This window comes from Photinus pyralis, unplaced genomic scaffold (genome assembly GCF_008802855.1).
Source record: "Photinus pyralis isolate 1611_PpyrPB1 unplaced genomic scaffold, Ppyr1.3 Ppyr1.4_LG1, whole genome shotgun sequence".
Taxonomy (NCBI): domain Eukaryota; kingdom Metazoa; phylum Arthropoda; class Insecta; order Coleoptera; family Lampyridae; genus Photinus; species Photinus pyralis.
Genome location: NW_022170249.1, coordinates 1,494,987 through 1,567,075, shown reverse-complemented (window position 1 = coordinate 1,567,075; position 72,089 = coordinate 1,494,987). Strand labels below are relative to the sequence as shown.

Sequence of the window (72,089 nt, the reverse complement as noted above, 5' to 3'; positions counted from 1 at the left end):
GTTATGCACGTAAAATAACTCACTAGCAAGATAAAGTACAGGAACATTCTTTTATTAATTATTCTGACAAAATCAACACAAAAATCTAATTTAAATTCACATTGATATTGAAATTAGAGGAAATCGTTTTCTTCTTCGATGTTGCGTTGGAATCATGAAGTATGTTGGAAGAATTAATAAAAGAATGTTCCTGTACTTTATCTTGCTAGTGAGTTATTTTACGTCCATAACCATAGCAACGAATTATTGCTTTTGTATTCCATGCACTCTAGCTTTTCGCGGAACACGCAGTTTTTAAGATTTCCACGTTTTAAACCAGCTTGAGGAGGTGTTGGATAAAGTTTTGTATGGTGCACGTGTGTTAATTACAAATAAGTCACTTGAGAAAATATCCCCACTCGGCCTGACGGCCTCGTGGGCTTACTTTTTTCTCGCGTGACTTATTTGTAATATAACACACTTATACCATAAATAACTATTATTTTTGTCGTAGATAAATACATTTCGTGTTTATTCGAAGCCTTTATTCCACCCAGATAGTCTTCATGTCAGATTTTTCTGTTCCTGCCTAAGATTTATTTCAGTATGTTAAACAAAGGTCGTGTAATAAATTCTTTGAAATTTTTGAAAGTTCATCGATGCCATCGAGTCCCCCAAATTGAAAATACACACCTAAAATTTCTTTATTCGCATTTTATCGGATAAAATTGGTAATGAATATGGCGAGTTATTGAGATATAAAAATTTACTCATCGGTTTAAATTCCATAAAATATAATCGCATATAACCTCGGAGGGGCAAAGTAGTTATCAACTAAGACGCTAAAGAGTTACGGAGGCTGTCCCTTAGGAGAGTCGATCCTCGAAATTAAATCTCCTTCATGACCCGGCGACCTATTTCACAGCAAAATGACCGCTTTTTATCAGTAGATGTGAAAGTAAGCCAAGGGCGTCGGCAATTTAACCCAAGGTTTACAAAACTTGTGCGATGCAACGTAAAACGTGTATGGAAGTTGGACATGAACTTCAACCCTAAAAGAAATCAAACGTAACCCCTCATTTTTGATGATATAAAATGTACCTACCTCTTATATAAGAGGGCTAATCGTAGATGGTATCGATAGAAATTGCAGTACAACAAATTACAGCCGAAACCTGAAGGTACACTCTAAATAAAAGAGATGCACATGGCGGTACTTACGATAAATAAGGAAGAACGCAAATGTATATCCTCACTAGGAGCATAGATGAATCCCACCCAAACCAATTACTTCGGAAACTCTCAAATTATGAATCCAATCGCCAGAGATCAATATATTCGGAAGATGGCAATTAAAATTCCATGCGTTCTACCTCACATTTTCAGCTGTTTTTGTAATCGACGTGTATTTCAATACGAAAGGAAAAGAAAGATGAAAAACACTGACCAATCAAGGCAAGAAAAATGTGGCGTCATCTGCGCCAAAAAATTGCGTTGTTAAATTCCAACAATAGGGTGGAGCCATGTATTAAATCGCTACAAATGTTGTCTTTCGACAAATAATAAACCGTGAACAATAATAATGCTTTGTAATGTAGAAAATCGTTACAATTTTAAATTTCTTCAAAATGAAAGTCATACAAAACTTGAGTAGGCGAACAAATCAGCATGAAACTATGACGTACGTTTCAAGTCGCTCCGATTGTAAGGGGTGCTACGTTAAGTTGGCACCCCCTTTAGAAATGTTAAAATACTCCGAAAGGAAAGGCGCACCAAACCTGAGTATTGGCGCACAAATCAGCACAACACGATCACATGTGGATACGAGAATGATGGGGTTCCAGCATTAAGTTGGACCCTCAATGGAAAATTGTGATTATTGTGGAAAATGACCATACATCCCTCAACTCCAGCTACGTTTTGCTGACACCAGTAATTCCGAATAAATGTCGACGTATTAAAAGTTTGTCTTTAGCGCACGTTCATACGCAGCAGTAAATATGTGTATTTCCTCTTGCTCAAATACTCAAAACCTTTACGTTTGCCGCGTAACCATTAATATTGCAAATTTTCTGTTAACCTTGTTTAACGTAAATAGAGGTATTGTTCATGAAGTAGATATTTGTCGTGTAAATTTGAAAATCAGTGAATTACTTTGGAACTCAACGTCGTCAGTCGTGGTCGTGCTAATTCAAAATTAGATTATTATCTCCCCTAGAGCGACTCTTTGACATAATTCGTAACAGCAAATTATGAAAAAAGTTTTTCTGTCAGCGCCAAATTGTATATTTCTCAACTTATTCAGGTGGTTTAAAGGAAAATGTAAAATCTTTCGAAAATATAAGCGGACAGTGCTGTTTTCAATTAGGTGCACAATCCAAAATTGCATAGGTCGATTAGTTTAGTTTGGCAACAATTTAAATTAATCTTTTTGGCATAGGTTCAAAAGATTACAATTAATTTAGTCCTTGAACGCGACTGAATTTGCGCGCACGGGATATCGCAGTTTTTGTTTGCATACATAATTTCGCTTGAACAATTTAATCACACTGAGCAACCAGTTGACGAGACGTCTTCTTGGTTTAAGTTAGAACGGATTGTAATTAATCTGTTTCCGACACTTCCCTTAGTGTCGACCGCGAGCTTTGCGTAATACTCGCGTAAGAGAATACCGCATAAAAATTCCCGATACAAATTTTATTCAGGACCACTTACATGACGTCTTCCTGCTTCAAAATGTAATGCTGTATGCCATATACTGCTAAAACATATTTTGAACCACCCTACTCCTCTTTTTAATTTTTAAGCACGCCCAAAATTGCGCTAATTTGTTATCGTGGTCAACTTTAATAATAAACGAGTCGGATTCGTTCCCTTGCCCCCATCAAATGCGTATAAAGGCCGTCCATCAAAACCCACGGCCGATTAATATTTCCAATTCAGGACTTCTCACGAAACCCACCAAATATCATCTTGAGTAATGCTGACTGGGCTGTTTTGGTCACGTAAAACCCATTAAGATAGGGTTACCGTTCGTCAGACTGTCGTCGGGAACTTTCCCAATCCGTTAACGCTGCTGGTGCAGCACAGGATAAACACCAAGAATGTACAATCCATTTGACAATCGCCTAGACGTCTTCCGCTAGCAAAACGAGAAGAAGCGGAAAAGATTGTAAGAGACACGGAATTTGAAGGTGTTATCGAGTCATCAAATAGTCCCTGGGCTTCGGCCGTGATATTGGTTAAAAAGAAGGATAGATCAACACGATTCTGAGTGGATAATCGTCGCCTCAGTGACCTGACTACAAAAGATAGCTATCCACTTCCATGTAATTGACGACACGCTTGACACGCCATTCGGCTCCAAGTTTTTCTCGGCCTTGTTTTTAAAAATCGCTTATTGGCAAGTGGCATTTGCAATCGGATCGGGATGATGGCATTTTACAGGGATACCGTTTGGATTGTGTAACGCACCTGCGATGTTTAAACTTCTCATGGAAAATGTGCTAAAAGGATTATTGTGGAAGACTTGTTAATTCTACCTGGGCAACATCATTGTAGTGGTAAAGACTTTCGAAGACTACATGAAGAATCTGGGAGAGGTATTACAAAGACTTCAGTCGGTCGATCTTTTCCCGAAAAAGTACCATATCTTCCAGAGGTTCAATATTTAGGACATGTTGTGTCCGACCGTGGTGTTGCTGTTGATCTTGAGAAGGCCAGAGAGAGAATGGCCAATTCCAATTGATAAATCTCAGGTAAGAAGTTTTCTTTGCCAACGGTTTGGGTTTTGCCACAATTGCTGTGACTCGTCTTACTGAAGATACAATGATTTTGATTGGACAGAAGAATGCTCTGCTGCTTTTCAGGAGTTGAGCTGTTCAAAAAGTTGTATGGTAATCACAAAAGGGCTCGTTCTGATGTGATCACCGAGAAGAACCAATATCTGTTTGTGATATTGACAGAATACTCTCTAACCCATTGTGAAGTCAGCGACCTTCGAATGTCCCGAGCAATAGCTTTGGTATTTAAAAAGAAATTCGGCCGAGTAGAAGAACTAGAGAAAAACAACCCATGTGTGGGAAAAGCATTAGAGCTGCATGATAACGGACGTGTGGTTTATTACCGTGTGACGAAAGTTGACAAACCGGAATATCGGGTGATATGGACGTGAAAAGATGCAATACCTAAGTTAGGCTGTGGATATGACGGTCTCGATTGACGGAAAGTTTGTAATATGCTGGAGATAATATTACGCAAGACCACTGTGGAAGTCCTGGTATGGAACTATACTCCAAAGTGTTCGATTTATCCAAGATCAATGGACTGTTTCTTCCTCAAGAATGGACGTTGTGGTAAGCTGCAACGTGTCGTTTCTTTCATGATCCTCGGCCCGATATGTTGGAGTTTCAGGACGAAACAGGAGAGGGCAATGTAACGATCAAGTGAGTTAACAGTGTGGACAAGCGGTGACAGGAGGATTTTTAATCTGTTCGTTTTTTGATAGTCTTGTTTTATAACGATTCGAGTGTTTGCAAAACCGTGACACTATATCACAATCTTAACGATGTAACGATTTATTTTCTCCATTACAGAGCATAATTATTGTTTCCGGTTTAGTACTTGTTGAAAGATCTCTGTAACTTTTGTAACGATTAACGATAATTGGATACACTTATTTTGGAATTTGACAACGCAATTTTTCGGCGTAATTGTGACGGCGCATTTTCTTACGTTGATTGGTAGGTGTCAGCTTTTATATTTCCTTCCTTCATAAGCCTTATCGCAATACAGGTCGCTTAATCAAACAGCTCAAGGCGTAAGGTAGAACGCATGGAATTTTAATTGCCATCTTCCGTATATACTGATCTCTGGCGATTGGATTCATAATTTGGAGATTCCGGGATTTATCTATACTCCTAGAGTGAGGATGGATATACATTTGCGTTCTTCCTTTCCTATTGTAAGTACCGCCATTTGCATTTCGGGTATTTAGAGTGTATCTTCTTTAGATCAGCTGTAATTTGTTGTGTTGCAAATTCCTTCGACTCTTCTATAAGAGGTATGTAAATTTTATGTTATTAAAGAAGATGGGTTGCTTTTGTTTTCTTTTAGGGTTCAAATTTTAGTTCCAGTTTATCTTCAATTTCAAGCTCCTGATACGTCTTACGATTCTATTCGACGTACAAGTTTTGTAACCCTGGATTAAGCGTCTGTGGGTGCCGGCGACCCCGTTGACATATCTTTCCACCTGCTGATAACAAGCGGTGATTTTACTGTGAAATGGGTCACCGGGTCATGAAGGAGTTGTAATATCAAATGAGCGATCGTCATAAGATACCACTTCAGTAACTCTTTAGCGTCTCAGTTGATAACAATTTTGGCTCTTTAAGTAATTTGACCGAGTTTGAAATGCGAATTGTTGGAGACCACCATATCCTTATGAAGGGGTTGACCAATTAAGTACGGTTCCTGGTATAGAAGCAGATTACGAGTAGAGCGACGCCCTTCAGGCATTATAAAGCAATTAATTATTTATACCGAGCCCTGCGGCTTGGGAGGGTTTCTTTTGATTGATTTAAGGTTTTGGATGCGAGACTAAGCTCACTTCTTGGCGTCAACGTCTAACTTGAATTAAGGTAAGAGCCTTATATGTTTTACTTATACTTTACTCTATACGTGCGAATTTACCCGGAATATCAATTTAATTGTGGAAAGTTTTATGATTCAGTAATCAGTTGCGAATCGATCATTCTGGATTGGGGGGTTTGGTTCATTTTGGAATTCCAATTGCACATTTAACATATTCACGGTTTTGAGTGGTGTAATTAATAATTTTGAATGTTTGGGGAATATTTTTTATTCGTGTGTATTGTGGAGACAATTTTACTTTGGGTTGATTTTTGAAAATAAACAAGTATTTCTTTTGGTACCTAAATTGGTTCGCGCTGTTATTACTACCCTCGCAATTTTATATGGTGAGAGTTAAGACAGAAATTGAGTGACACTCAACCCCAATGTTAAGTGCAACGATCAAGTTAAGAAGATCATAGGCCCAGGACGAACTACCCCTGCGACAGATCTCAAGCTTGTATTTTATTGTCTAACCCTGAGCGAGTTGACTGTATATGTGGCGGGTTAGAGTAACGCAGCGCCCACCGTCTCAAAAGTTTATTAGATTAAATAATTAGGAATAGTTTGAAAAACAACATTTATAGATTAGGTACTGACAACTTTACGTAACCTTCAAACTGGTTCAATCTTTTAGAAAGCGTTTACATCATAGGCAAAGAATCTTTTACGCGTTCACTTGACGTAGTTTATTACCGCATTACAGAATGGATAGCCTGACTTACACATGAAATACCATCATGTTTTTATAGGCCGTAGATGCGGTTGAAAGTGCGAACACTCTTAGTAAGTTTTATGAAATGGCGAGGGATGTACTGCTTCAGTAAAGCGTTCCACAAATCGGAGTGTGATAAAGCTCTTACTACTTGCCCTTTTAAAAGCACTTGTTGAGAAATTTCATGACGGCTAATTATTAGCTTTATGGTAATTTTCCTTTGTATTATTGTTTCATAGGGGTTGGCGGCAAATAATTAAAAGCAATTACAAAAGACTGAAATTTAAATTTTTATTCTGGCCTTGCTTTGAGCTAGGTACCATTACACAATACAAGTAACGTAAATAGTTCACCCGCTCAAAGCAGAAAATTAAGCTTTGAAATTCGTATACCTACCCTTTCTACTTAGCGACAATTGGAAATTAGGGAATATCAACACTTAAAAATTACCGGCTCAAAGTCTGTGAATTTCATGCGATTATTCAGGCCGTCTGTAATTTTCCCACAACTTGATCTTTTAAACAATTGCCATTTTAGAAATTAGTATTGAACATGTTTTGGCCGCGGAGATGTAGAAGGGTCGCATTCCATATCAAACCCGGAATTCCCCATGAATTACGTAGAGAATGTCAGAAGTAAAGTTCAACTCGGAATGTACATTGATACGATCACATGTATTGGTTTCCATTTTCCGTTGCTTTTGATCTTGACGGAATTCCATATTAGGCTGCGCTTTCGTCCCCTGGTTTATCTAAATCGGGAACTTAATCCAATTCTAAAGTTAACTTTAGAATTGGATTAAGTGTAAGGTGGAACTTCCAAGTTGAAGTGGCAACTGACATTAGTAACAACACATTATAATTTGGTAGTAATCAGGTACAAGAACCAGGAAAATCCATTAAAAGATCACAAACTTTGAATATCTAGAGCTCTGTCCTTGCGTCGGTAATGTAGTACTAATACAAAGTAAAACTGAATTCGCACTCGACCTTCGTAATTCAACTTCAAAAGAGTGGGTGATGGCCAATTCTTCCCTTGTAATACTCCGAAAGGCTTAAGTTTGTGAATATAAATTCTTTGCAACTTTAGTTCCAAAAGTTTGAATAAAGGTAAATAATGAGTGGATTTGTCTTTCCCTAACTGTATTTTTATTTTTTCCGTTTATTGGTTTACATAATATACCTACTTACACATATTACTGTGTAAATTACGTCTTGAGGATGCTTTATTTGGCTTCGACAGGTGCAATAGCGATGGAACACACTGTTTGTGAGTTTCATTTTTTGTTAAGCCGTATTTTGTTTGAAACACAATTATGATTGTATTAGAGTTTATTAAATTGTACTTTTAATTGGATTAAATCATTGGTATTTGTTTATTTTATTGTTCACATTACACTTAATATTAGATTTAGATATCTGGGCATATTTGCGTAGTTATTGTATAAAGTTTCTCATAAGAGTAGTTATCGCTGCATAGGTACCCTAATTGAGGCTGAGGTTGAGAGTTTCGCAATAACATCATGCATGAAGAAACGGGGAACGCTTTGGAACTCAAAGTGGTACAGGAATTCTGTCGCGTGTTTTGGCGCTTCTATTTTGTTCGAGAGACAAGTTCGGTTTTAATGCGACTTGAGGTATGGTGCGAGACCTGGAGAACCAAAAATCATATTCAATGACTGCGTGGAAAAACTGAGTGCAATCCGTAAGAACCGCTTTAATGTCTATAAAAGCTTGTTACATACAAGGGTTAAAAACTCTTATAAGTATAAATAGGAATATTTACGTATTGGTGTGTGAAATGGCCACCCACAAAACACCTATCCAGCTAGCTCAGTAGTTATATGAAACTCTTATCGCTAGATCGAAACAGGTTAAATAAAGTCTTAATTACCTTGAAATTGTCAATAATCGAACTATGGGATCTTACGCTGCGATTTCCATTAAACAGACACGTACAGAAGAACACAAATACTGAATTCGGCTCAGCTCAGCCTCCTCTTCTTTATTACATAACATAACACTTACACTTTTCTCCGAATACGTGACTGAAAACTCCGCCTATTCAATTTAACACGACATACTTAAAGTCCCTTAATTCCCTACTAAACTTTTTTCAATAAACTTTATAAAGACAATTTTAAAACCGTGAAGCCGGAAGCACGGCTTCAAAAAATGGGGCCCGACTCCACCCAACGACCAAAGCACAGCACACACACGGTTCAGGTGAAAAACGAACAGCGAAAGACAAGGATTTTCAAAGGTCTATACACCATAGCCCAAATGAAAAGCCCATAGAATAAAAATTGTAGAGAATTTATTTTTAAATTCAGCAAGTACCCCAATTTTGAGATTCGACCAATAAGAACAGTAGAAAAAGGTTTGAATGGTCGAAAACAGCTAACAAAGGTAACAGATAGAATACATTCGGTTTTTAGAGAAGTGCAAAGAAGTGATATAAAGAAGCAGGTGCTTCAGAAAAAAGAGTATCACGTAAGCAAGGTGACAATTTTTTACGCATAATTTTTTGCGCATGTTTTAAGAATTCCCGGGGGGAGGGGGAGTATAAATAAATAATTCCTTATAACTCAAGAACAGATTGTTGGAGGATGGTGCAACCTTCCCCATTCAAAATGAAATTCAACGTCCCCCCTAAAACATGAGGGGTTCGTGTGGTTTACACACGGATCCTTAACAGAAAGGGGTTGTACAAGATTTGCAGCACTTAAGCGTGGGAAAATTTTTTGAACCGTGGGAAAATATTTCGGCAGTTGACCTGGGTTTCATTTTGGCAGTTGGGCCGGGAGTATTGCACCTATATTCATCTGCCGTGATTAGTTTCCAATGTACCACAGCCTTTAGTAGTAATTAAGTTGCTTTTGTCCATATACAAAACTTTAATGTCATTGTGGGTGTACAGATGTACCAAGTAGCATAGAAAAGGAAACTTTGTAATTTTTTCGAAAAAATTTGTTCTCTGCACATAAAAATCAGTGGAGTCTTCTTGTTTACGAGTATTAATTTCTCGTTTTAATAAAAACTGACCCTTTCCATAAAATTACGGTAGTATAGGTAATAAATACTCGCATGAGTTGTTACTACAATTTCGCACATTCCATAACATCATCGAAAATATAACATTCTCGTAGAAATCTAGAAACGTAATTTACATTTTTAAATTGCTGTACTGGATGTTTAGTGATGTTTAATTTCATGAAATTTATCTTTTTGTAACTTACCACGTAATTTATGACGTAACTTACAGTTTTGTCTGTAATTTATGAAATTTATGAAATATACGAGTTTTGGAAGATATTTTATTGTGTAGTGTGGATGTTTGATACTTTGCTGGAAAAGACTCATGGGTAATACGTTTAGAAGTAGGTATATTGTAAATCAACATAAGAAAAACTAAAAACTTAAACTCCTAACCCAAAGTAACATTGTATAATAGACATAAACTTATGCTATAGCACGAAACAAATGAACTACTTATCAAACTAATAAAAAAGAAATTCACAGTCTTCTTTAATTAACTAAAATGGTTGAATCACTTGTACTTGTACTTTACGCTACTTTCTGCGTGTTATCGGTATTGTTTCTTTGTAAAACGACTTACAGCTTATTGACTGAAGATCAGATTCGAGTAGGGATTCTTGGGGATCAGGATCATATACGGACTCATCTGCATTATGTATACTGCAGTTCTGAAAGTAAAATAATATAATATATCGGAAAAGGTACTTGTTCACTTATATTACCAGTACTTCTAATGAATCATCTTTACTGTCGGAACCAGCAATATGACTTGCACTAAGTAGACAAGTAGTATCGCGTTTGCGTTTCTGTCCTTTGGTTTGGGGAGTTTCATCAATATGCTCCTCTTCTGCATCAGACGGGGTATCATTGTAACTAAAGTCATCGTCAGAGTTTCCATTTCCTTCTATATCCGACGTCCACGAAATATTCTATACAGAAAATAAATTGTAATAGGACATACAGGTGCTGTACTGTACCTATGTAACTTACAGAGTCAGAATCAGAACTCTCTGAACAAACTTGATTGGTTGAGAATGATTTTCGTGAGTACTTTTCTTTGGAACTGCTAGTAGGTGGTGCTTCAGGGTTATTAATATTTGATTGCTGATGCTGGAAGTTTCTGTCATCCTGAACCGTCGTAGGTTCTTGAGAACTAAACAATTTACTGTTGTGCTGAATATAATTTAGTTTTATAGCTCTTTTGCTTGTTAACCTATTTCTTCTGTTTGTGTGAATTAAACTTTGAGTGCTAAAGCTTCTTTCGGTGGCAGCTGATGTACATGGCATTGTGAGAATCCGTACAGCTAATTTTGAAAGTGAGAGATCTCCACAATAACCTTTCCACCAAGTTATTGCATCAACCGTAGGTAGTACTTCCCACAAAAAATTCTCTGCAAAGAAATGGAGTTTGCCCATGTAGTGACCTAATTCTGCTATTGCAGTTGGCAACATCATGTCTTTTGCCAAACCATTAATAAACTTCATAGCACGCATTTTTTGTTCACTTGACAAGTATGAGCCAACAGAGTGAGGATTTAACAGATCAGCAGCCATGTGGACAGGTTGCATTGCATACTGCTGCCTTTCTGAAAATTTTTGTAATATGTTATTCCTCTCCGTTTCTTGTAATTTTAGCAGTTGTAAATTAGAATCAAATTCTAAATTTATTGCATTGAAGGATTTGCACACTAAATGAATAGAAGGACTATCACCTTCCAGAAGTGTTATACTTTGTGTTATGGGCTTTAAAAGGTTTATTACACCTCCACACTGACCCAAAAATCCTCACTTAGGATAACGGGTTTTATAGTATGAACAACTTTTTGTGTGTCTTCTGTTATACTAAGTCTTTGCAAGGCAAATTTGCACTTAACGAGATCTTCCATTGATTTAACATGTGAACCCCACCTTGTTTTGACAGGCATACTTAACGAAGTTGTAAGTTTCATGTCCTTTTTTATTTCTTCTAGTTTTGCTCGCAATATCTGACTGGACATTATGGTCTTAACAATATTCTTAACAGACACAATGATCTGCTCAACAGATTCTACTCGCAATATATCTGAGCACATCAAATGAAGAGTGTGTGCCATACAACCATATGACACAATATGGGGATATTTCTCTTGTATGTTACGTGCTGCTTTACGCATATTAGCGGCATTGTCGGCAACTATTGCGCTAAATTTATGTGACCCATATTTCTCGATTATCTCTAACATGATACCTTCTAAATAGGTAGCAGTATGACTTGCAGTGCCACTTAAAACAGACTTGACAAATAAAGGGCGCGGGGTTGTGATGATAACGTTAATGACACTTTCGTTTCTTAAATTTGACCACCCATCACACTGAAGGGCCAAATTTTCTGAAATGTTCAAAGTTTCCTCCACATGAATTTGTACTCTCTCAAATTCTTCGTCAAGTAGACGATGTGATAACAGATATCGCCCAGGTAACGTAAAGGAGGGTCTCAGTCTTTTAAAGAATAGTTTCCAGTTTCTGTTTTCTGTAATTGATAGTGGTGTATTACTAGTAAACACTGCCTTTGCAAATAAGGCTGTCAGTTGTTGATGTTCTTCTACTTTCATTACGTCTACAAAACTTTCTACCATGGATCTTTGTTTGTTAGAAATGTAATTTGATTTTTTAACGGGTGTAACGGCAGATAAAGTGCGTACTGTATTTTTTTCAACATTACTCTCATGACGACTACAACTAGTAGTACTAGTACTAGTACTAGGACTAGACGTACGCGATGAAGCTGTCATTTTAGAGCGAATACTGGTGGGGGCTTTCATGCAATTTCCAATATGGATTTTCATCCTAGTGGAATTTTTTGAATATTTTTCTTTGCAAAATTTGCATTGAACACATGTTGTTTTTTTATTACTATCTATACATTCTTCAAAATACATCCACACTGAAGACCTTGGTTTAACCATAATGCTGGAAAAATATTCGAGATTCAGCCCTGTAATGTATCAGAATTCAGAAACGTTAAATTTAACGTGCAGGTTATTTGTAGAAAACGTTATTTTGCCTATACTAAACAATGCAAAATAACGTTTTTTGACAGATAACCTGCACGTTAAATTTGACGTTTCTGATACATCATTGTATTTATTTATCATAAAAAACGTGATATATTATATCATACACATATCTGGTAGAAACGCAATTTATTTTTCTTAAAAATTTACCGCATTGACATAGTAGAATAAATATAATCATATGATTTCACAGATAGTTAACGTCGGGTTAAGTCTGTCTACCTACTTGTTAAATAGGTACTTCTACGTTCTACCAGATTTATGTGATCTTAATTTTGTGACAACATTAATAATTTAATTTAGATACCTTGTTCGTTGAATCCAATAGATTAGGTATATTATTTTACTGATTCGTCAACACAACACACAAGAGACGCATAGGCATAGGTACGCAAAACTAAAGTCAGCACAATTACACAAGGCGACACGCGGTAAGCCGTAAGCACAATGCAACATAATTCCAATAAAAGCAATGGGAGGGGTAAAATGAAACTCGTTAACCTTGATGAAATTTCACGTAAGTTACCGTAATTTATGTAATTTATGAAACTTAATAAATTTCATAAATTTCAAAGATTTCAGTAATTTATAGGGTTTCTGAAATTTCCCTGTAATTTTACCGTCATTTTTGTAAGTTACAAAGTGTAAAATTTCCATCAACATCACTATGGATGTTAAATATTAAAGCGGCAATTAACACGTTAAAGTATAACACATTCCGTTGAAAGTTACGGTTCATCGATTGTATTTATAGATTATATAACATTCCTAGAAATAAATGAAATGATGTACAGTTTGCAAAATAACTAAAGTTCAAAGTACGTCTTGCTTTTTTTTATTGCCTTCAACTTAACTATAAAATTGTGAAATTCTCCACAGGTTAACTGGTCATGCGCTAGCTTTCTAATTCAGGTATCGTGGGTTCGAACCCCAAAGCCAATAAAAAAATTTCTTCAGCAATCACCGATGGCGCCAAAGTGGTGGGTTTAGCATCAAGATCACGGGATAACTATCGAAATACCCCGGACCAACTACCCAAATACCTCGGGGCCCCCGCCAATTGCCTAACCATCGCCGGGGGGCTACCGAAATATGACCCCGTACACCGGAACAACTGCCGAAATAGGGCACTTCGGGCCAACTGCCGAAATATGACCTCGAATCCCGGGCCTTGCCCCGGGCACGAAACCGACACAAACGCTAACAGCTATTATTTCACCTGTTCTTGATAACACTGAACTTAACAAAATCAAACTAAGAGAAAAAAAGTGAACAGAAAATATATACGTAACCTGACAATGAAGAGCTATGTCTAGAGAGCTCTGAGAATAGCAAAGACGGTGCGGACTCACAAACCTAATATGGTTTTAAGGAAAAATAAAACACAAAAGGAAATAAATTGTGGATTCAGAAAGTTAGATCATTTAAATGGCGTATTATTAGTTTGGGAGCGTCCTCAGTACGCCTTATGAAGACTCGTCCATTATTAAACCGCACGTGCTTGACTTTATTTTCTCTCTGTAAAGTTTTGGCTTTCTTAAATAAAATTTTATTCAGTTGAGACATGCTTTCATTGGCGTATAAAACAGCTTTAATTAAAAAAAAATTTCTTTGTCTACATATTTGGTGAACTTAACAATTATAGACACAGCACCGTTCTCCCCTTGATTTTTGTCTGGCAGTCTGTGGCAATTGTCTATCAGATCTTCTTGGAAATTGAAGCCAATGGCACCTGAAATTTTCCTAATTATATTTACATTTTATATACTTATACCATTGAATAAGTAATATTCAATGTTTTCATCCAGTGTTGATGACGTTAATTTATGAGAATACGTGATACGTCTTATTGTAGGCAAATGAAGTGAACCTTATAGTACTAGCGGTATACCAAAAGATACTGCATTTTCTTATACCAAGGTGCCACTTGGTACAGCTGTTCCTTAGAGCCATTTAGACGATTTGGCCCGAAGAACACGTTCATTTTCCGTGTGGGTAGATTTTAGAGGGGTTGGGGGTGATTTACTGTAACATTTAAAAAAAAAACTAAATATGGCCTAGAGACGAGATCTGGGTGTCGATTTCGTATGATTTTAACCCGAGGAATCCAATGGTAGCGCCAGAAATGTAATCCGGATACAGGAAATCCGTGAAAAGCCGCCATTTTTAGAAAAGACAGACTTTTGATCGAATTATATTACTAAGGCACACCGGGTCGTGTAAGGTGTCTAGAGTTATGTTTTTGGGGTCAGGGAATTCATTTATGATAACAAAAATAACCTACTGGCATCGGAACTGCATGAGAGGCTTCCCTACTGCACTTTTTGAAGACGTCGCACGCGGTGAAATCCAAGATATTCCAAAGTTTTAATACCTATATAAATTTGTAATATTTTATTTAATAAAAATACACATTAACAAAACATAAAATATATTAAAACATGGGGTAAAAAATTTATAAGCCTATGAAGAATCACCAAGTACATCGCTGACCTCCTCTGAGATTGCGTTATCCCCAGTGGTGAAAGAATTTCACATACCGGGTGAATATTTTAAAACCGAACGTAGGAAATTAACATGCGAAAAACGTTTTTTGCCGATCGTTGCTCCCCATGTTAACTTAGAGGATTTGTATTGACACCAATCAAAAGAAGATTTTTTTCTCATCTAATGATATACGAATTAGCTTATTTTCAGGTGCATTTCTCATTATTTTATCAAAAATTCGGCAATAAATCCAATTAGCAAAATCATGTTAAGCCATGGAAATTTCCTAACGAATTGAAATAGGTTTTCACATGCACGGAAAACAAAATACTGTTTTTTCACTACTAGCGTCTGATGACATGATTATTAACCTTTTTTCCACTTGTAAAGTAGGCTTTCTCGGCATTTGTTCAAAGTGGTTAATAATTTTTTATTATTAACTAGTAGTCAATGATGAGAACTGTCACGCTGTCACTTTTAGAAAACACAACCCGAAATTTCGCTCAATGAACGTTTAGACAAGTTCTCTAAAACGAATTTTTGCCACCATTCGCAATTTCCAGAGAAATTACATACCTAAAATTATCACATTTTGAAAAAATTCGAACGAAATTACTCTTTGAAAAATCTCAATGACAGAACAAAATTCGGCCCGTTTGACTTGTACCTACTTCCACGTACTTGATTGACATGTTAAATTAAGAAACAAACAATTCTGTCCAACCGTTAACTCTCTTATCAATATAATATGTTAATTTAGAGGATTTCAAGTGCTAGTAGTGAAAAAAAATAGTATATATACCACGGTAGAGAAGTCTATTATTGCCTTCGCACCTTACACCCCTCGGCGCAAGCGCCTCGAGATGTAATCTTGGTGCTCAGGCAATAATAGTGGACTTCTCTACCTTGATATATAATGTACTATTTTCACTACTAGCGTCTGATGACATGATTATTGACCTTTTTTCCACTTAAAGTAGGCTTTCTTGGCATTTGTTCAAAGTGGTTAATAATGTGGACATTATTAACTAGTAGTCAATAATGAGAACTGTCACGCTGTCACTTTCAGAAAACACAACCCGAAATTTCGCTCAATAAACGTTTGGACAAGTTCTCTAAAATGAATAATTGCCACCATTCGCCATTTCCAGAGAAATTACATACCTAAAATTATCACATTTTGAAAAAATTCGAACGAAATTACTGTTTGAAAATATCTCAATGACAGAACAAGATCCGGCCTGTTTGACTTGTACTTCGCTACACACTTGATTGATGTTAAATTAATAAACAAAAAATTCTGTCCAACCCGTTCACTTTCCTATCAATATAATATGTTAATTTAGAGGACTTCAAGTGCTAGTAGTGAAAAAAATGGTATATATACCACGGTAGAGAAGTCTATTATTGCCTTCGCACCTTACACCCCTCGGCGCAAGCGTCTCGTGATGTAATCTTGGTGCTCAGGCAATAATACTGTACTTCTCTACCTTGATATATAATGTACATTTCCTCAGTGAACCGCATTTTACAAATTTTAAAATGCCAGGCGTCATAAACTGATATTGATTTCGATGTTTGAATCTGCTTTTTGTCTTAGTCATGGCTTAACATGATTTTGGTAAGTGGATTTCTCGAGTTTTTGATAATATAGTGAGAAATACACCTGAAAATGAACTAATTCGTAATTAGACGAGGAAAAGAATCTTCTTTCGATTGGTGTCATGATCAACCCTCTAAGTTAACATGGGGAAGCAACTATCTACAAAAATCCCTTTTCCCATGTTAATTCCGTATGTTCGTTTTGGGAATATTCACTCGGTATAAATATTAAAGGTTCGGTAGTAAATTAGGTATATCCGAAAGTATACAATATTCTTACCCTTTGTTTGAGCAATCTCCCATACATTTTTGGCATGCAGGGGAACATGGCAATCCGTCTCGCCGGCAGCTGCACCGAAGGGTCTCGCAGCCACACCTGTTCAGAGCACGGACTGCCTTCCATACTTGTGGCAGCTTGGACTACAGAACCTTCCAGCCTTTGGCTTCAAGAGTCCATCCCCATCCTTCTGGACTTGTAGAGCTTCTCATCACCTGGTTTGCACATCCCCAGATATGGCCAGCGACATACGCCGCCCTTCTTATGTGCTCCTCCAACTCGTGCTGCGGCGACACGGATTACCATGTTCCCCTGCATGCCAAAAATGTATGGGAGATTGCTCAAACAAAGGGTAAGAATATTGTATACTTTCGATATAATTTACTACCGAACCTTTAATATTTATATGTAAAATTCCTTTTCAGTGGTGATAACGCAATCTCAGAGGAGGTCAGCGATGTACTTGGTGATTCTTCATAGGCTTAAACATTTTTTACCCCATGTTTTAATATATCTTATGTTTTGTTAATGGGTATTTTTATTAAATAAAATAATATAAGTTTATATATTAAAACTTTGGAATATCTTGGGTTTCACCGCGCGCGATGTCCTCAAAAAGTGCAGTTGGGAAGCCTCTCATGCAGTTCCGATGCCAGTAGGTTATATTTGTTATCAAAAATGAATTCCCTGACCCCAAAAACATAAGTCTAGACACCTTACACGACCCGGTGTGCCTTAAAAATATAATTCGATCAAAAGTCTGTCATTTTCTAAAAATAGCGGCTTTTCACGGACTTCCGGTATCCGGATAACATTTCTGGCGCTACCATTCGATTCCTGGGGTTAAAATCATACGTAATCGACACCCAGATCTCGTTTCTAGGCGATATTTAGTTTTTAAAAAAATATTACAATAAATCACCCCCACCCCTTCTAAAATCTACCCACACGGAAAATGTCAAGTGTTCTTCGGGTCAAATCGTTTAAATGGCTCGAAGGAACAACTGTACCAAGTGGCACCTTGGTATAAAAAAATGCAGTATCTTTCAAGAATTTCCGTTATACCGCTAGTACTATTACGGTGATGGTTTAATTAGCATGACTATTGCTCGGGCAACGTTGGAACAGATATTTGAATACATGAACCCGACCGTGCAACTGAGCTTTATAAATTAATTTTTTTTTAAATTGATTAATTGTGATTATTGTTTAGTGATCCAGTAAATTGATCCACCACTGCTTTTAAATAAATGACAGTTGGTATGTTACCAACTTTATAAATGTTTAGTTTTGTGGGAAATTCAAACTGTCCGCACTACTTTCTGATCACCCGGTACTATATACAAAGGTTGCGGAAATATAATTAACTATAATAACGTCTCTTGTCGTTTATCTGCGGCCTTTGTCGTTAATGTTGCCGTGAGGTAATTAGGTTAGATAGTTACCTTATTTTATTTCTGTCTATCAATTGAGATCTATATAACAATATATAACAAATTTCTAAGAGTTTCTGTAACAAATCCCAAGCAATTCAAATATGCATGAAAGACGTTGAAGTACAGTGTCAACTTTTAGTCCAAATATAATTTTAATTGGACTCAATCAAACTAATTGGTTATCTAAATCAAGTAATCGAAAAGAATGGGGTTTTTGTTCATTAATTGATGTTATGTTAAGTGATAAACATTTCAATCGGTCACACGTTTGGCTCACACTGTATAAAATTTGAAATGAAAGGTTTAAACAAAATTGAATCAAATCTCTCGGTAAACTCAACAAACTTCCAGATGACGGATAGGTAGCCTCTGGGTAGGTAGATAAGTCCCCGCTACGACCCACCTGAAACAACAGCTTATCCTGCACAAAAGTTATTAATATAATTATTATGTAAAACAAGATCCAACAAACATAATTTTATACTAGTAACTAGCTTGAAAATGAACAAACAAGATTAATTCGAAGTGCTAGTGGTATAGGAAGGTGAGCACAACGTTTGCCTAAGATTTAAATTATTATACAATCTCATATTCATGTGCAATCAGCTGTAAACGCGAACAATGAATGCATGGTAAGGAACTGCAGAAATCGATTATAATATTTTAGTATTTCGGAATTAGCGAAAACGCTCAATGTAGACGACCTGTTTTTGTTCAACTTATAATTAATTAATCTAAGCTGCATATTGCTGAAAATTCCGTCGAAAGTTTACGTTCAGCGCTACGCTCTTGTCCTTTGTGTCAGTGCCAAACTTAATGTTATTAATAATTCCTACATGATATTATCCGCTAAGGGTGGACACTTTACTTGAATGGCATTGGCAAATTCAAGCACAGGTCGAAAAAGGTTGGCGCGTTGTTTGAATGACATTATGAAAACAACAAAGAATTTACGATGGTACGTAATAATGTGAAATTGTCAACCCTTATCAATGTCGTTTGTGGATGGATACGGTCGTCGGACGCCAGCGTTGAGTATGCAATACACCGTTTTATATCCGTGCTGATTTTTATGTCAAGGACAATTAGTTTTTATTTATTCGCCTTAGGAACATGTAATAAAATTTTTGTCTTTCCTCGCGGGATACCCTGTAGCCGTTGAACGCAACTAAATAACTGTTCATTATCAGAAAACGATTCATTAGTTGCGCTTAGCCAAAAAGAGTTGAAGACAAGGTTTATATCCGAAATCCATTTCGTCCGCACAGACTTCTTGAAGAAAAAATTAACATCAACCGCGGCACCAATTAGCTTTATGAATAGGTCTACCCAACCTATTGAATTGGACAAAAATGTAGAAGTTATACAACCAACTAAGTGTTACAAATGACATTCTTCTCATTTATAATCGCCCAAACAAGAAAAACCATACGCCATCACCAGTGGCACCTATGACGCATCGTACGCTGTAATCCCAGCGTTCCAGATGGTTATGTGCGATATATGGACACCACAAAAACACAATCTTCTCCTGCAACTAGTGTTAGTTCACATTCTTTGGACAGCACTCCTCCTCTGTTAGCTGATATGCCTTCACCTCAAAAAAATTTTAAAAAACCATACCAAAAACCGTTACGTAAAATTAGAAACTCCCAGAGACCTTAACTCTACCACATTTTACAAAAGTTCTAACACATATGCAGTTGTACCACCGTCCAAGAACAAGTTGGAAGAAAGACGAAAAGGCTATGGCTATAGCTTTATACTATAAATCTCCAATGGCATACAGATTTTGAAGAAAAAAGGAAGTTATATTACCCAGTTTCTCCACAATACGACAGTGGATGCAAGTGGTGAACCTTCATCCGGGACACAATAAAAAATTGTTTTCCTGCATTGCACAAACGGTGTCATCAATGACAAGCAGGAAGAAGTGTTGTATGCTGCTCTTTGACGAAATGTCGATCAAGCTTTGGGTGGACTCTAGCCGAAAGTATGACTTTATTGAGACATATGAAGACTTAGGAGAATTAGGGCGAAGAAACGTTCCCTCATTAGTCAATGGTACGAGGAATTGTTGCTAATTGGATACTTCCTATTGCATTCCATTTCTCCGGGAAAGGGGTGAATAGCAAGTCGTTAGAACATATATTATTAGACAATTTAGCTCATTTGGAGAAAGTTGGTTTGAATGTGATAGGTGTAATTTGTGACCAGTCTACTACAAACCAAAAGTTTTAGGGGAAGGTGGGGCAAAACCGCTTACCGGCAAAAATAACGCATACGCTTAGTGCCCTCTATTGCAAAGATGACGATACTGAATAATATGATAGGTCTAGCAGGTATACTGTAAATTTGGTGCTATATTAACGACTAAACCCTTGTTGTCAATTTGGAACAGCATAGATGTAAGAAAACGCTGCTCTTTAAAAGTGAAAGTCTTAAAGACTTGTAAATCTGGTAAGTTATTTTCAGTGTATTTATATATAAGTACCGAATTACTTCCCACAATTTTATGCTGTTTGGCTAATCCATTTTTTTAATATATTGCCATGATTCATTATTAGGGTTACGGGGCAAAACCGCATATAAAATTGCGGGACAAATTCGCATGTTCGCATTGATTAAAATTCCGCGGTCGTGGTAATCATTTCATTTCAAATTCTTCAATTTGTCGATTTAGTAGGAACGTCACGTTGACCAGATCGCGATCTAATTGGCACACAACACAGAAATGGGTCAAGAAGTCGAAATGATTTCAAATACGGAATGAAAGTGGCGTTCGGCTTGATCCCAAGAAAAAGTAAATGAAGTTCGTTTTCCAATTCTAATTTGATTGTTGTTTTAAAATTCTATATAATGGATTGTAGGTATCATTAAGTAAATATATACTTTTAAAGCAAACCACTTACTTTGAAATTAAATACCATCTAAAGTCGTATATGAAATTTTTAATTTTAAACGATCTGAGGCGATGTTTTAACATAATCTTGAGGAAAATTTAATTTAAAGGCAAACCACAGTGCAGCATTTTGGGATTTAGAAATCGCTTCTAGTTATTAAAAAGTAATTTTAAAGCTGCACGTGTATCTGAAAGATTGCGAAAAGGATTTTTCTGTAATACAATGAGTTATGTAATGTAGATTGAAATATCAAGTAATAAATCTCACCTATTCGCAAATTAACCTCAATTGCGCAGAGGATATATAACAATAATAATAATAGTCAATCAAATGCGCCATTAATCGTTGTTAGTACTCTTCTATAGCGAACTTTATGTCGGAATCGTTAACAGCTCTGGTTTAATATCTAATTTCGATTGTATGCGCCCGTATTTAATATATTTTACTTTGTTACCTCTTTCTTTGCACATAAATCTTGGGATAAAAGATAAAATTTCTAAGCATTATAGAAAACAAACATGTTTGAAAGCTTTGAAAAGCCTGAAAACGATCAACAAGGTAATGGAATGTTGCGGTCTGCACATGTGATGCTTTGTACTCATCCAAAACTCAAACGTATATTTTCCAACTTGCAAAATTATTTTTTGTACGCACAATTAACTTTTATTAGTTGGAGTTTAAAATAAATATACAACTTATATTTATTAAACACAGTAGCGGCAGTCGGCGGCAACCTGACTTGTCGGTGGAACGGCGGCAAGAAACGGGCGCACTCGGGCGCCACCAAGCGAAAAAAATCTCGCGCCTGGTCGAGGTCCGCGGTGCATCGGTCTCGGTAGGTTCGGGTAAACGCAACCGGAGAAACGGCAGCGAGGAATCGGACGGATCCAGGACGGCGGTCACTTCGGAAGAACTAAAACAAAATTACGGCAGACTCCCTAGCGGGAACGGAAGCAACAAAACTCTAATCGGCGGAAGCGGTGAAAAAGCAGCGAGCAATATTCCCCGCTTTCTAGCTAGTTAATCGGAAAGTATTCACCTTGCAGTTAACCGAGCGGTAGTTGCTAAAAGTCAATTCCATTCCAACGTATACAGGTAACTTAAAAAACAAAATAAAACGGCAATAATTATTATAGATATTAATGCAGTACTTACAAGTATAATAGGCAAAAATGCAAAACCAAAAAGATCTAAATCCGTTAAGGTTGCAAAGGTTAAGTTGCTAAAGCTAAAGATCAGTACAAAAAAAATTTACGGAAATGTCAAAATTTAATACAGTTTCCAAATGTAACTAGCAAGGGTTGAACAGCAAAAAGATCGGAAATTCCGAGACGCTCGCGTACCTAATAAGGAACACGTTTTAAAAATTAAAACTTCTGTAATTAATTACTCGACCTGCAGTTATCAGAAAAATATGGCCCAGCCCAAACGAGCTTTTTTGTATCTCATTAAATTTAATTGCTAATCATACTGACTTGCTTTGCCGGACGGAAGTTTCGGAAAACGGAGTTCTAATTGACACCCATTGTCTCGTGGAATTTAAGTGCAATATCAAGATAGCAAGCTGCTATCTGTAACAGCTTTTCTATCCTGGGTTTTCGTATATCATTAGAAAACTAAAATCGATTAATTTGTAATTAACGGACCTAAAACTAAATAAGATTGATTATCTTTTCTTGGCAAGAGAGCTTTCGGCGGCGGTAAACACAATTTAAATATTCTCACAGGAAAGGTTGCAAAACTGATTCACTGCTTAACTTACGTGCGTTATCGGCGGAAGACAAATAATTTAACAATAATGAAAACATAGAAAACTCACTCCTCGTACTTATTGTTTTTTTGAAATGATTTTACAAAAGCAAAAAATAGATCAAGACCAAAAAGAAATTGATTTCTTCAAACATACTTTTTATTTGGATTTTCAAGTGTGGCCCGTGGCGCATATGAAAAATTTTATTTTGGCCCCTTGGAAAAAAAGGTTGCCCACGCCTGAACTAAACCTTGCACATTATATCAGAAAGCTTTTAGTGAAAATTTGAAGTCTCTAGCTATTGTAATTGCTGAGATCTCATCCGGACAGCCAGCCAGTCAGCCATAACGAATATAAAAGTGTATTTTTTTTCAAAAATGCGCTAAAAACTCACTAAACAAACAACTAAAGCTTGTAAGAAGTACATTTAATAATGACTGTCAAAAAAGACATAACAGATTTGAGTGAGATTGAGGGTTAAGTTTCCGTCAAACTTGGTTAAAAAATTCTAGTGCCTTTGGTATTGCAATTTCCATCTAACGTAACACAAATACGTCACCTCATTATTTCTGAATTAGGTACCACTGACGTAGAATTTAATTAATTAGATGCTGGTAGATATTTAATAACCGACAAAACTTTATACATTTAACGTTACTTCAATTATAAAAGTCCCAGTATGCAAAAATTACAGTCATGTACGAGTACAATACAATTGCATAATATAATTTATGTTTCAATAACGCGTACGTATGGCGGCTTTATATAATTCATGTGTACGTTAAAATCTATGGGCCATGACATTTTACATAGATAAGTTTATAAATGAAAAGTATTTGTTTGAAAATGGATATATTTTCCTATCACGTGCGCTACAGTATTCAGTTTGATACACGCCATTTTTTAACGTAAGCCGTTGACATTCTGAGATATTTACGACCCTCTCTTTATTACATTGCTCTTTGCACCTCTGTATCATATATCAAAAAGTTTTGAGATTCGAAAAGTTGAAGTTCATGCAAAATTCATCAATTTACGTTAGAATATTTTGCATAGTTTTTGTATAAGCTTATATTCTCACTATCGTACACGTGCCATGCATAATATAGATATAGATAGCATAGGATGATTTAGGGTCAGTAATTCTACCCAAAATCGTCACAAACCCTTCATTTTCATGCCTTTGTTGTGTCAGAAAATGTTACTTTTCACGATAGAGGCAGACCAGACCACTTTACTTCGCATGTCACTTTACCGGTCACTTTTCCGACCGCCTGTCACATCGCTAAATATCTATAATAAATCCTATCATCACTGACAGATTGACATTAATCAAATGTTCTATATGAAAATTGAAATTTTATATTAAAATACGATTTCGGGTAAAATTTAATGCAAAACTCGTCAGTAAAGAGACAGCGGTTGACTCGGAAATTAAAGTACTCGACCCCAAAGAGGCCTCGTCCAGTCATATGTCATTTTCCGGACAGATATAACGGAGAGTGATAACTTATATACAAATCAGAAAGGAAAAAAAGAAGTTATTTTCCATCCTGAATCCTGATGGTGTTTAAGCTGACCTAATAGGGAATGTGTCCCCACTCCTGGGTAATCACTTCTAGCGTGCTCATTACAAGATAAATTCTCGGTGAGAAAAGGTTGTGTGTTTAAATCAAAAAAACCTTTTGAGGGAGTTTGTATTTAATAAATCAAGATAGTTAGGTAACATGGTAAATGACAATAATTAATTTCTACTGATTAATAGGGGCTAAAAGCATGCTTCCAGACTCTGCATATAATTTGTTATTGTAAAAACCTTAGATTGGCTGACCTATAAATGTATTGCGGAAGTGGAAGTAGGTAGATTCTTGATTATTTACGCAGTAGTCACAATTGGCCGACTCACCAATGAAATGTTTAAAGAGGGTACGTACGTACTTTTCCCACCAGTTGTGGTACCCAAAACAAGTAGCTACGTCTATATCGTGGGTGTACCTCACCACCAGTTATCTCCGTAATTTTGGCTTGAATATATTCTGGTGCAAGTTTTTTAGAAAAGCCTTTAGAAGCATCGGATAATACCGGATTTCTTTTCCACACGTTATCTCTCTTTTTAAAACGCAATGGTCGTTTTCGAAGGTCGTACTGTTTTTTGTTTCGCTCGTAAGCTTTATTTAATTTATCCATGATCTTACCTACTATATTGTAACGTTATTTATAAATTCGGGTTCGATTTATATCAATATTTATTAAACAAAACTAAAACACTATAAAAACCGTACAATTTATATCGACTATTTATATCACACACTTCGCAATTTATATTTCCGCGCTCGGTGTGTACTCGATCTCGTTCGGTAGTAAAAACTGACTGCGATGTTCGGTCCGCAACCATTTATACATACAAGCAATGTAAGTCCAGAACACTCGCGTAATTACCGGATTATTCCTATACAAATCCCACTATCGCGCGCGTAGAAAATTCCAGAGCGCCAAAAGCGACGTCATGTCTGGAGCGTTTCCGTTACAATATAAAATGTTTCAAAACCCACTCGTGGGTATTGCCGCGTAACACAAAGTATTGAAACGATGCATTGTCATCGAAAGCACACAAAATGTCAAATCTGCAACCCGAAGTCTCTAGGTGCCCCAGGGGCCGAGATCTCGATGGAACGGACGGACAGACGGAAACACGAGCACATAAGCTTTACCTCAACTTCGTTGTGTTACGCTAAAAAGGAGTGTTGAATTTAAAAGTTTATGTTGCTATTATAGACCGCTAGATAGCATTTGTGTTCAGTTTTTGGTGTCTTTAGATTAGAGCGCAGGTATAATATGTAAATAGATAATAATAAATTGACTTTGGTTGTTGATCGTTAGACGTTCTGTTTGTGTTTGAATTTTTCAGTTAATATCACTACAAATTACACGCTACCGCTACCGCTACGAAACAAGGAGAAAGTTCATTTAAAGGGGTAGTATACCCAAAATCAAAAAAAATTGTAGAAGAAAATCTAAGAACAAAATTTCAAACCGGAGTTTTCTACGATGAGTAGTTTTCAAATTATTAACGATGAAAGTTTGAAAAACAGAACATGTGACGTCATCCCGACATCGTAGGTGCGGCGGCACGGATCCAAGCAGTCCAAACGCGTCAGTTCTTTCATATTCTAGTTCGCTTTCCTTTGAAAAAAACAAGAAAACCTTACTGATGGATCATCCGAACATATATCCGCATATAAATTTAAATATTTGTAATAAATTTCTGTACTCAGCTGAGATTGGATACCTATGCTTTCAGTAAGCGGTATTGGTTCCATTTGATTCAGTTCTTCTATTTGATGGTGGCATATGTTTTTTGATGTTGAACTGGTTTCTCCACTATGAAGTTGATCGTTTACCCACAATAAGCAATCAGACACAATTTTACTTTCTTAGATAAGTTGACTGACGTTTTGTAGCTTTATTAGGACCTTTGTTGTGAGATGTAAAGAAGGGATTGCAGTATTGTTAGCCTTCTCAAAACTTTATGCTGAGGCACAAGGTCCTTTCCTTCTTGTATCTTCCACAAAAAATTATCATCTTTAAAGTGGGCACTGCAAACGACGTGACTATCTATGATTCAGCGGTTTTTTCTACTTTTCCAGACTTTATTTCGACACGGCTCCTTCTTTTCTCGGGGAAAATTTGCAATGTAACATTGGCATTTTTCAAATTATTGTTGCAGCGGAAAACACAAAGTTAGGCATTTTTGAAAATAATGCAGATCACTGACTACCAGTCTCAAATTAACACGTCAAACGTCATCGAATCCATATATTGCTATAGCGCGCCACCGACCCATTTGTCGGGATGACGTCACAACGACCGTTTTTTACATTCGACACCTTGCCATTTAATAACGAAACGGCGTAGCGACTTGCGGTTTTCAACGTTACTCTTAGATATTTTTAATCTATCTTTAGACGAAAACATGAAATTTGGGTATACTGCCCCTTTAAGTCTTTTACGAGTTGTTCGCGAGCTTCTAACGAAAAATCTTTATTATCAAAATCAAGCAATTTTAGTTCAAAACAAATATATTATCCAATATCTAGTATAACAAACAAATGAATAACGTGTGAGGAAACGAAATTAAGGGTGAGGAAATAATCCGCCAAACCAGTAAATAAGATTTCCCCCAGATATTTCCACTTAATTTCGCCCCTCCTAATCGTCTTCCCCACCAGATCTCCAAGATATATATACCTGTGTCAGTCCAGTGTTTGTAACTTTTGCTTCTACCTTTACCGGTGCCTTTTCCTAGTAACCAGCTTTATTTACCTGTCATTTATTACTATATAATTTGTACCCTTAACCCGTGCCATTACCTGTAAAACCTTTGTTAACCTGCACCCCTGTCGTTCCCTGTGTTGAGTGTGTTGCCGTTAGCCCTAGGGGGTAAATCGTAATTAGCCTTTGAGGTGAGTGAGTGTTTAGTATCAGTAAAACAACAATCTTTCAACCCCTTATTACAACGTGCAAGCCGTTACCTCTATTACTCTTACCGGTTCCAATTCACCGAGTAATTCCAGTTCCTAGGTGTACTCCCTAGCGAACGGGTTACTCCAACCAGTATTCCCCAGTTACCAGCTACTCTCCGTACGTTCCTACCTGTCCGTGACTTCAAAACAAAATCGGAGCGTGCCTCCTGGTTTTAAACGAAGTACACCTCCGTAGTATCTTCCCGTCACCCCGCCCTGCCTAAACCGGGGGCCCATTGCTCCCGTCTACGTTAACCATAAGGGGCTGAAAGCCTTCACGGGAAAGTTTAGTTGTTTCAGTTCTAACACTCACCCCGCCGGTTCTGTTGGTTACCCCGTTCGGGTGGCGCAGCCCTCAATCCGTATCTGTTTGTCTTTCCCTGTATCAATTAATCTGTTAAATTCTAGCCAGCACTGCACGTGGAAATTATTAAACTACCGTCAGACATAAACGGCCTTGACAGCGAACCAGCTGAGACGCTGGGGCCCACTCACCGCCGACAGAGGGCAGTACGCTCCCGGGTAAATACGAGAACGTGTAACGGCTTGTTTGTTTTTTGGGGCTTAATTCCCTTAAAGGGTTGTAATTCTTTATTTGGACCTTGAACTTAAATTTTGCATTCTTTTGTCAGATTTAAGTGGGATGCCACAATTACGTATTTCTTACCGTCGACTAGCTCAGATACACTACAATCCCTCTGCTTTCAGGGATGCTTACTGAAAACCTCTCCCCGTTGGTCGTACTAACTGTTTTAAATTCCTTGTGGGTAGGATATCTACTTGTCCATAAAACAAACACTGGGCAATCAGTTAACTAGTATATTGACTAATATTGGTCACCGGCTTCGCCTTTCCTTTTCAGGATTTCTCACAAAAAACACTATTGGCTAGACCTACCTCCTAATGAAGAAAAAATAGGTGGCCACCCTACCATTGAAATTCTTATGCTAATGCAAAAACGATCTACTTACGACCCTATTTAAGACAAATATTATATATACCTAATCATACATAAATCTACAGACATGAACTTAATAACGAACTTATAACTAACCTTGACCACTCCTGCAGTTGGAATCAGCGAATTGGTTGACCTCTTAACTCGCGTTATCTTCTGGGCCCGTCGCGTCGTTTGGTTACGGTGCCCTACTGATGTACGGCCTATCGTCGGTGTTATTATGGGCAAGTAAAGAGGGGTTACCCCGGCGGTCCGTGGAAAAAGTCGACACTTATTGCTTCTGCCCGAAACGATTTCCAGTGAGCACCTTTACCGCACTAAAATCACCGATTCTCACCGTATCGACCGCCTTTTGCTAATCACTTCTTAACCAATTTATTTATACCTCGACCCGTACCAAAACCCTTTGCCGGACGCGGAACTTAACAATTTAATTTAGGTACAGGGTAGCGCCTTCGCGATGTGCCACTTTCTGACATTCACCAAATAGTTCCCGGCGTCTGTACTTCACCGGAAAAATTAAGCAAAACCTCTATTATCGGCGGCGTGGTGACTTCCACGATCGCCGCGATAATTCTCCCCTTTACTTTCAAACTATCCCCCTGTGATTTTCCTTTTGACACGCCCGAATTTTACCACGCGCCCCAAAATCTCCAATTAACTTTGAATTCCTTGAGGCCGACTCGCCCTGATTGGTTCAAATTAAATTACAATTCTCCGTCCGCTTTACCACAAAAAAAAATTCCCTTTTCCAGGAATCGCCGCTGTTAGCGATCGATACGGTTCGATTCGAATTATATATGGGACATAGTATAAATGAGCCCTGTTAGTTTCGGTAATAAATAGCAACCAAAAATTAGAGAATTAATTAAGCGACAAAGGACCTCTTGACGCCCCCAATAGCCAAGTCTAATACATACCCGCCTAGATCTGACACTTTATATTTTTGGTTCAGGTCGATTTACTCAGAAATGCTGACACGGGGTTGTTTATGTTGTCTTATTGGTTTTAACGTAACTGTCCCGTGACCGGTGGACACACGTGTGATGTTATTGCCGGACCCTTTTTTTTTCGAATTCCGTAAAATCTATATTTTAACCTACGCTAAAGTATCTACTAAATTGAACTAAACAAAAGAAAAAAATTTAACCTATCTAATCTACCTAATGAATATACACGGGGCGTTACAAACGGATCCGAAAATATTTTGTATTATTTTATTTTTGTATATAGTTAATTTGTTTAGCCAATACACGTTTAATTTTCATTGCTCGCCATTATTTCCCGACGCTACCCGAGGCTGTGGGCAAAAGCCGGGTCAGACCCAGAGTTGCTCACAAACGTTTCTACTAATCATTTGGTTCATTTCTTTATTAACCATATTTTTAACCCTTCGATAAAACCATGTTTTTTTATACGCGGCATTGTAAAAATAATATATATGTATACACCTTTGATTATTTATATTATAATTCATAAAACAAAATCAAAACAAAACAACAGTTGTAAGTAGGTTTAGGGGCCATGGTTACGACAGTTTAGTGCAATCATGGATACCGAAATGGCCAACAAATATGCCAGGGATATTCCCTTACTCCGCCATGAATATTTTTTAACAGTCTCGTTAAGAATATTGTGGAGAAAATATTGCAGGAATATTTATAGAACATTTTACTTTTGCCATGCTTTTAATATTCAATAAAAAATATTTTTAGAATGTTGCATGAATATTCTGAATTGAATGTACTTAAAAAGGAACATTCTGCACTTATATAGAATATTCTGGGATTGTTCTGTGCTGGTGGGAATTCTTAGGGTCCGTTAACTTGGCCCCCCCACCGAGAGATTTGATGGTCGTATTATTTTAAAATGAATGCGCTCGTTATGCGCTCATATGCGCCACCGATAATAACTCTTGCGCCATTATCGCCATTATCGTTTTTTAGAAATCCTAAAAAACATTTGGGGGGGCCAAGTGAACGTAGCCCCCCCCCGCCCCCCAGTACGTATTTTGTCGCTTGTAACTAGGTCACCTGATACATTTGGTTATGCGCTCAATTGCGCCACTTCAATTAAAGCTTGCGCCATTAAGGTTAAGGCGTGACAAATTTTCAAAAAGTGGGGGGGCCAACTTAACGTTTTTTAAAGTTGCTTTTTTTCAACATCTGTTCATACGAAATTGTACTCCCAGGTATGCGCTACAATGCGCCGTAAAAATATATCTTTGCGCCATTCTTGTTTTTTGGTTATCCTTAAATATATTTGGGAGGGGCCAAGTGAACGGAACCCCATAACGCATTTTGCTACCGGTATTTCTGCCACTCGATACATCTGGTTATGCACTCAATTGCGCCACTTGAATTAAATCTAGCGCCATTACGGTTAAGCCATAAAAAAATTTTAAAAAGTAGGAGGGGGCTAACTTAACGTTTTCAAAAGTTACGTTTTTTAACATATTTTTTCTACCACAACGTACCTTTTATCATGCGCTAAAATGCGCCGTAAACAAAAAGATTTATGTTTACGGCCCATTTTAGCGCATGATGAAAGGTACGATGTAGTAAAAAAAACATGTTAAAAAACGTAACTTTTAAAAACGTTAAGTTAGCCCCTTCACTTTTAAAAAAAATTTTATGGCTTAACCGTAATGGCGCTAGCTTTAATTCAAGTGGCTCAATTGAGCGCATAACCAGATGTATCGAGTGGCACAAATACCGGTAGCAAAATGTGTAATGGGGTGTTTCGTGCACTTGGTCCTTCCCAAATATATTTAAGGTTAACCAAAAAACAAGAATGGCGGAAAGATATCTTTTTACGGCGCATTTTAGCGCATACCTCGGAGTACAATTTAGTATCAAAAGATGTTAAAAAAAAACTTTTAAAAACGTCAAGTTGCCCCCCCCCCCACTTTTTGAAAATTTGTCACGACTTAACCTTAATGGCGCAAGCTTTAATTCAAGTAAGTTGATGATGATTTCTCTGAATCGAGACGTTCTCTCCACGGCGTCTTCTAGAGCTCAAAAAGTGGTCACGAGAAAGTGTTTTTTTAATTTTGTATACCTGTTCAAATATCAAAAAAATTAAAACGAAATCGGCGCAAATTTCGGTTTTTCTGGTATATCTTCGAAAGTAATCGGCATTTTCTGGTATACTTTAAAGTGTGATAATAACTCTTTCATTGCACAGCTTTTCGTTAATTTGACCGTCGTCGTATCTTTTATGGTTTCCGAAATTCCCATGATAGACATCCTTATCTTGGACAATGTATACTATATAGTGTTTCTGAAACACTATAATGGCGCAAAGATTTTTGTTTACGGCGCATTTTAGCGCATGATAAAAGGTACGTTGTGGTAGAAAAATATGTTAAAAAACGTAACTTTTGAAAATGTTAAGTTAGCCCCCCCCCCTTCTTTTTAAAATTTTTTATGGATTAACCGTAATGGCGCTAGCTTTAGTTCAAGTGGCGCAATTGAGCGTATAACCAAATGTATCAGGTGACCTAGTTACAAGCGACAAAATACGCACGGGGGGGGGGCTACGTTCACTTGCCCCCCCCCCCAATGTTTTTTAGGATTTTTAAAAAACGATAATGGCGCAAAAGTTATTATCGGTGGCGCATATGAGCGCATTCATTTTAAAATAATACGACTATCAAATCTCTCGGTGGGGGGGCCAAGTTAACGGACCCGAATTCTTAGGATATTAACACCGTTACGTTCTACTCAGTGAGATGTGCAAAAATGCTATTAAAGTTATTAATGAAGATTTGTACTGTACACTTAACAAATGTAAAATAAGAAAACTAATGCAAGATTTGCTGAATATGAATCGATTCGATTTGATGGAATTAAAGAGCGGAAAAAGAAGGATTTGTAAAAAGGATAGCAGGGAAACACTTCCTTTATGAACTTTCGAAAAAGTCCAGATAGAATTAAATATTATGTATTCTACAAATTTACTTCTTGATTTAATTTAACCACGTCTTGGGTTCGAGAATTTATCCGAGGGCGGTATGATGTAAATTTCGCATTACTATACTATAATACGGAACGAAATGTGATAAGGAAAAGCACATTTAAAATCGATTAACCGCTAAATGTGCATGCCGGCAAACTTACTTCGGCGTTGCCTTTTTGAAACTCTTCGCACATTATTTGTATCCTGTCTATTATTCACGTTACATTAGCCATGAAAAAACACAAGAAAATGCAGCAATAGGTTTCAAGTGCACCAATTTATACGAGGACACTGTGTGGAAGGTTAGGCTTGCGAGTGAAAGGCGTTTTATAACAAAGTAAACAAAAGACCGAAAATCCCTACCTAATCCAATTAGTTATATTCTTTTATTCTTCTTAGAGAATTTCCTTTTGATTGATTTCAAATTTCCATACAAATCTTTTTCCTTTCATTTTCCTAATTTAATTTCCAAATTTTGTAAGTATATCAATTGTTAACAAAAAGAACTGATGCTATTATCACCGACTTTATTTTTCATTTTTGGTCCACCTCTTCTTCGTTTCCAGTCGTACCTATTGTTTGGTTTGAAATACACACTATTATTTTTGTTAAGGATTTCTAAGCCTATGAAGTAGCAATTTAAACTGACATACGAGAAAACGGCGAAGGGTTAGTAAAATAGTAGACTCGACTCAATTGCTGGAAACTCCGTTTTATATTGTTGTGCCGACTCTGGTTGAACAACTTCTGTAAAATGATGTATTTTTCATGGGAAGATACGCAGACATTGAATGTGATGTTTTAGGTTGCTATTATATTTTCCTACGAGTCGAGATATCCATCTAATAATTATTCACCAAATACATTCCTTAGTAACAATTATGTCCGCAATAGTATTTATGTATTAAGGGCATAATAGTGATGTTTATATTCTCGAGGGCGACGAGTTAAAAAGCTCGAGGACCTATGGCCCGAGAGCTTTTTAGTCGCCCGAGAGTATAAACATCAGTTTATGCCCGTGGTACATACGCAATTTTATGTTTTACAAATAGTTTTCTTCGTCAAAATTCGTTTACAAAATAATTCATTATGTTTGATCGAGTATGCGTAGTTCGAATTTGTTAATGTGATTGAAACCATCCAAACGTCAAACGTAATTTTAAATAATTCGATTCATCGTGAATGAGCAAGAAGTTCCAGAAACTATACGAAATAAGGCCAATCTTGTGATTTAGTAGGTATTCACAATTAATAATTGACGTTTCTAATTTTCAATGACCTGCAAATATTTGTTTGTTTTGTCATTAAGTATAAATGAGTTACTATGGTGATACATAGTGCCCTAGGGCATAAAGGGGTATCACACGTATAAAATGTGCTATGATAGGTTAGTAAGACATAAAAAAATTTATTAGGAGGTGGATATCTCGACCCTAAGTATAATGATATTTGTTATATACGAGTACTACGACTAAAACGCACCCTCATATGCCAGCAAGATATCATTTTTCAATTACGCTCATATCTCAGATGAACTGCTGTTTTATACTTGATATGTAAGAGGTGTAGAAATTAAAGGAAGACGACAAAAATCGGCAACTTGTTACACAAAATGTGCCACGATCAATCACTTAACTTGCCTTGAAGTCAATCTCAAATTATGGTTATTTTCGGCACAGTCTTCAGGCACTTCGTAGTACTTTAGAACACACCGAAGGTTTCATTTCCAAATAAAGCATTCCGTAATATAATTATTGAAATAAACTTTCTTATTTCGTGCAAAAGGGGTTGAATAATTTTTCCCTTGTGAAATTTACGTAAACTCGCAGCTTCGTTAATTAAATTAACTTTTCTTTTTCCGACGCACGGCTAGCTCAATATATCAAAACTTTACCTCTTTTAAGTGAATTCTTATTGCAAATCTCCCCAGTAACCTCAAACGTAACTACAAAATTCCTTGACTTCTATCGCTTGTCCATAAAATAAAAATAGCGAATGGCCATTGAAAAATCAATTCGGAACTTTAACTATATGCACTTGCTAGGATCCTTTAACGTAATTTAAATTAATCTGGAAACTCATACATATTTTTTTATTTTATTTTACCTTTATTTTTGAGTGGGTGGGGTTTCAGCCAAGGCTGCTCTACCAACCCAACCCACTATACACTATACATGTCCAAAAGTATATGTAACGTTTGGTTCACGGAACCGCTCGACACTTGAATGGTTTAAAAAATCCGAAAAATCTTCACAAATAACTTCCTCTGCTTTTAACCAACAGTCAGTTATCGGTGACAACTTGACCCCAAAATATTATGCATCGAAAATTTAGCTTCCTCCCCGTAGCTGCAATGCCCCGAGCTCAATTAATTTTCTTTTTTTTTAAAATCGGACTGATCCCCTTAGCTATTTCGTAAAGTTATGGACGCTTACAATGGTGAATTGTTCCACAGAATAGCGATATCAAAATGTTTCATTGGTTATTGTCTTTTTACTACCAATACCAAGGGGGTGCTAGAGATCCTACTCAATTCAAAAACTGCACGCTCAGAAAGTTCCGCAGAAGCGTTTATCTCATGATGAGCTAAGAAATTTAAAACGTTAAAAAAAGACTGGATTCGCACCCTTATTCAATGATGGAACGCAATTACTGACAAACTACACTTTGACGAAAAGCTTAGAGCTTTAACAAATTCACATTTCTGTTTGACACTTGCAATCAATTCTTCCAATGGACCATCGGACGGAATTTTGATTAAGACTTTGGCTTGCAAAAAATTTAAATCAGCGTAACACTTTCATAAACTGGACGATGACATAAAATCAAATCACTATTTGCTAGAACTTAACTTTGACATAAACAAAATGACTACGTCTATCAAATTTTTCGGGAGATTAGTTCGCACGCATTCATAAATCACCCGAACGACGGCGTCTTTAACTTGCTTCACTTCTTTCTTATGTCGATTTTAAATTAAATGTTTCTTTATTTATGCGTTCCTTGAATTTCGTACATTCAACAACCACCCTTAAATTACTTATACAAATTTGCAATACAAAAAAAAAACATTACAAAATCCTGAAATTCTGTATCCATTTAGCAGTCTCGCTCAGGTCCTAAATAAATAAATTAAAACATTGTAGAGGATGCCCCGCCTGAAAGTTCCAATGCTAAACCTAAATAACGACAAACACATTTTTAGGTGTATGGGTATTTAATAGGACGAATGCTTCATCGTTAAATATTTTCGTCGTGTTCAGAAATTACCTTTTCATCATATACAAGGATTTTTTATTACATTTTCTTGAAGTTTGGGTAATTTAATAAATTAATGAAGCGTGGTAGAAATCGCGACGACCTTCATGGCTGTGATACCAGCATAAGTATGCGGACATACAGATAATAAAAGGCTAAAAACTTGGTCTACATAAGAAAATAAGTGATACCATGTCCATGAAATAATGTAATGAAGCACCAATTTTTCGCACCGAGATCGACCAGCTTTGAGGACCACCCGGTACATGAACGCACAGTATCGAGCCGTGCTACAAATTTGAGGCACTTCGTTACGGTAAACTGCAACTTCTGGACCTATTAGTTCTTTACTCGGAGAAGGTAAAAGTAATAATTGCTTTACAGCATCCGAAAGCTCCCTTCGACCTAGAAGAGGAGGAAGATTAATATTGCATGATTTCAGCTTCGTTAATTAATTAACAACCGATTTTAGTTTTCCAATGATAAGCAAAAACGAGCATTAAAAGTGCAATGTCGTTCATTATCGCATGCCTTTAGCGACTGACCCGAAATTCCATGTAACAACAGGTGTTAATTAGATTATCAAATTTAGAAATTTCATTCGGCCAATTAAGTGACTATAATTAACCGTAGTCAATTAAATGTGTTTTAACATACATTATAATCCGTTTGATGTGGGTTTAGTGTCACATGAAACGCGCTTAATTAACATGAATTTTAAGATTAGTGTTACATTTTTATGATGACCTGGGATTCCTAAAAAATATATGATCTTAGTTAATTTAGACGATTTTTTCGATCGTTTGAATAATGTCGTATTCTCAAAGTGCTCAATTTTGTATTGTTACCAATTAGTCCGTATTCAAAAAAATTTGATTTTTGTTACCGCGCTGTGTACTTTTAAAGGTAACCGTTTGGTATTTTCATTTCGTTAATTATAAAGGGAGTTTTTTTTCCTTTGTTTCGTTTAGCCTTAGCTAGTAGATACCGCTAATAATTTGTGTTTCTGTTCCGCTTAATAACTTGCTCCCGGCAAAGTTTGTCGCAATAGTGGGTATATGAAAAATTTGCGCTCCTTTAAAAAAGAAAAGTGGGAGTGGTTCGCAATAACGTTTGTTTATGAAATGCAGTGGAAGAAAAGAAGGGCGTTACACTCGAGAACGTTGAGTATTCATTTCATTGAATGTGAAATCTACGTCGTTTTAGTTTTGTGAATTTAAAAAGTGTTTGTGTGGAATTTTATGCAATCAAATTTACACTTTTTATAGTATTTTATCTGCGCCTGTAGGATAACTCTCACTTATCCCGGTCATTTTAAGTGGGATAAGAACTTAATTACCACACTCAGTGGGATAAGCCCTTGTCAAAACAATGTATGATCAAAAATCAACTATCAAGATTATATATTGTAAACATTAACGTCTGATGGAAGAGTTCCAGACTCACTCATGACATAAGCAAAGAAATCAGAAGCAAAATTTTTGACGTATAAATTTTCTTGACGTTAGGATTTTCTTGTTTCTATGGCGTCGAAAACTGCTAACTATGCTACTTCGATTGAAATTTAAAAAAATGCATCAAATTTATTTTTCGTTTTTAGCAGTAGAAGAACAGTCGCAGATAAAAAGTTGTATTTAATACTTGGGCTAACGGCCATTAACATACTCATGCTCTTACAATAGCTCGGGCTAACGCCCTCGTATGCGCAATTGTCGCATTCGTAAGTTAATGAGGCCGTTATCCCACTGATTATAGTTATTTATGGTATAAGTGTGTTATATTACAAATAAGTCACGCGAGAAAAAAGTAAGCCCACGAGGCCGTCAGGCCGAGTGGGGTTATTTTCTCAAGTGACTTATTTGTAATTAACACACGTGCACCATACAAAACTTTATCCAACACCTCCTCAAGCTGGTTTAAAACGTGGAAATCTTAAAAACTGCGTGTTCCGCGAAAAGCTAGAGTGCATGGAATACAAAAGCAATAATTCGTTGCTATGGGGAATAATAAACAACAAAAAATTAATTAATAAAAGAATGTTCCTGTACTTTATCTTGCTATTTTTTTTATAGTGAGTTATTTTACGTCCATAACTCATTAGTGGGTTATATTATACCTTACTCGTTTAATTTCGTCATGATAATGACTGGATAACATAGAGGTGTTGGATAAAATAAATAACTATTATCAAACTGAAACTGAACACCTTACGCAAAGTGAATTTCGGATCATCACTGCCTTAAAAAAATTGCACTTTTTTACTCGTTCAGATTAAACAAATATAGCAAACGAGCTCCTGAGTATGGTTTGGCTTGCCATTACGTATTATATGGCTAAAGCTATCATTTTGAATTTCATGCAATTCGGTTCATAACTAACGGATATGTCAAAAGGACCTTCGTTATTTTTTAGCCTACACTGTCAATTCACGAACTCCGATCTACACGTTTGATAAAGAATCCATCTGCAAAATTTCATCGTAATCGGTCCAGTCGTTTTTGAGATATCGTGCCAACGGACGGACAGACGCTAGGAACTCGTTAATAAAGGTTAAGGAAATACATATTGTTATGTTGATTTACGTAACTTGGATGATGTCTAATTGTTGTTTATAACCGCATTGTAATTCGTTTATTTTGTTTATTTAATTGTAAAGAACGTTATAAGATAATGAAAATCTCAAAATGATGTGCATAATATGTAAAAAGTTTATTTCACGTTTTTCTCCGGTGGTAGATAAGAGTTGTCCTTATAGCTAAAGGGTAATTAAATTTGTAAACAGATGCACGCATTTTTGCGTATTTTAACCAAAGAAGTGGGAAGTGGAGTCGAAGATGGGGCAAGAGAGGGAGATGTGTGACATAAAAGAGGAAGTACAATGTGACTTTTTGCCGTCATCCTGAATTTTCCCGTTCGCCTTTGGCCTTTCCGCCGCTGCCGTCTTTTGATCGTTGGGTGGAGTCGGGTCCATTTGCTAGAGCCGTGTTTCCGGCATATCGGTTTTCGGGTGTACTAAAGACTATCATTCTTTAGAGGTGATTATTCGAATTTGGAGGAAGGTTGAAGTGTTAGTTAATAAATAAGTGAAGTTTCAGAAGTAATTCAGATTAATGTTTGTGTTCGTGGTGGTATCGGTTAATGAACATCGCAGTGGAAGACTGGGTATTTGGATTATACCGCAAGGTAATTAAATTAGGATATTGAACCAGTTTTGATCGAGCGTTTGTAGCGTGGTATTTCTCGCAGACACTGTTCCCACTTTTTTTAATTTTTTAATTCACTTGGGCACCTGAAAAAGTACAGCAGGGCGGTAGTGTTTTGCGTCATAGTTAAGTCACTAAGGATTATGTTGAAAGCGGCAAAGCGGTAATAAAAAAACTCTCCGGAAATCGCCGAGAGAAGTTAATTCAATTAGCTGATAAATTAACTAGGCGATTTTTGGATTCTGAAGGGACTTGGAACTTTTCGACTTGACGCGGTTTTTTTCCGGTTTACGAGTATTTTCCGGTGAGTGATTTCGCTATCGTAATTACTGTAAAAAATAAGGTAATCACATTTTTGTATTTGTATGTTCAACTCATTACCGTGCCTTTGAGGTTATTTAAGCAGTAATCTTTGATCGTTTAAATAGTAAGAAGAAACCCTTAAAGAAGAAGTGGCACCGAAATGTATTTATATTTTATGTGAGGACCCAACTAAAAAAGGATAAACAACTTTGTAGTTGCATGTTAACTTTAAATAGTGACCACCTTATAGTTGCGTTCGGTAATTTCTAATTGTAAGGTTGCGATTTATGTTTAAAAATGGGACACTAATTATTATTGTTTCCGATTACAAAAGGGTTAAGTAAGATAAAGGAGTGGCTACTTAGATTACGTACGACTAAAAAAAAGTTAAAACAAATTGGAAGTAAATAAACGCAGAGTTTGGTTTTCGAATTTTATTTTTAATATTCGACATGTTTCACTATTATTGTTAAATGATATCAAATTGTAGCAGGAGGGCGGCAAGTTGATAATTTTTCATGTAATCAGGAAAAGGGTCACTTTCATCGGAAGTAATTACAATCTAGTTTAATAATGATAAGCTAGTCGCCGGCATAAAAGCTCTAAGGGCTGGTATAATCAAACTAAATAAACCCTTCCTCAAGTTTCAGTAAACTGAAAGTTGGTGCCTCCACTTTTGTCATCTTTATAGACACACCAGGGAAATTTAATTTACAGGAGGTCACCCGGAATTCTTTAGCTTAGTTTAGACTGTTAATTTTTCTTCTTGTTCACTACCTGTCTTTCGACTCTCGACTAAACTTTTCTCTTAAATCCCACATTTCCGGTTAGATTACTAAATGTCATTAACACGAGAAGGTCCTTATACATTAACGCAGACGTATTAGACGACATCCCGGTAAAAGCTTTTGAAAAAATTATTAACGATCCTCGAGATTGTTTATAATTTTGTACTACTGTTTGTCTGTCTGTATGTACGTGTGCAGGACAACTTTATTTAGAAATGTCTGATCATTTTGAAAATTGGTACACATTTATTAAGGCTCTGTAGACTAACGGGACAAAAAGTTACAACCCAAAAACTGCCCAAACCTAAAAAAAGGGGTTTCTTTTATAATTCTTTTTACAAAGTACATATGGATGTCCAGTTTTCTGTGTTACTAAATATTCCTTAAACCCTAAGCATCTATGCAGCTGAGTAAAAATTTACGCATGCGCAACGCAACTGTTGTATATATTTGAGCAATCCAATTTTGTTTATTTATTTAGATATTAAAATGAAATTTTGTATGTAGGCACCTCGAATAAAATTAAAACTAATACAGTCTTCAAAAGTTCGTTTTACAAGCGGTTGCGGATCTGGTGGGACATAATCAACCCTTTAAGGCTTAAGGTATGTTGTAAAAATGATGAATGCGTAAAGATTTATTTTTATTTATGCCTCTATTTTTGAGTGGGCGGGGTTTCAGCCAACCCAACCCCCTTTACATTTACAGAGCATACCCGAACCCGGATTCGAACCAGGAACCCTTAGTTTAGTATCGCATCTCGAGAATCGTCCCACCAGCTTCAATATACTTCACAGTTCATTCAACTTCCTTACCTGCTTGGGTTTTATTCAAAGACGTATTTTTCCTCGAGGAACTGACTTACCTTTGGAAGACTCCGAGGGAACTTTTTTTGGAAATCTGCAAGTACATCTACAAAAGTAGTTTTCGGGAAAGGGAAGCCAAAAAATTGTAAAACAACAGAAAAATAATGGTTTTTAATATCTAACATTAAATTGAATACATATTAACGTTAGGAGCAATATTATTCTACCTTAAAATTCGTTAATCGTTGTTAAAAATTGAATACGTCTCGTAAGTACCAAAAATACCTGTACACCGTACATAATATTATGTAAGTAAAAATATAAAATATATAACCTATTATTTTTATGATTTGGTAGTCAGTATCTTTACATCACAGATTCACAAACTTTGATTTTTGGTTCGAATTCGATTTCTACGTCAGTGAGTTCGGTGACGGGATCGCCGAATGATGACGAACCTGAAGGTTCGCAATCACAAAACTCACTTAACTGTAATCTTCATGTGGCCGTCGTTACTACCCACCGACGTGCATTATACTGGGCCCCGTAGTGACGCTGAAGTGGTCTGCCGGAGGATTTCGCATTCCTTGAATTGTTACAAAGTGACCATCTTGTAAATGGTCTAAGAGACGTTGTCTCGACGACACCTGAAGAATTACTGCTGTTACCTGTTCAATGTTACATCGATTATTTTTATTCGTCTTTTTGAAAGAATGAAGAAAGGGGGAGAGAGAGAAATTGAAGCAGTACCTGTTTCCGTTGTCCTGTAGTTTTTATTTGAGGCAGTGTAGTGTCGTAAGAGCAGCCGCGGCAATTCTCGATTGAACGCTAAATATATCCATGGGTTAACGCAGCTATTCAAACTGTATAGAAGGGTTAGTATGGTGAAAGCAGGTCCTGTAATAAAATAACATTGTTATAGTTAGTATTTATTTTAAAGGCGTCATTATAATTTTCATTGCGTGATGGAAATTTAATATGTACTAAGGCACGAACTGCATTACGTTTTAATATGGAGCACATGAGAGGGTCATTTAGAGCCTAAAATTTATAACAGAAGTTTACGTGCGAGTGTATAAATTTCAGCTTAATGATGAGAAACGCGGAATTATAATGCGGGTCTATACACATTAATTACTTGTAAACTGCTTCTATTTTAATGAGACTACGTTAAACGTTAATTCGTGCTTTTACAAAAGTAAAGATTCCTTAGTTTTGTTTGTTATACTTCCCTGTGCATATTACTATAACAATTATCATACAAAACGTTCCTATTCTTACCCGACCGAAGCCTATTACTATACCCTTCAGAAAGCACGAGGTATTCCTAACCTAGAACTTTCCATCGGTATAAAACTCCGGCAGATATAGTAATCAATCCAAAAGAGATAAATTCTATTTTCTAATTAAACCAATTTTCGGCAGCCGCCCTGTTTACGTAGTATTAAATATGCCTCATTCAATATGATGAACAAAATGAAAATATCAAGCTACAAAGGAAAAGAAGGAGACAGATAAACCATACTGGGATCTGTCGACTGAACCCATCGGCTTGTAATAAACATGGTAAATTCCCAATCGGGCATCCTGCAGTTGTAGTTAGTGTGACAGTACTTTTACTAAAATATACGCTAGCTCTGAAGGTAAGTTCCGCAAAATATATTTCCTGCATAAACACTGTAACTTTGTAAGATTCGTTTTTTTACAGTTGTATAACTCTCTGAATATTGCAGTTTAATAATTTTTTTGTTATAAATGCATATAATTGGCAACTACGTATTAATACATTCCAAACACAAACAGATTCTTTTGTTGTTCCAAGCACTTGTCATTGTAGAAGGACATTAATACGTTTCTTGATTTAAGATCACAGACATACAATTTATTGTGCATCTTAAAACAAACAGTCATTCATTGGCAACGACTTTACCAGCACTGCCGTTCGTTTGTTATTTATAATAAACAGACTAAATAATATTCAGATACGTTCGAAATGTATGTTTTTCCTGTTATTGCTTTAGTTATAATCCAATTTTGTCTAGGCACGATTTATGATCATAATGAAAATTTATTGGCGTTGAAATTTATAACTTAAACATCGCCCCTTTAGAAAAAACTGGTTCATATTTAGCTGCTTGAAGATACTCCAACCAATTAAATCGAAGTATGAATTTCTAAAACTGTGAGTGAGTCGAAAGCCATACTCCACCATCTTGGTACAATCAGGTATAAAAGACACCCCCTGACTTTGCCAACGTCCAGTAAAGTAAGCATACATTTTTCATTACAACTGTTTTTAATGCTCAAATTGCCCACCATCCGCCCTGAAAGTCATCAAAATTTGTGCCCTGCCACAAATTGTAGAAAAGTAGCCGGCGAGTGGCATTCATTGGGGGATAGTGAGGCGTAAGGCGTTATGACAATTCACTTGGCGTTCATCCATTAATAAATAAGTTACTGGCGTAATTCATTTTTACTTGTAACAATATGATACTTAAATACAATAGGGGAATTAGACATATTCTGTTTTCAATTTAATTTAATGGCATCGTTACAGCATATACTTACCCTCTAAAAATGGACTTTCACTTGCTAGTGGATCCCAAGTCGCCCACAATTGAGCCGATATAAATGGAGTTGAGCAAACAATGTGCATAACTATAACCGCGACGGTTTGCTTCACGGTGTTAATTTTTGCTCGCGAAATTAACGGCCCCTTCTTTCCCGGTAACGGTTTCGGTTGGTGATTCTGCCTTTGGCGTTGACCCAATTCACCTGCGGAACTTCGCCATATTTCGCGGCAAATGCAGCTATAAGTTACGATCAATACTAATAGAGGTACAATGAACACGGAGATCCCATACCTGCAAGAAGTAACCAATGATTCGTTAACCAAGTTGCTTGCAACTGAGAATCCGTGAATTATTACACTTAAATTGTTTCGAAATTTCATTGACGTACGCATAGCCCTTCAACAGACGGCAAGTTTTCCGAAAGTAAGGAATAATTTATGGGTTACCGACTATTAAGCTTTGGGGCAAGATACAGCTGTGCGCTAAATTTAAATTAAACATTTGAAAATCTATTGTACTGGGCAACGATTATCCAATTATCTACATTTCTAGTATCCCATTTGTTTGAGCATCGTTTAGAGACAATTGCAATTCACGCAAGCTCCACCATTCTCGCCATCTGTTTTTCTTATCTAAGAATGCTCGAAACAAATTAGAATTAATGTAGGTATACTGTGCCATCTGTACAATTTCCCTAGGAGCATAACGTCGAAAAATTGTGAAAGTTTCAGAAACAGGAAATGAATGTCTTTGTTTTGTAGTAAAGTTCTGCGTGTGCGTCATATACAAATTAAGTTTACCAGGGGGCGAAATAAATCTGTGAGATGTAGAACAACTGTCAGAAAATTTTTGTAGAATTGTACTACTCAAATTGTATACGACGTTACATTGAACAACCTTAGGGCGTTTTATATTTGCGAAACACTCTATTTTTTAACAATTAATTACTTACCAAGTTACGTAAGCTTTTGCACCCCACGGTTGTGGAAACGTAGCCCAGCAATCATATACACCAGGGCCCACTTCTTGGTAAGCAAAAATCGTCAACTGAAACAATAAAAATTGTAAAAATTACGAATATTTAAAGATATACACTTTTTACACCAAATTACAGCAAATTAAAATACGTCCAATTAGTAGACGTTATGAAAAGTATTTTCATTAAGTCGTTAGGTACAGCAAAAAGTAAAGTAGTTTGCCGAGTAATGATAATGGGGTTAATCAAATAAACAAGGCGTTCAAGGAAACGTACTACGTACTTGTAAAGGTAGGTCCCGATCGGATTTAATGTTAAATGAAGCTCTGCTGCCTCAGAACTTAAAGGAGAATAAAATCCAGAACGAATCTATTAAACGAACAAACGTTTGTTCTAAGCACTTGTGTAAACAGAAATCCATATCTATTAAAGATGCTAGTCGTCTTCGTTGTCGTTCGTCTAATCGTTGTACCTGCCACGCGACCGACCCGGGTTCGATTCCCGGTCGATGCAGAATTATTTTATATATTATTTAACATTTCTACATTTGGCTAGACTACTGCTGATGGTTGACGTAGGATGTCACACAGTAAGAGCTGCTATTTCTAGTGTTCATTTCAGGGGATACGTATATATATGTATGTACAGTTTCTTTTTAAATGGACCACATATAGCATTGGATACTTTAGTAGACAACTCAAATGGTATCTATAGCATATTTTGTATGCGAAGTTTGACATTTTGAGTGCAAGTTCAATAGGTGGTAAGTACCATAAAATCCGATATGAAATAAGCATATTTAAAAAAATCTAATTTGCTCTTTTTCAAAGAAATTTTGAACTTATACCACTACAATTTACGAATAAAATGAAAAGACTGTAAAGAAATGTTGAGTTAAGTTAGTTACGTTTGTTAACATGGAGAAAAAGACAAAATATCTGACGACTTCGCACTACAAATATAGAGCAATGGAATGCTTTGCACCCTAGACCCAAACGCTTTCGTAGTAACAATTTATTTAAACGTGTACACCTAAATCCAAATATGCACCGACACGAGAAAAGGTTCGCTTCCTTATTAATACGGCAACACTTCGCAATATTCACGTTTTAAAATTATAGTAACCGTCCGACCACCTTTTCTTTCTGCATAAACCAAATACGTATTTTAATTCTCCATAATTAATACAAAAATATTGCGGATGGCGCAATTGAGCCGAAAATAGCGGTAGGCGCAAATAAGAGCTAAAGCCTAATTCCTCAAGAAACTTTCAGGCTGAAAGAGTTTGTGAATCAATTTCAAGCGAGTTCTTTATTACCTAGACATATCAAAACATGCATTGCAAACCACACACGTGAATACTAATGATTTCTCCTAAATTTTATTGCGATTGTTATTGTATTGAAAGTGTTGCGTCCCCAAACTAGAATAAAATATCCTTTCGTTTGTCCTTTAATGAAAATACCCTGTACATAACCGTTTTGCCTTGCCTGTATATATTCCTATTTGTTACGTGTGCGCGCATGAGCCGCAGAAGCGCAATATGTGTACTCGTCGCGCAGAATTCGTCCCATTCTTCGCTTAGAAGCCATCGACTAAACTAAGTTGAGAAGTCGCCGTTAATCAATGGCCGATTAGCCTTCGTCGTTCGCATATAGATCTTGATCGATCCACAACGGGTCAAGATGTCGCCGTGCAGTTCGCAACATCGTTATTAACAAGCAGAACGTCAAAGCACCGCACATCAATAAGAAGATTTCGTTGTAACAAAATCGACAAATTCGACAACTTCGTAGAATAGAAGAGCAACCTTCGCCATTGCAACATCGCCTTCGTTGTTAATGGACTTCGAAACAACACGTAAGTTCCTTTGTTTACATTATCCCTTCGTAACTTTACCATATTCTAGTAGCCGTCGTGCCTACGTCAACCATGTTCAATAGAAATTCATTTACTTTGTATTTTTGATAATAAACACGTTTATTTATGTGTCTATATTCTTTCATTCCCAGCATAAACAAGGCCTTGGAAGTAATTCATAATTACAGTCCACTTACAATCCAATTCTTTGTTATCGAAGCCCCCTTGTACGGTACAGAAAGGAAATCAGGCTGATATTCTACTGCGTCACGGGCAGTAAACTATTGCAGAACTAAATTCATACGATTGGAGGCTCCGAAGAGAAACGGCATTAACGACTTAAGAAAAAAAATTAGTAAAAAATAACCAACAGGGAGGGCGCAAGGAAATATGAACGTAATTATTTCAAAATTTATTTATTTGACAAAAAATTTCAACGAAGTGAGATCAAAGGATACCCAATGTAATTAAGAAAGGAACGCCCGTTGCTATGACTGAACGCCCTTTCGAATTATTAGCCAAATTCTAACTTCAAATGAAATTTAATAATACACTTTGTTTCATTTCTGATTCTTTGTGGTCATGTAATTAGATATGCATTCATACCCAGGGGTGTAATTACAATTACGAGTGGGCCTGAAATATCTCTCATACGTACGTTTCCGGTTACTAAAAATTAAACAAATTTCGTTACTTGAAAAGTTGAAGTATTTTTTAATTGAAACTGGCGGAATTTATTCTCCTTGACATTTTTCGTGACTTGTCGCATGTCACTGGCTGCCGCGTACGTTATGAACTTTAAAATTCTTTTCATGAGTAATAAATGCAGTACAATGCGTTCAAAATATCGAGAGCTGGAGTAATGGTTATCGGAAGGGCATTTTTTTGAGTTATGGCATATTATATTCTTTGAAAATAAAATCTTTGACTCAGTTGAACTACCTATTTATCCCTACCTAAGACATCTTTTTCATAGCATACTCATATTACCGATGAATTGGCAGTCCCAACATTTCTACTTCTCTCGTGTGCGTGCAAGATATAAAACGTTACATTATAGACGTGCTTCATAATTCTTTCATACGGAACTGGTGTCCCTTAAAAACATTTACCGTTTACTTTACTTATGTTATTATTTTACCCAGAATAAAAAAAATTGTTTTGCAGTTATCGCTTGTCACTTTCTAATAACTAATTTCAATATCTGAATTTTGCGTTTTTGCAGATAACTGAAGAATTCTGCTGTATAAAAAGAATGCTTAGTGGATGCGGAGTAGTTTTATCAGTGGTTTGCGAAAAATATCACTTTTGCCAAGTTGACAAGTTCTAACTTTTGCAAAAGATTTGGATATATTGTAAAATTCCAGAGCCATCACGATAAAATTGTTTAAATGAATTATCTAAGCGTTTTTACGCGAATGAGACCGTGGCTGTATCCTCTTTAGGTAAAGTTATTTTCATAAAACTCCTTTTTGTTAACCCGTTTCTTTCTAGGTTATGGCATATGCTTTATTTAAATTACCTATCTTTGTTTTACCTATATCGCAATCCTAAACCCATTTATTATTGGGTACATAAGCTTGAATTAATTGGAACTAGGTCTGATTTTTTGCATTTTCTAGTTTAGGATATATTTTTCTTTGTACGTTACGAGCATTGACGTAATCGTATTGAGAAAGTACCGTGTTCTGTATGAAATGCACACACTCGCTTTCGAATTGAAGATTGCTACCTGTCGATTAGCTGAAACTGATCTATTACATTGTATCGAACAATCGCAATTGCAAACGTGCAGGTAACCTGTTGGTAATTGCTTTTCTCGTTAGTTTATCTTGCTATATTGAATATAAAAGTTGCGGATGTTTACGTAATTACAATTTACATTTATCTTTGCCTTTCCTGTTACTGTTAACACAAGGTAACTCCGTTAGTTAATGTGTTTATTTTCCTGTCTGTAAATGAGATTAGATTAAGTTACTTATAGCTCCTAAGTATGCAGCTTTGCTGATCATTTGCATTTAGTTAAGTGTAATCTTGCACAGAATTAGTAATTTATTTACTGTTTTATGCAATGTAATATTGTATACAGAGTGGCCCAACGAGAAGTATACAGAGGGCTTTTAGGGTATTAAATTTAGAAATTTCGAAAAATCCTCGAACACGTCAATTTTGTATTGGAGGGGGACAACTTTTGGAATACAAATCACGAACCCAAGTCTTCACCCCTCTACGTAGGGAGCTTAACCCCTAAAATTTTAAATGGAATCCTATGGCAAATGGCACATTATTTGAAAGCCAATTTAATCGTGATTATTAATCTGCTTTGCTTTTTAAATTCTTTTGATTCGTTTCGGAGATATTCGCATTTGAAATGGTTTTTTTTCCTGATTTAAGTCCTTTAGATTACTTCTTGTGGGGATATCTAAAGAATAAAGTGTATGCTACTCCGCCCGGAACATTACAAGGGTTGCGAGCACGTATAACCATAGTGTAAGAATAGAATACACTATTGTATAACTCAACAATTTCGAGCGATTACCCCTGAAATTACGCACATAAATATACGGTCATTGTCTTCTAAAATCTCTAAATTACAGGAACTCACAACCATAAATACTCCCCATGTCATATGTATAACAGAAACCTGGTTAAAACCTCACATTAGTACTGATAATATCAACCTTCAAAACTACAAATTTGTTCGTAGGGACAGAACTACTGCTCAAGGAGGAGGAGTGGGTATTTACATCAATGATGAATTGTTTTTCAATGAAATACAAACTGATGACACCATCGAACAAGTTTGGGTAAACATTAACCACAGGGGTAAGTCGCTTGCAATAGGATCAGTGTACAACCCTGTGCGGCAAAATTATGAAAATTTCTTAAGTATATTTCAAGACACCTGGTTGGATATAAGCTCTTCGTGCCCGTCTATAATCGCTCTTGGTGACCTTAACATAGACTATAGTAAAAATGAACGAGCCACACTAGAACTAATTAATATGTGTCAAAACTTAGATCTGGCTCAACATATCACAGATTGTACCCGCGGTAACTCTGTAATAGACTTAATCCTCTCTAGTAGTTCCATAGAGATATTAGATTCGGGTATATTTGCTGCTCGTACCTTCTCAGATCACGAGATGATTTTCTGTAAAATAAAGTCTTGCTTGGCGCAAAAACCTAATCAAAAGACAAAAACCTACAGGAGTTTTCGAAATTTTAACTACAGTAATTTTAAACACGATCTGCAGTCTATACCATGGATCGACATTCTTGATCTTCAAGATATTGACGCTAAGCTATCGTTTTTTAACACAAACCTAATCACGTTATTCAACAAGCACGCTCCAGTTACAACTTCCCGCGTAAGTAAACGTCCTGCGCCGTGGCTGAACGATAACATTAAATTTCTCATGAGTATGAGAGACAAAGCGCTTGCAATTTTTAAAAATAACAAAACCGATTTAAACAGGCAGCAGTACAACGGTTGAGGAATCAAGTAACGCAGGCGTGTAAAAAGCAGAAAAAGAGCTATATCAATCAGTTAGCAACAAGTAATAATCCGACTGTTCTGTGGAAAGCCCTGGAAAAGCAATGTTCTATATATGGACAAGTCCCCCTCAAAATTGCCAGAATACCTAACCGATGTAAATAAAATTAATGATCATTTTACTCAGTCCGGTCCATACGCGAACATCAACGACACGGACATTGCACAACTATGCCAAAGGCGCACGCAGCCAATGCAACAATTAGAATTTGAGACTGTTGAGGAATCAGACATACTTAAACTGCTGAAAACCATCAAGTCTAATGCAGCCGGATCAGATGGGATCACCCTATACATGCTTAATTTATGTCTCCCTCATCTTCTGAGGATAATAACCCACTTAATAAATTATTGTATATTAAACTCGGTATTCCCAAGGTGCTGGAAGATTGCGCACGTGATTCCCCTGAATAAAATACCCACGCCGCTTGAACTTAGAGATCTCCGTCCTATATCAATTCTTCCGGTCCTCTCAAAAGTCCTAGAGAAAGCTATCAATACTCAGCTCACCAACTTTTTGAATTTGAACCGCTTAATACCCTGTAATCAATCAGGTTTCCGTGCCGGGTACAGTTACGCAACTGGTCTCCTTAAAATAACAGATGATATCATCTCAGCAATTGATAATAGACAGGCTGTTTTATTGATACTACTAGACTACTCGAAAGCCTTCGATACAATACACCATAAAACCTTATTAAAAATTATACACAGTTATGGGATTCAAGTAAGGCCACCACTTTTTTTAAAAACTTTCTGCAGAATAGGCAGCAACGAGTTGTTTACAACAATAAAAAATCACGCTATCAGAAAATTAAATCGGGAGTTCCGCAAGGATCCATTCTAAGCCCGACTCTTTTCTCAATTTATGTCTCCAATTTCCAAAACAGATTAAAATATGTAAATTCACATTTATACGCGGATGATACGCAATTATACTTACCCTTTAGTCCTACAGACGTAGTGGGAGCGTGCAATAAAATCAACCGGGATTTGGACTTACTACTAAAACTCTCTACAGCCCACTCACTGAAGCTAAATCCGGAAAAATCAAAAGCAATTCTTTTCAGCAGTGGTCACGTTTACGACAGCTTAATTAGTAATGTCAATATCTCTTTAGGAAACACAAAAATTAGCTGCAGTACCGAGGAAAAAAACTTGGGGCTGACACTAGACTACAAGTTACGATTTAAATCTCATATAAGTAAATGCATCAGATTAGGTTTCGGTAAATTAAAACTACTCTACCAAAATAGAGATGTATTAGACACGAAAGTCAAAAGGATGCTATGTGATAGCTTAGTGCTCTCACATCTGAATTATTGCGATGTAGTCTACGGTCCATGTCTTGACAGTGTGGAGGTAAAAAGGGTGCAAAGGCTGCAGAACGCCTGTTTGAGATTTATATACTGTGTACCACGTTCAATACATCACATCTCGGAGAAGCTAGGCGAAGCAAAATGGCTTAATATGAGAAATAGGAGAGAAGTTCACGCTCTGATTTGTTACTATAAGGTTTTAACCACCAAGAGCCCTTCATATCTATGGGAAAAAATAAGCTTCAGGTCGGATGTGCATCACTTAAACCTACGGCACAGGGGCACAATTTCCGTGCCAGCACACCGCACTACGATGTACAAGCGATCCTTCTCCTATAACATAGCGACCCTGTGGAATCATCTACCAACGAATCTAAAATCATTCACTACTCAGAAATTCCGTAAAGCTATAATCTCCAGGTATTTAGAAAGACAATAACCTCATGATTCATGAATAACAATTGACAGCAGTAGCAGTTCACTACCTATCGGTATGCCTAATTTTAAGAACATTATGATCATGTAATTACGCCGGATTTGTCTCTCAACAGAGGTTAAGTGGAAGAGCAGCGCATTCTGTGAGCTGAACTTCGCCTCTGAAACTTTTCCATTTATTATATTTACTCAATTGACTCAATAAAGGCATTTATTATTATTATTATTATTATTATTATTATTAAATCTTGCAACATGTACGGTAGCGTTTGGAAGCAAATCTTTATTATTGCATGGAAGCAGGCGGAAGGCAATTCGAGCATTTATTGAAATAAATGTTGTGTGTTTAAAGTTATATGTTATTTTTTGCACAATTTAAACCTTGTACTAAAATTTAAAAATTTTAATACAAGGTGACTTAGCCCTCTGTATACTTCTCGTTGGGCCACTCTGTATATGTAGATTCCTTGCCCGAGGATACACAAAGGTTGTATTCTTATTTTATTTTTATTTACTTTCTGGCGTGACTTGTATCACCAGAAGACCCGTTTCCCCTGGCTAGCCGTGGCCAATTCCCTTTTCCTTCTCGAAATTTGCTGGAACTTACAAGTCCTTCTCAGACGAGGAACGATGATGACAGATGACCACAAAAAGAGACACAAGAAGTCGAAGAAAAGATCCAGGCAATTACAACAGGTGCCAACCGCGATGGCTAAATTCTCCATTGTACCAACCGCAACCGTACCTGTCGCCCCCGCCGTCTTTTCCGCCGCACCCGATCACAACACAGGAGCTCTATGAGCCGCACTTAAAAAGACTACAGTAGGTCGTTATTATAAAACGTTTCTCTCCTGTCGTTGCGATAAGAGTTGTTATCGCTGCGTACGCTAATTAATTTTGAGATATGGATGTGTTATCGCCGTTAAGAAAATACAGGTGCGGTTTTATTTTTCGAAGACGATGTTTTTTACTATGGGAGGAGTGGAAGTTAAGGAAAGGGAAGAGTTGTTAAATAGAAGAGACGGATGTTAAACGAGTCTTTTTCTCTTGTTGCATTTTGCGTTTGTTTAATCGTGACTCCTTGTGGTTAATCGAGTTGTTTTGGACGAGTTAAAAGGAACGCTAGGTCGGCCCAAACGAAAATGTGTATATCCTATTGAAGCGAGCGCGTCCTGCTACGTCGCCGGCCGCATTACTTCTTCATCTACGCTGGGGGCTGGGAAATAGACCCATTAAATTTGTTTAGGTTTTTCTTTTTATTTTGTTTGAACAGTCTTCACTTTTATATCTATGACAAACTCTGTGTCACAAACCTTCATCTTTGCCAAATAGCTGTACCGCACAGATTTAGTGGTCTAAGTAAACACTTCTGTTTGATGCAACTTAAACAGCTTCGTACGGTTTACGACTGGTAGCAATTATTTGGCGGTAAACACGCGGCTACTGAGCGGATTTGAGTTCACGCGGTTGCGTGTGAATAGATACGCTCAAAGAAACAAAAATCGTTTGGATGAAACAGTGTGGTCTCAATCCGCGCGGAAAACGTCAGAACTAGTACCTCAGGATGCGGTTGTGTTTTGAGCAAAGCAGATTACTTTCTCGCTACCCTGACCACTGTTGTGATTTCCCTGTAATTTTCAATTTCCCTTAAAGTTTGAAAACAAAATGCTCGAAGCGAAAAATTAGAATGAAACTAATTTCGGTTAACGTCCGAGAACATGATCGATACTGATTGTAGTTTCCAGATTCAAACGCGCCGGAAATTACACTTTCCTATGCGTATTACGGATTACAAAATATCCAACAATACCTACTTCAACCTTTTTTTTATTTTTATGTTTTCGAAGCCTTCAACTTTCTTCTTCTTTTTTGTCGCTTACTGGCTTTGCTTCCCTAATTTATTAATCCCACGCATTTTTCATCGAAAATATGTGGGTCAAAGCCTTTCTTTTCAATATACACAGCTTACTTATAGACAGAGATGTTTACTTTTTACGATGGATTTCAGAACATCAGCACTAATAAATTGCTTTGGCCTTTGTGGGACGGTTCGAGGTCTCCTGGTCCATTCCCTGATATTTTATATATTGCTGGAAAATTGAACAATTTTACATCAAAGGTCTCTCTAAAAGCCACTTTGTGGGTTAATTACCAGGGAGCAATCCATATTTTATAAAGTTACGATAAACTCGTAAAATAAATCGGTGCTAAGGATAAATGTTGAGATCGGGTTTTAATTACTTCTGTATCCACCTTTGAACTCGGTAAAATACACCCGATAAAATTTCTTTAGACCACTGCCAAACTCCTAACAGCACAGCCATTTTCCTTAGAATTTTATCGTTAACAAAATTGATCATAAAATATAAATATAATGAAAAAAAAAATTAAGGTAAATTTTAAAGGCAGATCGCATCTGCAACATGTCATGCAAATTTATTGAAGCCGGGAGCTAATTTCATTGTATATGTACTGAAAAGCACAGTTCTTTTATTTGAAGTGACACAGAGACAAGGTAAATTAAAGACACAATAAGAGTTAATTAGGTTTATTATTTAATTAAGTTGGAACGGAGCTTTTTCATTTACAATCCACACAAAGATGTAAAAATACCTGCGCCTTGGGCAATTAGAAAACGTGCCGGCGTTCCAGAATAGTCAAATGACATGTTATACTAACACAATAAATGGCATGCAATAAACTGGAAAATTAAAAGCTCTTGTCATTATTTTGTAAAGCTTATGCCCGTTTGCACCAACAAATTTAAGCGGAGCTTAGCTTAAGCGTCGCTTAAAATCCATGGCAACGATTATTGAGACAATGGTTGCCATGGATTTTAAGCTACACTTAAAGCTAAGTTCCGCTTAAATTTGTCGATGCAAACGGGCATTAATGCGTAAAGATATTAATTAAGTCGTGAATCAGGGAACCAATTTTTCGTAGCTCATCTGAATAAAATAATCTGAATAAACTGTGGTCAAATTGCTACTAAACTCGATAAGGGCCGTATCAAAGGATAAACTCACGGTTTTCCAAAATGATTGAGTTCTACCACAGAATCGCGGCTCAGTGTTCCTGAATAATTACTCAACGAGTCGTTTGCATTGCTGCCTACTGCCTTTCATGCCTTAATATAAGCATAAGCAACACACCCTGCACTCTCATACAAAATGTACGGTTTTGGTCAGAAGTAATGTCCCTGGATTACCTCAAGTTTAGCACATAACAAATGTACCAGATCCACTGTGAATTTTGGGCTTCTTTCCAAAACGGGGAAAGTCCCTAAGATTGAAATGATATTGAACTAAATCATGGAGGAACTACTTTGTCTGCAGTTGAGATATTTGAGGGAGGACATTACTTCTGACCACGACTGTACATGCAATATAATCAGCTACCCTTCGTATTAGTGTAATACCTTATCAAGTCCAGAACCTCGACTTTCCATCGGCTATTGGCCCAGAACAGATGTTGGGAATATCGTATCAAGAGTAAAAGAAATTTCCAGTATTCCGGTTGTTTTTCGTCCGTCAATTGCGAAAGTAATTTTTAACGTGTGTCGCACTGGTAAGACATTAGTTTTGACAAATTGAAGAGCGATGAGAACTATGCGCAATGGGAATTTATTGAATATGTTGGCGTTCCCGCGTACGCGTAATAAAGTGCGTGAAACCTGCTCTAGACCATCGACATATAACAAATGAACTGCTCGTGCTAATGCTAAGCACGGATACTGCAGGTGAGAGAGAAGCGAAAACTAAGAGGGCAACTCTTACGGTTACGCATCTGATTGGTTCTTTCAACATAAGCGATCGCAATTTCATTCAAATTAAATTGAAAGAGCCAATCAGATGCGTAACCGTAAGAGACACTTTGCCCTCTTAGTTTTCCCTTCTCTCTCACCTGCAGTATCCGTGCTTATCTTGGACACGCGCAGTCTATTTATTGTATGTCATTGCTCTAGACACAGAAAAATTCTGACAAATTAGAACGAGCAATTGGACGGCCTTTTCTCGCGTGTGAAGATAAAGTCAAAAACTTTACTTCGGAAAGACCGATCCGCTGCGAAAAAAATTAAAAAAGAAATGCAAATTTCACCACTTTTCCAGGGGTGGCTCCCAAACGCAACACGTTGAACCCTCGGTTTATTTGGAAAAAATGCTTGTTTTCATCCGTTCTACCACAATTTTTTTTTACATACTGTATGTACCACCCTGTAGAAATGAAGAGGTCAGAGAAGGTTTATATGAATTTCAACGATTTTGCTTTAATGGTTGGTTATTACTGCCCGTACAACATGGAAATGCCTTGCTGTATTTGAAAGTTCTGGCGGAAATTGTTGACTTCAAGCCGTTTAAATTTAAATAAAAAATATTCCGAGCAATTGCTAACTTAAAATTTAAAGTGTAGCCCGTGGACTTTTTTTTTCAAAAACATGTAGTAGAGCTTGAGCTTCATTTATCTGTGTGTTTTTTCTTTTTCTCTTTTTTATTAATTAGGCCTCGACCTAGGCATTTAGAAAATGATTGAAATATTTTTCAGCCTGTTCATTTGAGATAACAGACATCTGGTGATAAGAAATTTTTACAACGAAACATATGTTCATCTTTCAATACTGAAAGCCGGTACAGTGTAAAGCTTATTTTTACTACAACAAAAAGAAAGGAATCAAGTGAAGAAAATCAATGGTATCAGAGGTATAACCTCGTCGAAATGGTCAGTAAATGTCGAAACACGTGCACAAAGTCATTAAAAAAATGTTCCTACCTGAGGTATGCAAAAGGTTAAACTAGCAGCCCACGCCAACCAAACCATTACCTTGGACCTTCGCGAGGTCCACGAACAGTACGTTAACGGATAGCAGATCGCTTGATGCCTGTCGATCGCCGTTGCCATCAAAATGTAAGCACTCAGGTAAGGTCCAAGCGTTTGTCCAAATTTCACAACCTTGCACAAAACGACTCCGCCGTTAAACCTGTAGGTCACCTCCCAACCCAGCTGCGGAAGCACACTTAGGAACGCCGTAATCAAATCGGCGACGCTCAAGTGCAGTATAAAGAAGTACATCCTTGACAGCTTCTTTCTTCCGGCGTACCTTCTTCGGGTCCATAACGCGAGTAGAACCGTTCCGTTTCCCAAAACCGTGACGAGGAATATAATCGCAAGAGTTGCAATTTCTATTTTTGCCAAGTTTTCATCTCTGTCCACGGTTGTGTTCTCAACATCAACGGTTGGTCCCGATCTTGTGATATTTTCAATCGTTCCATTCATGACGATATGTTCCACTAACATGAGCATGCATTTGTTTCGAAACTACCTGCAAAAAATAAATGACATCAGTAACGGATTAATGTAGCTACACGGATCTTATGAACAACATTTAAAGTTGCAGTTTAGTAGCAGCATAGCGTAACAGTAAGTTGGTGTTCTGGAGAGTATATACCTACTCCATGATTCCCATATAAATTCAATTCAATAAATTTTAACTAATACGTTAGCTCCAGATCCCTTTAACGGCAAGGGTATATAAAGTAAAACAAATTATTGTCATTCTTATTAAAAATGAGACGTGGCGCACGAAATAAGATGAAGTTCAGAAAAAAATACAATATTGTTTTCATGGACACGACGGAATAACCTAACCTTGCTATTTTGCACGTCTAAATTGAATCTACAGAATTTTCAGAAGTTACAATGATTTCTATGACTTCTGCTATAAAATAAAGTATTATACACGGCGATAAGGGGAACCAATCATGTCGTGAAAGTCAATTCACTCATGGCTACGCCACCCGTGAATTAACGTCGTTCATTCGATGGAAAAAAATACTTTTTTTCACTACTAGCGTCTGATGACATGATTATTAACCTTTTTTCCACTTGTAAAGTAGGCTTTCTCGGCATTTGTTCAAAGTGGTTAATAATTTTTTATTATTAACTAGTAGTCAATAATGAGAACTGTCACGCTGTCACTTTTAGAAAACACAACCCGAAATTTCGCTCAATGAACGTTTAGACAAGTTCTCTAAAACGATTGCCACCATTCGCAATTTCCAGAGAAATTACATACCTAAAATTATCACATTTTGAAAAAATCGAACGAAATTACTCTTTGAAAAATCTCAATGACAGAACAAAATACGGCTTGTTTGACTTGTACTTCCATGTACTTGATTGACATGTTAAATTAAGAAACAAACAATTCTGTCCAACCGTTAACTCTCTTATCAATATAATATGTTAATTTAGAGGATTTCAAGTGCTAGTAGTGAAAACAAGTTGTAAATCAGCATATGCATGATTAAAGCGCATTTTTGGTAATGCAGGTCAGTATTTTATTAGCGAAGTTTAAAATTATCGATCTCACGAGTAATTTTGGCTGCGTTAAATAATTAATTTTATTTAATTTCAATTGACGGTACGTCTTCATTTTGTAAAACAAATCACAAAGTAAATAATAAGTTTTTATACTGGTAGCGCTATCTAACGGTAAAATTATAGCACCTCCGAAACCCATATCGAAATTATTTTCTTCAATTATCGATCTCACAAGTAATCTAACTCAAAATAGACTAGTGCCTGCACATCTACACTATAGCAGAAAGCTTTTAGTGAAAATTTGAATTCTCTAGCTATTGTAGTTGTGGAGATCTCACGCGGACAGCCGGCCTGCCAGCCATAACGAATATAATAGCGTATTTTTTTCAAAAATGCGCTAAAAATAGTATATATACCACGGTAGAGAAGTCTATTATTGCCTTCGCACCTTACACCTTCGGCGCAAGCGCCTCGAGATGTAATCTTGGTGCTCAGGCAATAATAGTGGACTTCTCTACCTTGATATACCGGGTGATTCATTAGAACTGAGGACAGTTTGAATGTCCCGCAAAACTAAAAATTTTAAAGGTTGGTAATAACAGAATATCATTTGTCTAATTCCAGTGGTGTATGTAGAATCACTTTCCAAGGGTAATAATTTATTTTTAATTTACAAATAAGTCTCCCATTTTACAACAAATTTTACATTTGCACTAAGCACAGTCACGATATTAAAATTGTATTAAATGAACTATAAAAATTGCTCAAAATGTCCACCATTGTGTTCACGGCACAATTCCACTCTACGCTTCATATTGTCAAACACTTTCTCCAGAGTTTCAGGTGAAATTTTTTCTAGTTCCTCAATAATTGCTGCTCGTAGTTCATCAAGAGTATGTTGAATAAGACACTCCTGTAATTCGAAAATAAAGTTAGTAGGTATAAATTCATTCTACGTGTACCACTTACCAGCTTGGGCACTTAACTGACGGATTGACTTTTTGGGACTCGCCTCCATTCGTTGTCTGACATCTTGGACCACTTCATCGTTTCGTAGTAATGGACGACCGGTATGTTTTTCTTTACAAATGCAATTCTTGTTTTCAAATCGGTCCACAATTCGTGTCTTATGATTGGCAAATGCTTTATAAGAAATAATAACATCGGGATACTCTTCCATAAATTGCTCTCGACAGGACCGGAACGAATATGACCACGTTCCATCTTCATTACGTACAGCACTTCGAAAATGAGCCTTCAAAATAAAGGCATCTTGTTCTTGTGTGAAGGGCATCCTCAAGAAGGGTTTTTTTTAACCTACAAATGCAAATTAGTGTGATTTAACCGTTACTTAATTACTTACTTCAACAAACTCTTGAATTTACAGCGTAGCTCTGAAAAGAACTGTTTTTAAGAACGTTGATAATACAGTTTGCAAACGTAAATTAAAAACAACAACAAATTAACGAAATAACGATGGCACTGGTGACTAATATGAAGTAGTAAAATAACTAAAAATATATCATCGCCAATTCAATCACGTAAAAAACACTAGAATTGTACGCGCGAAATTCAAACTGTCCTCAGTTCTAATGATTCACTATTATCGTCTTATGTAATAAATAACTATTATCTTGTTGTGCATTACACAATTTGTGTATAAGAAATAATATATCAGAACCAGAGGATAACGTGTTTTTTAAGGTCAACACGTTGCAGATCACCAAAACATAATAAATGAAGATTTAGTTGCAGGTCGAGCCCTTAGGGAAGCAATTATGACTAAGTTCTATAGAGAAAACTCATTTATTGTAAATAAACATACATAGTTCGTTGTTTTCACGTCTCTTCTTTAGTACTATATTTTTGAAATATTCTAGAGAATAGGATAAACTAATAACATGTTCAAAAATAAGATTTAATAAAAAAACAATGTTCATTCTTCAATACCAAAATGCACAGTAAAAAAAATAAATAACATCCGCTTATCACTCTTTATTAAGAGCCACTTCCCCGTTCCTATCCGGTTGAATTATTATATTACACTCACTGACACCTATGGGATTACCGCCACACTGTTTGAATCTTAAGCATGGGATTACCGCCACACTGTTTGAATCTTAAGCAAGGATGTTGCGTCACATTGTTACGAAATTTAAATCCAAAGCATGGCCTTTGTAACGGGACGAGACTGATTGTGGAATCACTTGGAAATAATATTATAGAGTGCAGCATATTTTCTGGACATCGTAAAGGACAGAAAGTTCTAATTCCGCGAATACTAATTGACTCATCAAAAACGGTTTAAATTTAGTGGAAAGCATTTTCCTCTTCGTCTTGCTTAATTAACAAAATCGCAAGGACAAACGTTTGAAAGGATTGGTGTGTACCTTCCTCAACCTGTTTTTACACACGGACAATTGTACACAGTATTTTCGCGCGTCATTGTAAAACTTGGATGGCAAACGTACTGTTTCTTTCAAGGTTAATTCAACATAATGCAACGTAATATTTTTACTCGATCTGAGTGGGTTTAGTTTTACTTTTATTTCACATCACTTTTAGGAGTAAAAAACGAATAAAGAAACTGACAGTAAAAGTAATTTTTAATAAATCTGTTTATTGTAAATTAGTAAACGTTGTTAAATTTATAGTGTTGATTTAAATGACGAAATAGAACAATTTATGGAATAAAGTAGCTTAACACAAATTGAAGGTAAGTCAAATACTTTTAAATACAATATTGGTTAGTTGATTGAGTTGATGATGAAACCGGCATGGTTTAGTTAATGATGAAATCTTGGCAAATTTTTAAAAGTGTTTAAATTACAGAAAACTATGAATTTGACACCGCCTGTAGCCAGTTCATCAAAAACTCCAACAAGCGAAGAACGGAAGGCACGAATGAGAGAATACAGCCGTAAACGTCAAGCAAATAAAAGTGATGCGGAAAAAGAAGCCGATAAGCTAAGGTCGCAACGACAAAGATTAAAAATGACCCCAGAACAACAGAAAGCAGAAAAACGAAGACTTCATTTAAGAAACGAAAGTCAAAAGCTACAAAGAATGAAATTACCCCCGCCATCTAAATATGTTGCTCGAAATCCGGATAACCGGCCTGACGAACACTATTTGGGAACAAAAAGTTTTAAATGCGTACATTGTGGAGCTTTACATTTCAATGGAGAAAAGACATTTAAAGGACATGTTTCTCATTGTTGTGAGAACGGAAGTGTAACATTACGACAACTGAATGATTATCCTTTGGAACTACGGGAATTAGCTACCCAGAGCACCGAAAACGGCAAAAATTTTATGAGAAACGTACGGAACTTTAATAGCGCCTTCGGATTTGCATCATTTGGGCATCAACCAGTTAAACTTCGTGGTGGTCCTCCAACGTTTGTCATCCATGGTCAAGTCTACCATCGCACAACAACATCCATTAAACCCAGGTACGTTAAATTAATTATGGATTATTTGTTTTCAATTGACGGAATGTAAAACTCGAGAGAACGGTAATCAAGTACGGAATGAACAAAAAATGCAACTTTGGTTGTATCCATTATTTATTTATAGTGACAACTTCGACAACAAAGAAACAGAACCATCCTATGCTCAACTTTACTTTTTGGATCCCGAATATGCAAATAACATGCGGTCTCAGAACACACACAACGAGGGATGCAGAAAAGAAGTTTTTGATATTATTGAAAAAGTCCTGCGACGTAATCCATTTGCCGAAGCCTTTAAAATGATGAAAGATCTCATGGATATAAATCAAAATACAATTGAAATGTGGATTATTAAGGATAGACAACATGACCCTCGCCGATACAATTTGCCTGTAGCAAACGAAGTTGCTGCAGTGTTTGTTTCTAAAGATGGGGAACCTGGATTTAAACGAGATATGGCTGTTTATGATAAGGGAACTGGACAGTTGCAAAATATCGATATATTTAGTCCAAATTGTGATCCTATGACCTATCCAATTATGTTTCCGTTTGGCGATGCAGGATGGCAGCCTGGAATTAAGAAAGCTGACGAGACAAGAAAGGTTGTAAATATCTCCATGCTGGAATTTTATTCCTACCGGATGCAAGAACGAGAGTCTTTTAACCCAATCCTTCATTTAGGCAAACTGACGCAAATGTATATTGTGGATGCATTTTTGAAAGTCGAAGGTGGACGGTTAGTTTGGAATAAAACAAATCAAAAGAAATTGCGAGTTGACATGTACAGCGGCCTTATGGATTACGTACACAACCAGGCGGAAATAAAGGATTTAAAGCCAGGACGAATTGTTATTTTGCCATCCAGTTTTACAGGAAGTAAACGCGCTCTAACTCAGAATTATCAGGACGCAATGGTCATAGTTGGGAAATACGGAAAGCCAGACTTATTTATTACTTTCACGTGCAATCCCACATGGAAGGAAATCCGCGACGAATTAAAACACAAAGAAACAGCAATTGATAGACCGGATTTGGTTGGGACCGTTTTTCATTTGAAGCTAAAGGAATTTATTAACGATTTGGTGTCTAACAAGGGAGGAGTTTTTGGAAAAGTAAAAGCGTTTATTTACACAATTGAATTCCAAAAAAGAGGTTAGTACATTTTTAGTTTCATTTTAAAATCTTCTAACCAACTTTAATGGAATGATTAAAAATGAAAATTTAATGTGTCTATTGCTGCAGGTTTGCCCCATTGCCACATGTTAGTTATTCTTGACGATGAAGACAAATTTCGCGAAGCCGCTGATGTTGATAATGCAGTTTCTGCTGAGATTCCGGATCCTGTTGCTGACCCAGTTCTATTTCAAATAATAACGTCTTGCATGATGCATGGCCCGTGCGGTGAACTTAAAAAAGATGCCCCTTGCATGGAAGAGAACAAAGGGCATATTTCCTGCATTAAAAAATTTCCAAAAGAATTCTGCGATGAAACAAATATTAATGTAAACGGCTATCCAATTTATCGTCGCAGAAACTTGGACCGTACTGTGGAAATAAAAGGAGTAAAACTAGATAATCGGTGGGTAGTCCCGTACAATCCATACATGTCGCGAAAGTACAATGCTCACATTAATGTTGAAATATGCTCATCAATCCAGAGCATAAAATATATTTTTAAATATATTTACAAAGGCCATGATGCCGCCATTGTTCAAATGAATGAAGCAACGGGCTCTGGAACTTATCATTGGGATGAGGTCAAGATTTATTTAGACACGCGTTATATAGCAGCGCCGGAAGCTATGTGGAGGTTAAAAAAATACGAAATGTCCGGAAGGTCCCACTCTGTTGAGCGATTACCTGTTCACCTCCCGCTTGAGCAAATGGTATATTTTGAAGAGGGCGCTGAGCGTCGTGATTTGGAAGCTGCTGCCAAAAAGGGGACCAAATTAACGCGATGGTTCCAGTTAAATGCAAACGACGTAAATGCACGGAAGTACTTATACTGTGATATACCCTACCACTATGTTTGGAGATCCAACCATTGGCAGCCCCGGAAACTAGGTGGAGATAAAGTAGTTGCCAGGATGTACTTTGTAAATTTAAAGGATATGGAAAAATACTGCCTTCGGCTTTTGTTGCTTCATGTTCGAGGTAAGAGTTAAAAATGGATTTAACAAAACTTACATTTTTTGTTTATTCCATAAGATTAATAATATAAATCAAAATCTTTATTTAATTGACAGGCGCCACATCCTATGAAGATTTACGAACTGTGAACGGAAAACTTCACGATACATATCAGGAAGCTGCTAAAGCTATTAACCTTTTAGACGATGATGAAGAGTGGGACAAAGCCATGGACGAAGCTGAACTTTTTCGAATGCCACGAGAATTGCGTCTACTTTTTGCGACAATATTAATCCAGGTTCATCCGAGCACCTCTTCGGAATTGTACTTAAAATACAAGACGTCGTTAATGGAGGATTACCTACAGAACCACAGTGAGTATATGGCAGAGCAACAGGCGCTGAGAGATATTCAAGAGCATTTGATGCAATTTGGAAAATCGTGCAAAGACTATGGACTTCCAGTTCCAAAAGACGGCTATCACATTTTGGAAGAAGTTGACGCTGTACACGAGCAACAAGAAGCTGATCGATTGGTTACAATGATGAACGACAATGCAGAGCAATTGCTTGCTTACAAAACTATCATGGATTCTGTAAACGGCATCTCAGAAAACAAATGCTTTTATCTATCTGGAGCAGGAGGATGTGGAAAAACGTTTGTATATAAAGCATTAACATCAACAATCCTTGGAAATGGAGGAACGGTCAAATCTGTAGCTCCAACAGGTTTAGCTGCAACGTTGCTCAAAGGTATTTGAATGAAAACAACAAAGTGTACCTGAAAATGTAAATTCACTATGACTTTTATTTTAGGTGGAAAAACCGTCCATTCTGGCTTTGGCATCCCCATCAATCTTGATGAAACAACTACATCGCGTTTTAAACAAGGCACAAACTCATGGAGGGAACTCAAAAATACAAAGCTAATTATATGGGACGAAATATCAATGTGTCATGCTCATCTTTTGAACGCTGTTGATAGAAGCCTACGATTTCTGATGAACTGCGATGATCCGTTTGGCGGAATTGTTATAGTGGTCGGGGGGGATTTTCGCCAACAGGCACCTGTTGTTCCGCATGGAACTCGGGTCCAGATTGTGGAAGCATGCGTGAAAAGCAGCCCGGTTTGGAAACATTTCAAGGAGCTTAAACTGTTACAAAATATGCGACTAAACCAAGGCAATGCAGTATTTGGAGAATGGCTCTTATCAGTTGGAGGTGGAGTTGATGCTGCAGCAAAACACTGTGATTTTGTTCAGCTAAGCAGTGATATAATTACTGACGATATTGTCAAATCTGTTTACGGAGAAAATATCAATACGTTGTCCTCAGATCGTCTTGCGTCAATGGCTATTCTATGCCCAAAAAATGCGGACACGCTATTAATTAACGAAAAAGTTTTGGCCATGTTGAATGGCGAGCAAAAATCATATTACAGGTAAATACGAGAACATTTAAAGTTTTTTTTACATTATTTTACCGCTAAACTAACTGTGATAATATTTTAGCATTGATAAGGTCGCCGAATGCGAAAGTGAGGAGGAGGAGGCTCAGTATCCGGTTGAATTTTTGCACTCACTGACACCTATGGGATTTCCGCCACACTGCTTGAATCTTAAGCAAGGATGTTGCGTCACATTGTTACGAAATTTAAATCCAAAGCATGGCCTTTGTAACGGGACGAGACTGATTGTGGAATCACTTGGAAATAATATTATAGAGTGCAGCATATTTTCTGGACATCGTAAAGGACAGAAAGTTCTAATTCCGCGAATACTAATTGACTCATCAAACACGGACCTTCCATTTAAATTTAGTAGAAAGCAGTTTCCTCTTCGTCTTGCTTACTCGATTACTATAACAAAATCGCAAGGGCAAACGTTTGAAAGGATTGGTGTGTACCTTCCTCAACCTGTTTTTACACACGGACAATTGTACACAGCATTTTCGCGTGTCAAAAGTCGGGATGGCCTATTTGTGCAAATTGTTGACGGGAATAGCCAAGGAAAAATTTACGAAGAAGACGACGCCGTTTATACATATAACTGTATTTACCGAGAAATTCTTTAATGCCTACATATATACGTTTGCGTACCCAGTAATGTAAAACTTGGATGGCAAATGTGCTGTCATTGTTTAAAAAGTATTTAAACAATGGTGCTGTTTTTCTTTCATGGTTAATTCTACGTAATATTTTTACTCGATCTGAGTGAGTCGTTGTCTGTAAAATGCTTAGTCCGCGGTTTAGTTTTACTTTTAAAAGAGTCGTGAATACATTAATTTCAGGTGCATTTTAAGTTCATTTCACATTTGTGTTACGTGAGTGAAGGATACAGGACAAGTTTAACTTTGAAATCGAAGTTTTAATTTAAGTTAGTCAGTGATAATCAATACGTTCCTACTTTTTTGTGATACTGATTAATTTTAGAAAAGTCAAAAAATGGCGCAACCAAGTGGTACTCAAGAAAGACGGTCAGGGGGATTTTCTGCGGCGCACTCGCATAATTTGCCAGTACTGACGGACAGATTCGATCGATTTTGTACTAATTGTAACGCGGTTATTGATTGTTTCGCGTTGGAAAAGTACCCCAACCAAAAATGTCGTGTTTGTCAAATAGAAATAGAATTCCTTGATAAATCCGATGGATTGTATCGTAGATGTGTACGCTGTTCTGTATTTTTGAGGTGTAAGTTAATATCCGAGTTGGTAAAATTTAAACACTTAAATGTGAATTTACTATTTTATATATATTTGTGTGTGCCTCTGTGATTTTTACAGGTACTGCTAAGTTCTGTTACCTATGTGGCCGTCCAAACCAACATTTTGATCCAGAGAAACCAGCGCGATTGGATACTGCGTTAAAATCAAAATTACGAGCTGAAATCCTCAATGAAATTGAAATTGAGAAGCTTTCACAGTCCTGTGTAAATGATGGGGAATTCGATGGAAATAATTTTGAAAACCCTGAAAATCCAAATTCTGAGCCTTCAACTCAAACGGAAACTGATGCCGCTAAAAATTAGAGTTTAACTAGCTTCAAATTTTTAAATAAACTGAGTTTTAAAATTATAAATTTATAATAAATTAATTTCGATTACCTACCTGTTATTTAAAATTGAGTTTCCAAGGAAGCTTAACATATGATTCATTGCAACTTCTCTGCACGCTCAACTTTGACGTAAGTAAAAATCACTCATCACTGTAATAAACTTAATTTGATTCAAGAGTCGCATTTTAACAACACCAAAAGAGTGATACTTGAAAAGCTCTGATTTGCCGCTTTCTGAGTTTTCGATGGTAGTGTATAGTTGTGAATGCACTTTCAAGTAGATGATGAATTTGTTTCAATTGTATTGAGTGGGCGATGAACTACATATTATAATGCTAGCTATTAACAAAGTTTTAATTTTAACATGCAAATATAGGACTGCAAGGCGTCAGCTTGCATAAACAGCTTGTATAAAATAATTTATAGATATTTGTATAAACAAAAAATCACATTTAACAAATATTTAACTACCTACCATACCAGTCTTATAAATAAAGGAATCAAAAGCAATACAAAAATAAGTATAAACAAAGTCCAGGTATTAAACATAAAAATCATTTCATAATAAAAGTTTTTGTTGCAGAAAGTGGAAAATCACATTGTATTTATAAAATACGTAGGTAAATAGTATCAGTCTTATTGTCAAGAGCATAAGAAAAGTTAAATTCAGGAAAAAACACGGTCACTAATAAAAAAAAATGGTTATCACTATCATATACGTATACATAATATACAGTCTGGTAGTATCACATCTCGTAGGCTCACAGAACAAGTCACATATTCTTTTTTTTAAGGACAGGAGAATTCTCCAAAATTGATAGCATTTTTTGCACACATTCAGTTTGTATTGTATCACCATTTTTGTGTGCCTTAAGTAATCAATTTTTACTTTATAATATTCAGATAACATTTGGGAATTTTCCTTATAGCTTTCCGTTAAATGTTGTTGTACCTTTAAGGAATTTTCCAATTTGGAAGATTTGGTTAATCTTCTAACGTTTATATTTGGACGACAAGGAAGCTCCTTTGCTATACCAGCATGATCCTGAAACAAATGTGGAGGATAAAACCCAAAACAAATATATTATTGTTATTTACTAGTTACCTCATTTAGGAGGTATACAGGGTGATTCCTATAGTACCTGCCACCGTTTGGGAGCGTATAGGGGGTGCCTAAGGGAGTATTTTGATATAGGACACTTGGGGTCGGAAATCTAAAATAAGGGCGCCAGAACCAAATTTATCTTCTGGAATTTCACGCCTGTATGTAGGCAACCCAACCGACCGACGTTTCGCGCGGAGCGATGCAGAGCGAGTTAGCGCGAGGCAGCGACATGGGAGGGAAGGAGGGAAAACGACAGTCAAAAGCAATAACGTTTACAAGTGTTCAACGTGGCCACCGTTGTTCTCAATGCACTTCCTACATCTAGCCAACTATTATTATACTATTGCCATAGTGTTTATTCACTTGATACGCGTCGTTGCAGACGGGATTTCGTGGGTTTAAACAAATTCTGATCAAGTGTCAGCCACACATCGCCGCCTGAGATCGCTCCGTGTGCACCGCCGGCCGGTTGGGTTGCCTACCTACAGGCGCGAAATTCCAGAAGGTAAATTTGGCTCTGGTACCCTTATTTTAGATTTCCGACCCCAAGTGTCCTATATCAAAATACTCCCCTACGCACCACCTACACGCTCCCAAACGGTGGCAGGTACTATAGGAATCACCCTGTATAGCAGTCGATGCATTGGGTTGATTTTCATCATAAGTATTCTCAACAGTTGGCACATCTACTTCACAGGAAATTTCCTCTGGAGGCAATTCAGTTAGATGATAAATTAATGGTACTGTTAACTTCATCGTAATTCAGTGTAGTTAGTTTATTTTATACTATAACCGAAATGTATTGATACGCTACATGCAAGTATTGAAGGAACTGGGAACCATAAACAATGATAATTAATTTAAAAATGTTAAGTGTTACAATTAATAATTTCTGATCTTATATTTTCTAAACCACAATATGTTAAATACATAAACGTACCTCAAAATCAAAAGACGTATCTATTTCAATACTGCCTGGAATACCTTCTGTAGCTGTGCTTGGGATCGTATGCAAAATATCTGCCGCTATCTGCGTAAACTCAATTATTTCAGATTCGCCTCCACCAGTTTTTCGCCATCTGTTTTTTTTTGCGTTGCAAGTTTGCTTTTACCTTTATTTTTTAAATCTTGCCATGTCTAAAAATAAGTTAAATTAACAACCTTTTACCTACACAAAATTTTCGTATTTTCGTTACTTACTTTTCTCCACTGCTTCCAATCTTTTATTGCCCCATTTGGTACATTATTTAGTTTTTGGGTAACTTCCTCCCAAAGACGTTGGGCATCTTTAAATGAAAATCTGTCTTTGAATTTGCCCGTAGGTACTTAAATTTTCATGCAGTCGGACAAACTCTTTTAATAGTTTCTTCTGGGCGTCAGTCACTGCCCTATTTCTTTTAGTGTCCATAATGCAAAACAAGTTCAAACAAAACAACAGCTGTGTCGATACAAATGTCACAACTGACAAATGACAGTTCAATTCTTGTCTGTGATTGGTCTGTTCATAAAGTTTGTCTGTGATTCGGGAATGCAGCTAAACTTAAACTTATCCCTATCGCGTACGATCATGACGTCATCGCAGCCGGTCACATCACATGCACATCACGGAGCATATCGACTAACTTCGGGAATCGATGTACTGGGCGGAATCGCCGATACAAGGCATTTACAAGACTACGCGTGTGCGTATGCAATGGGAGAGGAGTCTTGTGTACGTGTCGGAGATGTAGACCGGTACTCAACTGGTTGTAATTTGTCATATTTGAAGAAACATAAGTTAGGTTATAGTTCAAGATCGCACATAAGGTCAACCTTCGCTCATCTGTTTATCGAGTAAAATATATTTATTAGCAATCTTAAGGTTTGGATTTAGAGAATATAGGCAACTGGTGATGCACATGTAATTCAATGGGGTGTGCATTGCCTCAGAACTTCATTCACCATTCCATAAGCAAGGGGTGTATATGATCGGAAAAATATGCATTAGGTAGATAGATGTACAGAGCATAGTTTCCATACAATATAAACTGATATTTTGTCCATTAATATATGTTTAAAAAATCTAGAAAACATGCGTCAAAAGAGTTCATAGTTTAGGAATTAATTGCAAAAATTAGGGAGCATTTTAAGCAATACGAATGTATGGGATCGGTAGCGTGAATACTTATCTATATTTTGGCAATTTATGTGAAGCTCAAAAGTTTTCATAAAAAAAGTGGTGAATGAAGTTCTGAAAAATGGGCATGTAAACTGGAGAAACGGAAATAAACTACGCAGCTGTGACTAATATCGCGGTCAACAGTGTAGCTTCTTTCTCACAGAGGGTGCCACCAAGAGTTTCATGAAGTAGGTAAAAAATACGATAAAGATATGAAATAGGTACCTAAGCGCTTTTATCTTGCGATGGAGTTGTTCTTACTTTGTAACTAGGCTAGTACCGTTGAGCTAGTACTGTGTAATGGGGATAACAAAAGACAAAAATTTACGAGCAAAAAAAAACTAGCAGGCTATGTAAGTTGCCTATGTTAAATCATTTAGCGATTCTCTTTCAAGGTTAAACAGAGCCTGCTTGTAAAAGAATTTGCTGACAGCAAGAAAAAGATCGTTCACTGGTATATTTTTATTTTGTCAACTACTTGCTTCGAAATTTATTTGGTTTCTCTTTCCTATTCATTGCAAAAGGTAACCTCCTCTACCTATCGTTTTATGAAATAAATAATAGAAATGGGGATAGGTAACATTCCTTTATAACAAATATCAAAATTTTACGTTATTTTTAGAACAAAGGGCTGTTGTATATTGTTGTTGATGTCTGGCAAGTTGCGACCTTGTGTGGGTGTTTATTTGTAATGCGATTTGTTTGACCGTTTTCCTTATTCTTTATCTTTGCTTATTGCACTTTGCAGATTAAAATACCGTAATTTATAATCCATACCTTGTTGCAAATTAAATTTTTTGAACTTCAATAGTACCATTGAATAAAGCTCTTTATTCAATGATAGTACCTATTACATATTATTAGTATTAGTTTAGTCAGTTTAGTGTAATGTGTAATAATTGACCTATACAGGGTGATTCAAATTCAAAGGCCACCATGGGAATCTCGGGAACTGTAAGAGATAGGTAGTTTACATTTGACAAAGTTACCCTTGATGGTAACATCATCTAGTTTTAATAAGAAATACCGTTAATTCGTAAAAACGCAAGAAACTACTTACGTACGTTACTTAAGACAAAGGCAAAAAAGATGTTTTACAAGCATTAAAAACATTGATGTGTACATTTTTGAAATCAGAAAAAAATTCTCTATCAAATCACACAAAAAGTAAAAATTACTTCCATAAGAAACAAAGTTGGTGATAGTTAACCGGAGACGAAACGTCAAACTTCAAATTTAAAAGTAGCATCTTGTAGAGGGAGAAAAGTGGCCATAATAATGTGTCATTTATTATTAAATATCTTTGTAAATAACTATTAACTTCAGTAAAAAACAAAAACGATTTTCAAAATCTCGTTTTTTCCAGATATCTCCGAAAGTAGTCAGAATTTCAGTTTCAAAACTGTTTTTGTTAAGCATCAAAATACACAACTTTGCCAAATTTACCACCTATATCTATCTCTTACATTTCCCGAGATTCCCATGGTGGCCCTCGAATTCGAATCAGCCTGTCAACAGGGCCGGTGAAAGGCTATTTGGCGCCCTAGGCGAGATGTTCTCAGCGCGCCCTTCCGGAGGTTATTCCTAGGTACCAGTACCAGGCAAAAAATAGAAAGTGGCGTTCATAAATACTTTATTGTGTTTTCTTCAAATACATAATAACATAACGACATAACGTGTAGGCGATGTAGGTACCTATACAAAAACGCATATCCAAAGATATTAGGGTAGGGATATACACATAAAAAATCAAAAATTCATCTTCCTTGCCTTATTTCTCGCGAACTGCTGGACTATCTGTTCTAAATTTACATTCCATGCCTCCTTCGATTCAATTGAGATCATTGCCAAGTCCACGACCCTATTCTGAGACATTGTTGACCGCAAAAATGTCTTTATCAGCTTTAGCTTGGAGAAACTGCGTTCTCCGCTCGCCACCGACACTGGAAGCGTCATTAAAAAGTACCGGGAAGTTTTTTGGAGCCGCCGACGCGCTTTCGCTGAAAGATGTTACTTAATTTTGGCGCCCTCTGAAGCTTGGCGCCCCAGGCAGCCGCCTATGTTCGCCTTGTGGTTTAACCGGCCCTGCCTGTCAATTACTAATTTACAAAAGACCATCCCTCGAATGTAAGACATTGGGTACAAATGTATATTTAGGTATAAACGGCTAAAAAATTAAAAAAAAATCGGTATACCGTAGGTATGTCTCCGGATTGACTTTACAAGAAGAAAAACTTTTACTATACTTTTTGACAAAAATCCATTCTCCATAAAAGCTTTTGCTTGTTCTAATTCGAAATGTCCCTACCGTTTCAGAGAAAAATATAAAAAAAACGAAAATATGGTTGAACTTTTCCAAGTCCTAAAAGTCAAAACGCGTCTTTACTGTAATAACATTTCGTTAGTTACAAAGTCTTCGTTACCTGTTATTTGAATAGGCACTAGGATCGTTATAACTTATAAGTATAACAAACACACTTCG

The 72,089-nt window shown here is 36.6% G+C and overlaps 3 protein-coding genes across 9 annotated transcripts; 1 reads left to right on the top strand and 2 right to left on the bottom strand.

Moving 5' to 3' along the window:
- Nucleotides 1–9,572: 9,572 nt before the first annotated feature.
- Nucleotides 9,573–13,040, bottom strand: LOC116162362. Of its 2 annotated transcripts, XR_004143539.1 has the most exons (4): nucleotides 12,724–13,040; nucleotides 10,354–12,312; nucleotides 10,086–10,292; nucleotides 9,573–10,031 (listed from the first exon to the last, which is right to left on the bottom strand). XR_004143539.1 is itself a non-coding variant. In XM_031476046.1 (3 exons), exons 1-3 carry the CDS (start codon nucleotides 10,930–10,932, stop codon nucleotides 9,897–9,899), a joined length of 921 nt encoding a protein of 306 aa, XP_031331906.1. In that variant the 5' UTR covers nucleotides 10,933–11,535; the 3' UTR covers nucleotides 9,581–9,896. The 2 variants fall into 2 exon arrangements, 1 of the variants encoding a protein (XP_031331906.1); XM_031476046.1 differs by lacking the exon at nucleotides 12,724–13,040 and having other exon boundaries at nucleotides 9,581–10,031; nucleotides 10,354–11,535.
- Nucleotides 13,041–40,837: 27,797 nt separating this feature from the next.
- LOC116175352 (oxytocin receptor-like) lies at nucleotides 40,838–68,437 on the bottom strand. 2 transcript variants are annotated; one of them, XM_031493434.1, is made up of 6 exons: nucleotides 68,390–68,437; nucleotides 56,157–56,706; nucleotides 44,196–44,290; nucleotides 43,239–43,534; nucleotides 41,421–41,567; nucleotides 40,838–41,317 (listed from the first exon to the last, which is right to left on the bottom strand). In XM_031493434.1, the coding sequence occupies exons 2-6, from the start codon at nucleotides 56,685–56,687 to the stop codon at nucleotides 41,169–41,171; spliced, it is 1,218 nt and encodes a 405-aa protein (XP_031349294.1). In that variant the 5' UTR covers nucleotides 56,688–56,706; nucleotides 68,390–68,437; the 3' UTR covers nucleotides 40,838–41,168. The 2 variants fall into 2 exon arrangements, with proteins under 2 accessions (XP_031349294.1, XP_031349286.1); XM_031493426.1 differs by having other exon boundaries at nucleotides 40,841–41,338; nucleotides 68,390–68,428.
- LOC116175324 lies at nucleotides 59,723–66,748 on the top strand. 5 transcript variants are annotated; one of them, XR_004146288.1, is made up of 8 exons: nucleotides 59,723–60,423; nucleotides 60,540–61,162; nucleotides 61,287–62,314; nucleotides 62,405–63,316; nucleotides 63,409–64,044; nucleotides 64,108–64,732; nucleotides 64,803–65,666; nucleotides 65,723–66,748. XR_004146288.1 is itself a non-coding variant. In XM_031493407.1 (8 exons), exons 3-8 carry the CDS (start codon nucleotides 60,546–60,548, stop codon nucleotides 65,362–65,364), a joined length of 4,380 nt encoding a protein of 1,459 aa, XP_031349267.1. In that variant the 5' UTR covers nucleotides 59,723–60,306; nucleotides 60,362–60,423; nucleotides 60,540–60,545; the 3' UTR covers nucleotides 65,365–66,748. The 5 variants fall into 5 exon arrangements, 3 of the variants coding, with proteins under 3 accessions (XP_031349267.1, XP_031349259.1, XP_031349275.1); XR_004146291.1 differs by having other exon boundaries at nucleotides 64,803–65,981; nucleotides 66,074–66,748; XM_031493407.1 differs by having other exon boundaries at nucleotides 59,723–60,306; nucleotides 60,362–60,423; nucleotides 64,803–66,748.
- Nucleotides 68,438–72,089: the final 3,652 nt, after the last annotated feature.

Coding starts and splice junctions, on each gene's coding strand:
- LOC116162362 (XM_031476046.1), bottom strand. CDS start 10,932: ATGCAACCTGTCCACATGGCTGCTGATCTGTTAAATCCTCACTCTGTT. Junction 10,293..10,353: donor AGAGTTCTGATTCTGACTCT/GTAAGTTACATA, acceptor TTTTCTGTATAG/AATATTTCGTGGACGTCGGA. Junction 10,032..10,085: donor ATGATTCATTAGAAGTACTG/GTAATATAAGTG, acceptor TTTTACTTTCAG/AACTGCAGTATACATAATGC.
- LOC116175352 (XM_031493426.1), bottom strand. CDS start 56,687: ATGCTCATGTTAGTGGAACATATCGTCATGAATGGAACGATTGAAAAT. Junction 44,291..56,156: donor TAACCTTTTGCATACCTCAG/GTAGGAACATTT, acceptor TTATTGTTTCAG/TTGACGATTTTTGCTTACCA. Junction 41,339..41,420: donor CTACAGGACAACGGAAACAG/GTACTGCTTCAA, acceptor AACATTGAACAG/GTAACAGCAGTAATTCTTCA.
- LOC116175324 (XM_031493407.1), top strand. CDS start 60,546: ATGAATTTGACACCGCCTGTAGCCAGTTCATCAAAAACTCCAACAAGC. Junction 61,163..61,286: donor ACAACATCCATTAAACCCAG/GTACGTTAAATT, acceptor ATTTATTTATAG/TGACAACTTCGACAACAAAG. Junction 62,315..62,404: donor AATTGAATTCCAAAAAAGAG/GTTAGTACATTT, acceptor CTATTGCTGCAG/GTTTGCCCCATTGCCACATG.